Source organism: Adelges cooleyi, unplaced genomic scaffold (genome assembly GCF_023614345.1).
Source record: "Adelges cooleyi isolate 19-005CV unplaced genomic scaffold, UGA_ACOO_1.1 ACOO_flye_CR_arks_rails_tigmint_CR_PRNA_247, whole genome shotgun sequence".
NCBI lineage: Eukaryota > Metazoa > Arthropoda > Insecta > Hemiptera > Adelgidae > Adelges > Adelges cooleyi.
The window spans coordinates 14,435,177-14,507,265 of record NW_026095912.1 but is presented as its reverse complement, the minus strand read 5'-3'; the positions used below and the strand labels follow the sequence as shown (position 1 = coordinate 14,507,265).

The following is a 72,089-nucleotide window of genomic DNA, read 5'->3' as shown; positions in this document are numbered from 1 at the left end:
GTTACCGGTAAATTTTCACCTAACTCTCTTCGACTATAAGACGAAGAAAGTTGATTCTTGAGCTTATTATTAAAAAGAGCTTGTCAGGTAGATATGAAATATGAATAAAAAAAAAAATTAAAATAAATTACTTAAATTGTTTACAATTTATACAGTTGTCTATATTTTAGCTAAATTTTTCTTTAACCTAAAAGCGTGGCAAGCTACTCTAAACGTATGCATGCACTCTGTGAGATTGTTGTGTGAACCGAACTAGGTTAGGGCAAAATTAAACATTTTTTTTTTGCTGTTTAATTTTTTTTTTTTAACATTTATCATTTTGTCTGCGAATCGCGCGGTTCGTATAATAAATCATATTTCTCATCGTATTGTCTGTCTAATGAAATGACTTAATGAAATCCGCGTACGGTTATGCAATGACCCGCACGAGCGGTAAGCTACGCCTGGCAGTCTTCGGCCACCGTCATTATTATTATTATTATTAATATATTACACATATATATATATATATATATATATATACATATATTGTATACACTTATAATGTATGTATGTATATGTGGTTCAATGACAACCGGCGGCGAATGTACACGGTTGCACGCAACATCATTATAATAATATATACCTCCTATATATATATATATGTACATACGTGTATACGAATTCGGCCATTGGACTTGCAGAAGATAAAAAAATACATAATGCTACAGAAAAAAAAAATTATCCTACACAAGGTGGACATTTTATGTGGGTGAACCACTCAATATCGTATAGGGTTTAATAAGAAATTTAATTTGTATTTTTCATAACGTTTTTACGTTATACAATGTGCTATGAATTTTTCACAATTTCTTTACCCCACTCTCGACCGAGTTTGTATACACACAAACACACTCTCATCGATGAACGTTTAGTCAATTAATTGGACGGTTTTAGCCGGAAAGTGCACAAGTTTACTTGTTTACGCTATATTTAATTAATAATTTTAATTGTATAAGTGAAAAATTCTAAATACAGGGTGATCATTTAAAAAAAAAATTCTATATAAACAATAGCTTAGCTGTTATATATGGTGATGTTTTGTTTTTGTTTCTAAGAATAACCAGAAATTCGCATTCGCGTTAATGGTTTTCTCTCTTTCTTCATACATAACTGTTATACAGGGTGATCATTTAATCGTCAACCACTAAACGTCTCATTGGGTTTAATATAAATAATTCAATTTTTTATTCTCATAGTGTTTTTATATAAAAATGAAATCTCAATTTTCCACAAATTTTCCTGTAGCTATCAAATTATTTATTCTTGTATTATCTTTCGAGACTTAAACTGTAACTTTTCAAATTGGTTATATTTTTTATAAAAAAATGTTGACTCAAGCAAAAGTGGAGTGTAGCATTACTTTTATCAGCGAGCACTCTCAACCCTTTACTTCATAACTTTTAAGCTCTTATAACTTTAAAAATAGTGGTTCAAAACCAGTTATCGATCAGTTAAAATTGTTTTGTGAACTATTTTTTTAATTTAACAAGTTAGCAAAATAAATAAGATGTGTACCGTTTAAGCTTCGCAAGTTGATACTAAAAAAAACTAAGTTGAGAGGGTGGTAAAAACAAAAAAAAAATTTGTAAAAATTCAGATCACATTCTAGAAAAAGAATATGAAAAAATGTAATAAAATTTCTTATAGAACCCTATAAGATAGAGTGGCCCACGATGAATTGATCATTCTGTATATAACAATATGGTGTACATCAATTGTATACTATACATAACATGATATAACCTCCGTCGTTATTGTTAGTAAAAAAAAAACCGAAAAAATGGCCAATCATATTAATTATTATTCATTTATTTTTTTACGAATTTTTACAGCTTCGCTAAATTTTCTTTTTATGGTCACTATATTACATATTTGGTTTTCATGGTCTCACCGACCTTATATACATATATAAATATATAAAGGGGGATCGAAGGCAAACGCTGTTCTAGAGGTCACAGCCATAATAATTATTATTAGGTACTACAATTTTTTTTAAGAAATCTCGGACATGACTGGGATGTCTTAAGTAATTACTCGGTTAAGACCGCTGTCGGTTATGGCAATCAGTATAATATGTATTATGAGGATATTATGATTTGACATTTTTTCACATTAAAACGTTTCGACACGTATTACACACACACACAAGGTACCGTTTTTTATTTTATTTTTTTTCATTAAATTATCTCATCCTCTTCGGTTCGACGGAACGATAAAAATGTATTAATAATATATATAAAAAAAAACACAGTAATATTAAAATATATTCTAAACGCTTTATAATAATTTATTATCGTCGCCCGCTTGTAATGGAAAAAAAAATGGCCAAGTTTTATAAACGAAAAAAATGTGCAACACTATCATTTAAACCACTTAGTTCATCCTTGAGTAAACGAATGGAGTTGCACAAACGATACAGCTGGTTCTTTTTTTTTTTTTTAAATTGGCCGACTCGTTTTAATGTCGTTTATACGTTTATCGTATAGCCGGACAATATTGTGCTGAGTAAAGTAGTATATTATAATCTGGTTAAACAATAATGACAATTTTTTTTTATGTATGAACAAGTTTTGCTTTAAAACGGCTCTAAACGTCGAAGAATCTAAAAAGCAAACACAAGCATAAATATTTGTGTTTAAACAACAGAATATAATAATCATATTTAAAGAGAGAAACCACTTTTATTTTAAATGTATTTTATTTTACAACACAAATAAACACTATTAACTCCTGAAACGACTTAAAATTCAATAATATATTAGATTACACAATGTTAATGATAGCAGTTACTCTAAATCGTGGAACAATGTTGTTATTTTCAATACTTTACATTATTTCGGTATACATATTTTTTTTTAAAGAGATTTGTTTTATATGGTTTCAATTGCAACAAAATAATAAGTAAAAAAAAACGTTAACATATTTTTAAGTAGACAAATAAATATGTATTATTTCAACGAAAATATATTAATTAAATATACATTTCTATATCTTGCTATTTAAATAGGTTAAAATAAAAATGTATTGTTGTAATCTAAATAGAAATGAAATAGTTTCTGTTATGTCAAATTTGTCTTTATTTTGCTAGTATTTAGAATGTATTTGATAATAACGTTCAGGTTTGATCAGAATAACAAAAAATGTAATCACTCAGCCACTTTTTGGGCGAAAAACACTTGACCGTTGGCCATCAATCTGTTGGGTTTGAATCGATGAGATTAGGCTAGGTTAGGTTAGAGGAGGTTTAGAGAATCAAGTGTATCCATCTACCCACTAGCAGAGATCCGGGGGGGGGGTAAGTTAGGTTAGGTTAGGTTTCACTAAAAACCCTAAAACTCAAAATGAACGCTTTCCAAAACACTTGCATTTATTTTTTAATGAGAGTATTGTTGAAATAAAAAATAAATGTAGCTCTAATTTTGGGTTTTAAGGGTTTTAAAATCCCAAGCCCCCCTCTCGCCCAGGTCTCCGCCAATGCATTTATCACCCTACCCAAGTCCAAATGGGTTAGATAGGTTAGGTTAGGTTATTTGCCGTGAGTATATTCTGCCAAGAGGTTAGGTGTTTCAATAGCCCAGGGAACGTTTAGGGTTTTTGCTTTTGGTTGTTAACGATTTCACACCAGTGTTCGATACCAAAAAAAAAAAAAAAAAAAACAAAAAACACCGGTTTCGTTTTACACCGACCGAGCATGATATTATACTGGTGTGTTATTGTGTTAAAACTGTCGGACACTAACGCCGGCGGTGACGGTATGGTGTTATAATAATATGTGTTTTAATATATTACTGTGCATGTGTGTGTTTGTGTAAGATGACCTCGCGGCCAACATGCTTATTTCCAACGGAGACGGCCGCTGTTTATTACTACACTATTTTTCCAAAATACATAATATCAAGACGCATTGCCGTGCGCGCGCCTTTCGCCTAGCAACGTTACCGTAAACACCGAATTAACAGACCTTAACAGACACAATCCAATAACTATTGCTACTTACCGGAGTACACGTCTTGCACGTTAATTGGGTTCATAGTCTTCACACCTTTCGACCATCCGCTGCGACAGGAAGGTTGGGAAATTTAAGTCAAACACGATTAATGTTTGTTTAAAAACGTGTAAAAACAATAGGCGTACAAAAGAAATCAATAATAAAAATTAAAACAAAAAACCAGCACCTACAGTGGGGCTACATTAATTTGAAAGTTATAAAATCGCTTTTTTTGTAAAAGCTTCAATGCATATATGTAGATATAATATATATGAATATACATATAATATATGTATACATCCCAAGTGATTTTTTTTAACGCCCTACACTGGTTTACTGTTAAAATAATTACAATTTTGTAGTGTTTCTTTTTGAAAACATTTTTATTTATGTTATATTCAAATTTGTACCTTGTTTATTATTTGCTGAACCTAATCAACTTTTGAAACTTAAATGGTAACATATATTATATATTTAATTGAATTTGTAAATTAAGAATAATTTACTGAAAAAAAATTGACTGGAACCAGTTTTGAATAATCATTTCAATCAAGTCGTTTAGGTTTAAAACGGTAGGTGGAGTGCGGTTGAGATAAAAATATCTGTACTCTCCACCCTTCCTTCTGTCCTAAATTTAAATAACTCGAATATATTAAAAACTATTTTCTCAAAACTGGTTATCGACCAGTCAAAATGTTCAGAAAATCATTTTTAATTTAAAAAGTTAATTAAATATATACTTTACCGTTCGTTTCAAAAGTTGATAAAGCTCTAGAAAATACTAAAAATGATACAATTTGTATTATTGTCTAATACTGTAATATAGCATAAACAAAAATGTTTTCAAAAAAAAAAACCAAGAAATTGTAATTATTTTAAGAGTAAACTAGTGTAGGGCGTTAAAAGAATCAACCGGTATATACATTGTGATCAATCTGACGCTCATTTTCATCAGTATTTACATGGATCACCCTGTAGTTAGAAAAACTCAAGACATAAGTTAGAAAAAACTTAGCACCGTATGGTTGTATAAATTAAATAAATAATTATTTTAAAACCTTTAACCTGGTTCATGAGTTAGATAGTAGTGATGATCACAAACAAATTGTGAACTAAACACAACATTAGAGCATGCGGTCACTTATTGTTTTGATTTCTTACTTGTATCATATTACACTCATTTTGTAATAAGAATACTTCAACAATTTTTTTTCCATACTAGTAGGTGCGTGTTTTAATATATTTTTCAATATGTTGAAAACTGTTCATCTCTTATACGTAAAACAAGTATGGACCTGTTTTTTTTTCAAATGGGAACATATTATGTTTTTACTTCTATAAATATGTAGACAGCATTTTTTTTTTTAAACGTTAGCGTTTGAATTTTTTATTTCATCAATCTGTGCATTCGTTATGACTTTGTAAATATTTAAATTGTATTTGTTTGGGTATTACAACAGTAACACAGCGATTTACCATTAAATAATAATATTGACCATCGTCGATATCACTGACACCGTTACTGTGATTGAATAGGAAGACAAAAACCGCTTGTCTAACATTATCTCAAAACATTTATATATATATATATGAATCCTAAAATTGAGCCTAAAAAATAATGAAAACCAAAAAACTTAATACTTATGTGCCATAGTCATTCTAAAAATAAAAACTATTTGTTGTTGTTGTACCATAAGAACTATAAGAACTTAATTACAAATACTTTATGAAATGGAGTAATACTTGTAAAAGAATGGACAACTTTACTAAAGAAATTCAAAATTGGCTTTCTAAAATGTTTATTACTTTTACTGATTTTTTTACAACCATTACACCATTAATTAAAGCATCTGTAATTGTAATGTACACTTTTTTCATTTATATTTACATTAATACATACATGTATCTATAATTAATTGTATCTAAATTGAGTAGATCTAGGAATATAGTTTTACCTCTAGGATAAGGGTTTTTGCAAAATTTTATATTTCAAAGTCCCTAGTTAGAAGATAGAAGATAAATGTTTACTTTAGTTAAAACAACAGACAGTAGCAGCTAAATTTGACATTTTACATTGACGCCTGTTATGTTTATCACCCTGAAAGTCGTCGAGTAATTATAATAAAAATGTATTTTTATCAATTGACCTGGTGTGGCAACGGCGTTGGTCGTGCAATTAAATTACCGGCCATTGCCATTAGCGAACGTCTGGCTGTCGTTAGAACAACAGTGTTAAAACGTCAAATTGTAGCGGTTTTTCTTCATTTTTAATATTAATTTGCAAAATATTCAATCGATTTTCCAGGAAGAGCACGTGATCAAACCCAGGTCGTTGGACGTAGCGACCAGATTGTTGGGCAGCAGCAGCGGCACCGTCGTGGGTTCGTCTTCGGGCAGTTCGGTGAGTTTTCAATACCATTTCGCTAGCTTAAGTATGGTTTTTTTTTGTATTTGTAAAAACGAGCGATTTCGAAAATTCCAGTCGGACGGCAGCAGCAGCAACGTGGAAGAAGTGCCTCCAAAAGATCAGAGCAGCTCATCGGGCGGCGGCGGCGGTGGTTCGGGTTCGGGTTCCATATTGAATCTGATAGCGCCTTTGATCGGCAGCAGTAGTGGAGTGAGTAGTTAAAAAGAAAATCGATTTAAACTATAGTTAGAATCAAAAATAAAAAACTAGTTCTAGTTCTAAGTTTTAATAATTTTTTAAAACTAGTTCTGTTATCTGTTATCTGTTATCTCTTATCACTCGCATCTTATCTCTTATAATGGCGACATGGAATTTCTTGTATCCCAGCCCAATAACATAATATGTATGTTAATATAAGTTATAATACCTATTCCGAAAAACAAATCAGTAAGGTTCATAGACATGGAGTAAAAATATACAGAACTATAACATCATATAATTTACCTGAGCGACAGCGTGACTACTTTGAATAAAAATCAATATTACTTTTGTAAGTTTCTTAACACTACACAGTATAATCCTTATCAATTATTCAAGCGGATTAATAGATACATTCAAATATTAAAAATTAATATATATTTATTGACGAGTCCTGTGCACTAAACTCAATATTATATGGAACGCGTGTCGCCTGTAGTCGGCTGCCATTTTGTGAATAGTTATTGTTTTTTCCATGATATTTATTGGTTTTTCTATAATTTCTCAAATTTATGACAGAGTTACCATCATGTTGACCCTCGATTTAAGATAATGTTACAGTATTTACTTAAAACCGTGACCCAACCTAACTTTCCAAAGATTTATTAAATATATGACGGTGTTATCATCACCTAACATTTTAATGTGTATCATGGAAAAGTAACGTAGCAATTTTACTTTCCATGAAATTGATACATAAAATGGCTGCTTCCTGGGTATTCCATAATACATTGAGAGTCAAGTGGTCCTATGTCTTGTATCACATATTTGCAATAGTGAAACAAACTTGAATTAAATTCTTAATTTAAAAAACGGTAATTATATTTATAATATACTTTGCCATTTGAATTTTAAAAATTGACAGAGCTTAAGAAAAAAAAAATAAAGAGGATAAAAATGTTTAATATTGTCTAATAATTATTGTAAAATAACATCAAAATAAAAAAACTACAAAATCCCATTTTTTTAAAAGAGAAAATAGGTGTATGGCACCGCTTATCTTTATGTTTTAAAAGCAATTTTGTTATGTATGAATTTTGTGGTATGTACGCAAGCGTTGCATTAATACCGTTAACATTATGCAACGGCACAAAGATGAGAATATAATAATAATAACTCATCGGCCAAAACATCCATCAACTAAACTGTGGCAAATATTAATAATAGTAATTATATACACCTTTGAACGGGCGACTGGTGCCAAGTAAATCGATAATCGATTCGGACGGTGCGACGGTGGCCTCATACATAATACACACCGGCATGGTCATCGTTGTCGTCATTAAAGTTTTTTACATATTTTATTTCCAAACGATCAAGGATCATGATGGATATTAATCGGTTGTTGATTATTAATGGGCCGAAAGACGAAGCGTCACATGAATGACCAATACCATAGATAATAAGAGCCCTTCTCTCTCTCAGAACTGTTTCAATTCCAAACAATTACAGAATTTAATAATAGAGACTCGGATAGGATGCTTTCTTTCTGGTAAGGTTCCAATAGCTTTTTGTTTATGTACTGTTAGGTAGGTTGGGTCGTTTGGTCCAGCGAGTAGTGACATAGCTGTTTGATTTTGCGTTTCTAGTAATTCAGGTTAGGCTAGGGAGTTAGAGTAAGTCTTAGATCTTTTGAATAATGTCAGTTACTACCTTATGTTTGGAACAAATATACTTTGACCAAAAAAAGATTTATTATTTAATGACGAAAAAAATAATGGTGATTTCATAATAATTTATCGATTGGACTTGCTTCGAAGATAGAAGTTCAAAAAAAAAAAATTGGTTAAATATCATAAATAACAATTAAACACCAGAATGGTACAACTATATATAAAAAAACTATGACTTCAAATTATTTTGGTTTTTACTTAAAAGTTCTTACTGAAGTCTTGTTTACTTTTAATCTTCTACCGTGATTTTTTTGGTTAAGTTATAGTAGCCTGGCTTTTTAAGTTGAATAATAAATTAATTTTTTAAAAAAGAAAACGGCCGTTTTAAATTTACTCAGTCCATCTAGTTTTTATGACATAATCAATGTCTTACTTAATGTGCTTACTATACTTGATGATGCAAAGGTTTTCTCTTTCACTACATCAGTAATAGATTTTGAAGCCCTTCAATCAGCCTTAACTGTATTTTTGGACCTTGTCAAGCTGTGGGTCTGTAGTCAATGTTGAGGACAAGTATAAAGTGTCCTTTTTCAGATCTCGTGTACTATTTGATTACACTTATTATCTTAATGGCTCACTTTTAAGCCGAATTTTTCGAGATCAACCATTTAAGACTCCTATATACTCATCTGTCTACAGAACTCTTATCGAATATGATACTATAGTAGGCCTTACACTTTCTTGGGATTTTAAGTCGACATACTGGTAACTTTAATTGACCTTTATGCTTAGTGACTCTTTATTCTGCTCGCTCAAGTGAGTGTGATTCTGGATTACGGTTTGATAGTGTGGAATCCCATTTGATAGGTTGAGGTCAAATTAGTTGAGCCAGTTCAGGAACAGTTCAGGAGTTTTTCACTAAAATTACTACAATTGGGTAAGATTGATGCACCTCGGATTTCGAGCTTACTTGGCTCATACTAGCCCCAAATGTCGTACCAGATCCTCTGAGACATTCAATGTGTATAACAACTTCGCGTTTAAATTTCTTGAAATTGATGGTTCTTTGGTAGGGTGTATGCGATGTTGGAACAATGTCAATGCTGATGTTTGACCTTAAATTCTTTATTCATGTAATTTGATCACTGCCCCGCGCTTTCCGTATTTCTGATGTGATTATAAAACAGTTTTGTGTTATGAAATTTTATACTTTATAATTAAATAATTGATTTCCAGAGTGTCAGCGCAAGTTTATCCGGTGGAGACAGCGGATCGAGTTCGGCTGATGGTGGTGGTTCGGGCGACGGCAGTGGTGGAAGCAACTCGGGTAGCATACTTGGACTTCTCGGACCACTTTTGGGCAGCAGCAGCGGCGGTGGGGTAATGATCAGCTTAAGGGATTAAATAAAATATATATATATATCATTACTTTTTTTCACAAACACTTACAGGGAAACGGAGGAGACAGCGGGGATAGTTCCGGAGGTGGTGGCGGAGGATCGAATTTGTTGAGTCTGCTATCCGGTTTGTTGGGCAGCAGCAGCGGTGGAGGCGGTGGCGGCGGCGGCGGTGGAGATGGAAGTTCAGACGATTCGGTATCGTATTTTCGTTCGGATATTATATAATTATCGTTGCCTGTAAAAGCCACGAATTAAGCCACAACTGAATAGCCGACGGCTATTATGATAAAACGGCTCTTGTACTCAGGAATGTACGAAAGGCACCTAGCGCCATCTATCATACTAGGAGCGATTCACTCTAGTATAGTAATGGACACCTTATCATAGGCCGTTGGCACTATCCAGTCATCTTAATTCGTGGTAAAAGCTAATGCTTATGTCTCCTTGTAGTCGTCCGGCGGAAGTAACTCGGGAAGTATTTTGGGACTGATCGGACCACTGATCGGCAGCAGCAGCGGTGTGAGTATGATAAATGTTAAACTAGCGTCAGTTGTTAAGTATTCATGTGTAGTGCTTAGTAGTAATAGTAGTAGTAGTATTAGACGACAATATTTAGCGAGCTCAGCTATACTTTGTTGACGGTTGTTCTTACATAAGCGTAGAGTAGACTTTGTCACCGGCCAAAGCGGTTCGACGTCGACTTTTGTTGCCAAGTATAATATTATACTTTGTGTACTTGACTGACGTGTCTTATACACGTTCACCAATCGAGTACGTACGTATATAGAAACGAAATCACCGCACGGAATGGTAGAAAGATGCGACAATTGGAGATTCATAAATTGTTATGTCTACCCAAAGGACGAACGGAGCAAAGCGAACTCGTTGGTCGAGGACAAAGCAACGAAAGAGGGCGTGGCTATCAAGAAAAGAAGAAGCAACCATGACTTGCACAGCAATATGATACAACGCAGCTGGTACATGGAAAATCGACAGAAACGCAAGCGAGCCGAAGACGAGAAAATCAAAGATGGCGACGAACGTAGTGATGGTCCCGGGGGTCTTCAGGGTCTATACTGGAAATGGCGGGTCCGTTATTGGGTTCGTTGAGTGGCGGTAACGTAGGGGGTACTGGGCTGGATTCGGGATCGATACTGGAACTCGCAGGACCCGTGATCGGATCTTTGAGTGGTGGTGGCGGTGGAGAGGGTAGCGGCGATGGAGGGTTGGGTCTGGACTCGGGATCGATACTGGAACTCGCAGGACCCGTGATCGGATCTTTGAGTGGTGGTGGCGGTGGAGAGGGTAGTGGCGATGGAGGATCGGGTCTGGACTCGGGATCTATTCTGGAACTCGCGGGACCTCTGGTGGGATCTTTGAGTGGCGGGCAGGAAGGCGGTGGTGGTTCGGATTCGGGATCCATATTGAATTTAGCAGCTCCCTTACTGGGCCAGTCGAGTGCCGGTGGTAACGGTAGTAATACCGGCGGGGGTGGATCCGACTCTGGCGCGGTTTTGAAATTGGCCGTCCCATTACTAGGCTCTTCGAGCAACTCGGCCGGTGGAGGTGGATCAGGAGGTGGGGGTTCCGATTTGGGAACGGTGCTTAACTTGGTAGCTCCTCTGCTCGGCTCGTCCAGCCGAGGCGGTGGTGCAGCCGCGATGGGGAATGCTGCAGGATCCGGGGGCTCCGATTCAGGGTCGATACTTAACCTAGTAGCGCCTCTGTTGGCAAACCTGGCCGCGCCGCTATCGAGTTCGTCGTCAGGTATGGCACCAATGGTAAGCGGTACGACTAGTAATTGTGTTGTAAAAATGTTGTCCGAAACTACTACTACAAATATTGACGTGCAGTTACACAGGGTGTATCAAAAAGAATGATGGGGTTTCAAACGGCTGTATGTTGTGAAGTATTGGACCTACAGCGTAAATCAACTACGATTATGAAAAATCTGGTGTCAGTGGCGGTCATTCGAAACTTGACAACTCCCTCTTTCATTCGAGTCCTACCAGAGCGCTGTAGGTCGAATACTTCACAACCTACAGTCGTTTGAAACCCCACCATTGTTTTTGATACACCCTGTAGTGTAAATTCTTTAAAATAAGACGTTGAAAAGCTAAGCCTTTGTTGTAACCTATCCTTCTTCTTCGTCTCATCTCCGTATTCAAATGCTTCTATTGTGATCTCTCATTTTTGCCGAATTTTGTTCAAACTTATTGTCTTATTTCTTATGTAACGCCACACGCGGCCATCTCAAAGCTCTTAGGCCGCTTAACAAAATACTGTTTGACTCGAGTCGCGTGAAATTCCAGAGCGGCGGTAACGGTGGCGACGGCGGAGACTCCAGTGCGGGTGGCGGTTCCGATCTGGCCGGACTTTTGGGCTCCAGCAGTGGCGGTGCCAGTGGCGGTGGAGCAGGAGCAGGAGCCGGAGCTACAGTCGGAGCTACTGGCGAGACGACCGGTACCGCCGGGGCGGTAAGGAGAAGGCAGGCCTACAGACCGGTCACGTACGACGCTCTGTTGCGACAAAACCGCAAAGGAGGCGTGTTCCGGTGGTTCTAATCGCCACAGCCGCACGCGCCAGTATATAGCTAATGCACAATAGTCATATTATCAATCATCCGACCACAAGTACACCAAAACTAGATTATCGTCACTTTCAAAAACACCATACAGTAAAATTACTTAAGTCATCACAGTTTCAGTCATCACACCACGTGCACCGGTTAGTATTGAATGCGAGTGAAGAAAAACTCTGGCTAAGTTGGACAACTGCCAGTTAAAAATGATTTTTTTTTCCGATAACATAAACATAACTAGTTCATTAAGAGCCCCTAACTGTTCAACTTGACGACGAGGTAATTTTCAAAGTCCACTCCAAAAAGTTAGTTCTTATTACAAACAAACTGGTAACAAAAAAAAAATCACAGTATTCTCACAGATAAGATAAAAACCATACGGTACACATTTACTGATAACTGAAACCCTACTGAACTCAGCGTGGCCACATTATAGAAATTAAATTATTTTACAAAACATTTTACTATAATATGTTATCAAATAATTTTCATAACACATCTATGATAACAATAGAGACGACAAATGATAATACATTAAGTGATGCTCAATCCTGAAACGATAATTTTTCATAAATTATTTTCTTTCTACCAGTGGTTACTCTGAGTTGAAGAGGGTGTTGGTTTGGTTTTATCTAATCTATGGTAATATGTTCGAATTAACTTTTGACTGTTACCTTATAGTTTAAGTAAATTTCGTTCAAATAACTTTTAACCTAGTTGCATTTTTTTATAAATCTAATTCAAGTGGACGCCACAAATTTAAGCTGTTCACAAGACAACGAATATTTAGTTATATCTATAAAATATCACACATTTTACTAGTATAGTTAATTATTTTGTCTGTAGGTTAGTCGAATGCGTGTAGCACAGAATAGATATTGTATTATTGTAAGCCCGGTTTAACCGAGCGGTGTTAGTAGTCTTAGTACGCCGGTAGAGTATTAGCTAGGCAACCGAATGCACACACTAGTGACAGCATAGCCGTAGTGTTGGTTGTCTGTTTGACCGCCTGTTGAATTAGATGCAAGTATTTTTTCAATAGAGTAGTAGTGTGCACTTTAGAAACGCAGCACACAACAACCTGTTTAAAATGTTCAAGTTTATGAGAATTATTTTCAATTTGTTGATTTTTTTAGATGTTCGGTTTTAATTCTAAAATGATGGCCGTTAGAAACCTCGTGGACGCGGCTAAACAAGCTTTTAAAGCGCTACTTTTGGTTAGTAAGATTTGACTACCCTTCAAAAAAAAAAAGGATAACGTTGAGAAATTAGATTTATTTTTTTGATGAAATTTGGAGTTCATAACTTAACAGACCATATTGATTATTATTACCTATTATTATAATTTAATGATTAAAGATTGCCAAAAATTATTAGATTTTTAATTTTTTAAACATACTTGTGTTATCACTAAATTGAATTTAACAATCGAAACAAAATTTTTCAATTAAATCAGATTTAGACTATTAAACGATTACTTTCTAAAACAGACTGTTTCGAAAACCATTTTTTCAGCCGTTTGTTTTTATTGTAGGTTAGTTTAATGATTTCTGATGAGTGTATGTTGTCCTGTTATTTACTTTTCGTTAAATTGTTGTGAAAAAACCAAAAAAATATGTGACAAATTTTATTTTGTAATAATTTTTATAGACATACAATTTAAAATTGGTCTATTTTAAAAATACTCTTGCCAAACAACAGTTTTTTGTTTAATCATTTTATTTGAAATTGACAATTTATTAATAATGTCCAACGGTTTACATCAATTATTTTTTTATTTATTAAAATTCAAAAGTAATTTTTTAAAACTGGGCATCGACCAGTCTAAATTGTAATCGAATTATTCTTAATTTCAAAAGTTAAGGAAATCTAAAAGTATATTTTGAGATATCGAGTGTCTTATGTTAAAATGGACAATAAGAGGCTGGGACAACTTCCCCCTTCACCCACCAAAATTGTTTCAATTTGCACTACCGGGCTTTATTTTTGGAAAAAAATACAGAAAACAATAACAGTGATGGCGGGTAACCGAAACCTAACCTAACCGAATAAATGATAAGACAATACTGATAAGAGAAACAGCTGATAAGAGATAAGCGATATTAGCGCAGATTAGACAAGACCGCATGGTTTACTCCGTTATTGTGTGATAACTTAAACCCTCCTCGAATCAGTGTGACCGCATTATAGAATTGAAATTATTGTACTGAACATTCGTTTCACTATAGGTAATATGTTATCAAATGATTTGTATAGTATATCTGTGACAACAATGAATAGATGCATAGTTCTGAAACAAAAATTGTTACTCTGAAGGTTTTGGTCTGTTTACATTTATAGCAATTATATTGCTTTAATGGTAAATTTCTTCGTGGGGTTGTTCGAAACGTGTTTTGGATAGGTTTTTATTTTTGTTTGTATGTGACTGCTTTCAGATGAAAGTCGAAATGGTCCGTTCCTTGTTGAGGTCGACGATGACCGGATATACAACAAATGGCGACCACTAATCGACCACACTACTTGTGATACAGACCCAAAAAATTAAACACCATCGTGCAAAAAAAAAAAACAATCGTTTCTCTTCTTCGGTCACGTGTAACAAACTCAGACTCATCTTCATCATAATCATCATCATCGTCTCTGCCGTCATCGATAACGTTTATTTGTAGACAATTACTATACAATTTATGCCATAATAACAAATAAAATAATTATTATATCATTACTTTAATAGAATTACATTATGCAGTATTTTTTTTTTGTATAATGTATGTATTAATTCATATATTTTTTTTCTTGTAAATATTATTACAGTAATTTTTATAGTGCTTATAGCCAATATACATTATATACATATTATATAATTTCTACAATTATTGTTATTACTACCTAATATTTTGGAAAGCATTTTTTTTTTTTTTTGAGATAAATAATAAAATATATAGTATTAAATAGAGTTGTGTACATAGTTCGGGGGTGAATATTATTATACATTCGAGTAACTCAAAAGGTAATATATGTTTTTTTTGTTATTTTAATTTATCTAAATTGAATATTATTTGCATGTATACAAGTCGAATAGAATATTATTTTAAGAAATTTCGAATTTGTAAGAGTAATTCTAGTTTTTAGTAAATAAAATAAGTGTTAGAAGAAATGTTTTTTTAATTTTTTTATTGTATTAATATTTTGAATTAGTAGACAATATTTAGGACGTGTGTTTTCGTTTTTCAAAATGCTAATGTATTTTTAATAAGGTTTATTTTTAAAACAAATCTATATTTATTGATTAACAAAATCATAAACCCTTTCCTCTTAGCGGGGGTAGACAATTTTTCTTAATAACTCTTTTTAGGTGAAGTTTCAGGGTTGAAAATCTGATAATAAGACCAAAGGTAGATCTATAATTGAGCTAAAACATACAACAGTTTTTTCAAAAATCTTTGTTTTAGGAAAACCCGAAATAAAGTGAAAAATTACACTTTGACCGTGTTCAATTTGTATCCAAACATTTTTTTTTTACATAAATATGTCTTACCTTTAAGAGCCATTTGACCAAAATTTGAGAGATAAGACGTTAGAGTTAAGAGATAAGAGATAAGAAATATGAGATAACAGATTAGCGCAAGTATATATATATATATATATATATATATATATATAAATTAGATTGGTTAAGTGTACATTCTTATCACTAGTTAGCAATCTAGTTTATTATATATGTACACATATCTGCGCATATGAAAGATTAGAGATACGAGATAACAGATAAGATATCAAAGATTAGATACTAGAGGCACAGATATATATAAAAAACTAGATGACTAACTAGCGTTGAGAATTGAAGCCGACGGTCCGCCATTCTGGGGGGATTTATGTGTGTAATCAATGCATATTATATATTTCTGTATATATTCACCATTATGTTCTAAAGGCAACGCCTTGTCGAATTAGCCATGTGTGTCTGTCTTATATAAGGGACACATCATTGGCTATTTGAGTTAAGGATTTCTAACGCAGTAGTTTCCCTCTTGCTTGCTGCATCGCAGTTGATGAGTCTGTATAATATATTATTATATCAATATTATATATATATATATATGAGATTGTTAAAAACATAATATATTATTCTCACATGATAAGGTTCTAATTCCCACCAAGATGGCGGAAAGTGGCTGCTTCTAACTTCTCTATTGGTGGCATGTACAGTTAGCAATTTAGTTTATTATATATATATATATATATCTGTGACTAGAGGTAAGGGATTATAGATACGAGGTTTTTGTGATAAGAGAATAGATACCTAGAAGGAGGTGGGGTTGAATGGAAGGTAGGAGTAAGCCAAAGGGAAAACTTGCAGTACAGTGTAGGGAACATCTTCCGTCCCCTAGCCACCCCTTACCCCTTCTCTCCCTCCCGGCACGCTTGTTAAGTAAAAGTTAAGTTTTTTAAATTTAATAAATAAGTTAAAAGTTGTCGTTTTACACGAACGTGTCTCATTTTCCGCTTACAGTGCACCTAACCGACAACGATAACTCATAAATATAAATATTACCGGTGTTTTTTTTATTTTTGTTTCTTATGTAAAAACCCTACGATTAAACCGTAAGCCGTACCCAATGGTATCCAATAAAAATTGTTAATAACGTCGATTTTCCTCGGTCGTCCCATACCAGTTTAGTAGGTATTATTATTATTATTATCATTATTAGACATTATATAGGTACTCATTTGCCGGGTTAAACTTTCACATCATCTTCCGCAATGCATCATCCACGCAGGCTCGCGTTCTCCTCTGTGTGTGTGTGTGTAATAACCGATTGTCGATGATTGTTATTTTTCAGGTTTTTTTTTAAAACACATTTCCGGTTAATATATTTCCGTCCAGCCGAAATCTTTTAACGATAACGTTAATGCTGTTTTACGGTGTCGAGAGTCCTTAACGCTATGGCCACGGTCAGGTTGTTTGAATATTCTAGCTGTCTTCTCTGCTGAAATTATAAACAATATTATTATAATACAGTAATCATTGTAATAATATTGCAACTCGCTTTCAATCGGAATTATGTAGATTTTAGTATAATAATTATATATATTTTTTTACATAATCATACGGTAATGGTAATAATTTTTATTATGATGTGTACACACTATTCGGTAATAATTTTATGTTTTTTTTTATCGCCACATTTCAATGGAAAATTAACGTATAATATTATAATAGTTTATAGTTTTTTGAAACAATTCTGGAAAAACAATGCACGTCATTGTGTAATGTATTTCGCATTAAGTATAGTATTATATATCCGTTTTGACTGAAATTACCCTGACAACGCCAATTATTATTATTATTATTATTATATTATTACTATTGTCTATTATCGTTTACACAATACAAGTTATAGGTACAAATTGTTCAATCTATCTAATCACTTATCTCAAACCTCGTATTTATAATCCCTTACCTCTAGTATCTAATCTCTTATCTGTTATTTCTTATCTCTTATCACTTACCACTTAACTCTAATCTTGGGTTTGTCTTAATAAAACAAAAATTCTAATACGGATTTTTTACCAAATTGTTTATGTTGTAGCTCTATTCCAGATCTACCTTTGGTCTAGTTTTTAGATCTCGAACCGTAAAACTTCACCTAAAAAAAAGGAAAAAAAAAAAATGTCCACTCCTTCTGGGCGGAATGGGCTTATTGTCTTTATTTTAGTATATCAACAACTTTTGGTGTTTTACTCCATTGTGAAGGGGGTAGGGGTGAAGTTGCTGTAGATATATATTTGTTTTAGATTTCAGATTTTCAAAAAAAGTTTCCATTTTACCATCAGCCTGATTTTCTTGTCTTTGGTACTAATACCATGTCTGAAGTAAATTTAACGTTTTTCTACTCCCAAAGAAAACTGTTAAGATATCTATTTTTGGCTTTTGCCCCCAAAAAAAAATTACTCAAAAAATGTGCTAAATTATATACGTTGAATTATAAGTTATTATAAAAAATAATATTTAAAAAAAAACAACAAATTACAGTTATTTCAATGTTATAAATAATTGTTTTAAAACATTTACATGTTGTTGTAAATGTGAATTAATTTTTGTCTTTAACTAACCAAAACGAACCTAAAGTTGTGAGTTTCTGAGTTTACCTTTAAGTTTCCTAGAATATTTCTTTTTAATTTTTACTTATCGGCTAACCTTCGGTAAACGATTCACTGTGAGTGTAAATTATGAAGAAATAGATTGTTGCGGTTGACCTTTTTTTTTTATTGTGAATTTAGAAAGACATAAAAAAAACACACACACTTGGTTGTAAAAACCAATACAGCTTACAGCAATACCAATTCAGCTCATCGTCGAAACTTAACTAAAATCATGTCAAGAGCACAACAGCGACTACTTATGTACATATGTGTTGATAATAACACTCTGTTGATTGCACCCCCAATAAACGAGTTGCCTACTTCAAGTGAAGTGTCACTTTGGTGTAAAACCATTAATGCAGTCCATTGAGAATACATTAAAATTAATAAAGTGTTTTTTTTTATTTTATAAAACATGGTCATGTCCTGAAACGGTATTAGCAAATACCTTTGTAATTGAGCATGCAAATAATTGATTTACTTGTGGACGTATTATGTTTTGGCCTGGGTTGGGTTAGGACTAATTTTCTTGTACTTCAAGTTGTTACAAGATGACCTTCCAATTGAAAAACAATAGAAAATTAAAATCAGCCGTGTCGAGGATGCGAAACAATAATATTATTAAAAACGTTGCATTTCAACTCAATTCTAGGCATTAAAATTATTTATTCTTCATTCTGCATTTAGCCGTTTAATGTCTTTTTATTTGTGCCAAATAATTACCATAATGATAATTTCTTTAAATTGCCAAACAAGTTATTTCAACTGTGGGAATACTCTCAAATAGAGTATTTCCTGTTTAAACAACAATAATGCATATTACATAAAGCATGACCTAAATTGAATAATTGAAAAATATAATCTCCATAATATAACAATCGAAATACGACAAAATTATTTTTATGTAACTTATAAAAGTATACGCATAATTTTTTTATTAAATTATTTCCATCGCAGTTTAAACACATAAAGTTTGAAACACAATATTACTTAACAACATGCGATGTGAGCCAACAAGAATTTTAGTATGTCAACAGACATGGGCGTTTTTTAATTTCTATAACAATTAATGAGTAATAAATGTAAAAAAAAAATGTACAAATAAATAATTAGGGCCTGCTTAACTTTTATTTTAAAAATATAACAAAATATTATGTTTAGTTAAAACCATTTACTAAAAATAAAAAATATAAAAAAACGCACTTGATATCAAGTCAAAGGATATAAAATAAAAAAGACAAATTTCTTCTTCACTTAAAAAGTGATTTACAATGTTTAATTTTGAGAAAAATTAAAAAAAACACACCCTTACCTAACCACCCTTACCTTTCTCGAATTAGAAATGGAGGGAGTGACTTTTTTTGAAAACTTTTTACCCAAATCAGATACTTTTCAGGTGTGATATCCTGTACTAGTTGGATAAATTTGTTTATCGTGAATTTATTTTTTATTATAGTGACCTTGGTTCTTGTACAAGCTTGGTGTTTGTTAAATTAAACAGGTCAGTCCATTTAAATAACTTACACAGAGAAGCCAAATTGAGATGACCTCTTCTATCATTCAAATGCGATAATATTGCTCGGTAGCTGTAGAATGACAAGGACTATATCAATATAAAATTTAAGACAATTTTTTAATTATACCTTTTAAAGACAGCATTCGTTGAAATAATCCAAATCATTTTGTAACGTCATGTAATTGGAAATTGAAATAATTCGGCATCGTCGGTTACAGATAAAATACCAAAGTGTTTGACTACCAATTGAATTGAATTTAATAAATCATGAAAAATAGTGTCGAGGAACGATAATATTAATCATCGCCTTGATAGAAACCTCCTGAAAGAAAACTGATAGGATTAGAGCAAAAAAAAAATTGTTTTACTTTTACAATAAGTAATAAACATCAGATGATCGTTAAACACAAATGTTGTTTAGCTCAAGTATTCATAACAATTGATCTGATGTGATCAACACCGTCTTGAATATGATTTTTAAAATTTTTTTTTTTTTGCTTAACAGTATCAGCTACGTTGGCGGATAGTTTAGGGAAGCGGTCGCGTCGAGAATGCGTTGTCTGCCAATTAAGTCACAGTGGCCTTTGTGAAATTAAAAAAAAAAACTCACTTTAATTGATATATCTTTAATTATTGCTCGCACCGTGTAAGGAAGACCGTCGTCTAAGGAGACTTAAACGACATTGCGCAAGAGGTGATATTTGGATAAAACAAAATGTGCCATCAGACAACGTGTAATTCGCCTCTATTAATAGTAAACGTCAAGCGCATCATGACTGGTTACTATTATTACTATTATGCAGCTGATTATCATACAGCGCAAAAGCAAATTTGTTCTCCAACCAAAACGACTTACGGGTACAGCAGCTAAAGACCATTGTGTGTGCCGCCATTAAGCCAAACGAACAAATTGTCCGCGATATAGCCGTCGGCTGTCATGGCGGCTGGTCGACCGGAGACTTGAACGACAGTCGCTAAAGAGTCACAAAAAAAGTCAAGGATCGCGGTGTTTTTTTTTTTATTTTTATGCATAAATATTTTCATTTCGTTTACCTTAAAAATAATTTATGACTCGATAACTTAACTTTTTTTTGTATTCTGTTGTTTTTACAACCGTATCGTGAACGTCGGCGTCGGCGCGTTTGTAGTTTTTTGTGGAAATTAAACGCCGCACGCTTAAGAAATCTTGGCTATTATTCGCAAGAAATGTGAAACCGTTGCGTCGGCCGGTAATAATAGTAATAATAATAATTTGTCTAATAAGGCACCTATTAGACAGTGTGTGTGTGTGCGTGTGTGCGCCGGCAATCTTTGCAATTCTCTAAGCCATTGGCTTCTTAATGGCGTTCAACCGTCGTCGTCGTTGAGTAAGCACAAAGTCCTAAAAATAAGTGTCCTTTAACGCCATTTGGGTGTATGCAACAACTCATATGACGTTAAAATACAATATAACAGTATGTTTATTTGTCGACATGTCGAAATATTATAAGCCGAACGCGCACAGATAAATGCGCTGTCACGTTTAATCATATGTCTTTCGTCCGACGAAAACGTCGGGTCTCTTCGCAAATCAATCTGGTCGCCGGCCAACTGCTTTGCGGTAAACAACAATATTAATAATTGTAATTTGATTCCCAGAAGTAGATAGACATATTGTTTGACCGCACAATTATTACATTAAGTATGACCTCGGTAATATTGTAATACACAAAAGAGAGTAAACAAAGTCAAAAAAAAATTGTCCAGCAAGCTCAACAAAAGGTACAAATATACATATATATATATATATGACTAATATTAATGTATCAAATATGTACAAATGTCTAATTGAAATTCAGTTGTTTGTTTTGTGGTTCTATAGTTATATATTTTTCATACGAATTGTTATTACACATGGTGGTTAAAATGTAATTTTTATATTAGTCAGCTATGAGAAGTCCGAGGTTGCCTAATTTTCAGCAAAAAAAAACTGTTCTTTCACTCGAGAAGTAAAATAACCAGGTTTCCACGTAGTATAAATTAAAAAATTTTAATTTGCGCCAAAAGTTTGAGTTATATAAAAGGAAAAAAACAATTTTCTCTAATCCTATAAGTTTTCTTTTTTAGGACTTTCCCAAAACTATTATTCAATTGTTCACAAGACTATTTTTATTATTTATTAATGGCACGTTCAGTTGGTAATCAAACATTTAGGTATTTTTATTTTTTGTAGTTATTACCAAGAATGATTTGGATAATTTTTGACGAACGGTGTTTTTTAAACGGTTTAGCTCTATATTTGGCTTCAAGTTTAATATTGAACATCCTCTTCATCAAAAAAAAAAACAACAATGTTTAACAAGACGATCCTTGATTTTTTGTGACTCTTTAGCGACTGTCGTTCAAGTCTCCGGTCGACCAGCCGCCATGACAGCCGACGGCTATAACGCGGACAATTTGTTCATTTGGTTTAATGGCGGCACACACAATGGTCTTTAGCTGCTGTACCCGTAAATCGTTTTGGTCGGAGAACAAATTTGCTTTTGCGCTGTATGATAATCAGCTGCATAATAGTAATAATAGTAACCAGTCATGATGCGCTTGACGTTTACTATTAATAGAGGCGAATTACACGTTGTCTGATGGCACATTTTGTTTTATCCAAATATCACCTCTTGCGCAATGTCGTTTAAGTCTCCTTAGACGACGGTCTTCCTTACACGGTGCGAGCAATAATTAAAGATATATATATTAAAGTGAGTTTTTTTTTTTAATTTCACAAAGGCCATTGTGACTAAATTGGCAGACAACGCATTCTCGACGCGACCACTTGTCTAAACTATCCGCCAACGTAGCTGATACTGTTTAGCAAAAAAAAAAAAAATTTTAAAAATCATATTCAAGACGGTGTTGATCACATCATAGCAATTGTTATGAATACTTGAGCTAAACAAAATTTGTGTTTAACGATCCTCTGTTGTTTATTATTTAAAACATTAGTATTGTAATAGTTACACAATTTTTTTTTTGCTCTAATCCTATCAGTTTTCTTTCAGGAGGTTTCTATCAAGGCGATCATTAATACTATCGTTCCTCGACACTATTTTTCATGATTTATTGAAATTCAATTCAATTGGTAGTCAAACACTTTGGTATTTTATCTGTAACCGACGATGCCGAATTATTTCAATTTCCAATTACATGACGTTACAAAATGATTGGGATTATTTCAACGAATGCTGTCTTTAAAAGGTCTAATTAAAAAATTGTCTTAGAAATTTTATATTGGTAGTCCTTGTCATTCTACAGTTACCGAGCAATACTATCGCATTTTAACGATAGATGAGGTCACCTCAATTTGGCTTTTCTGTACAAGTTATCGAAACGGGCTGACCTATTTCAAGCTCACTAGTAATCAAAAATACATTCATCATGACAAAAAAACGTACCCAACAAATATATTTTATCAACGTCACATTAGTCAGCTCATTAACGTCTGTATTGGTAAAAACTTGGTATTGGATGTGAGGAAATTGTTTGTATACAAATAATATTAAGTTTGTTTTATATTATAATATATAGCTGAAGTGTTTGTTACTTTTTATTCACAGTGTTTGTACTAACTTGAGAACTAATTAGAATTTTACTTCTTAATAATTATAGTCTTGTTACCTTCTTACCTTGTCTTGTTAAATTGCCTTTAAACTAAATTATGTATTTAAACGATTAATATTGTTTGGAAGTTACATCATTATTTTAAATTTCATTTTAATTAACTACTTACTACGGTTAGCTAAGTTACATTAAAAATTAATAACACTTCTAAAATCGTTTTCGCTTTGACTAAATAATTAAGTATATTTTAACAATGCCCAAAGTGTAGTTGTTGTAAAACAATAGTATTCATTCAATTTCATATTGTACTCTCAAAAACAAATAAGAAAGTTTTTGGACGACAGTATAATTACTGGTATGTATTTAATAAAATTAATCTCAAATTAAAAAGTAAGTAGCAAATATTATAAATACATAATTTGTAATACACGTTAAGCTGTATACTGGATTTTTGAGCTGAACTAGTTAGGTACTTGAAAGTCTACTTAAACATGTACTCTTTGCATCTGAATCAATCGCATAATATCCCGGTTAACTTGACGAAGTGCATATCCGTTCGCTCAGCCTTGAACATATTATTTTCTAAGCGGGCATTGCACCGAGTAAAAGTTATAACTGCACAATTACTTACCTGTTTGTTATTTACACAGTGCACATAATGCGGCATAGTGCATACTAATAAAAAAAAAATAGCCTTCAAAAAAATACAACACAATACAGTTGAGTCGTATGTATTTAATTTATTTTTTAAATAAAGAATAATTTACTGACCGGTCCACTACTAGGTTTGGATGATTTTACTTTTAAAGTTATTCTTCATTGTCGACCCATTTACATTGATTAACCGTTTCCATTTCAGCTACAAAAGTCGATAGAGTTTTGGAAAACGTTTCAAACGGGTAAACATTTAGTGACTTTATAATATTTTGATACATCATAAATAAAAGAGTTAAAGAAAATTACAATTATTTCCCAGGAAAATTAGCGTCTTACGTTTTACAGTTGGTCGCCCTGTACAATATATTATGTAAAACTAAGGTTAATATGTGCCTTAATTAATTAAAAATATCAACTATAATGTAATAGTATTTTATTATGCATATTATATTATACAGGGTGATCCGTCTGAGAAAATTAATGTCTTACATGACAATATGAATACATTGAAATTCATTTTTTTCCCTTGTAGGTAAAAATATTTTGCCAATATTTATCATTATTTTAAACATATGTATTTAATTCCATAAATACGTAGACAAGATATTTAACAAAATACAAATTTTAGCGTTTGCACTTTTAATATATTATGTTCATCAATCTGATCGTTGTCATTTACAACAGTAGCACAGCAATTTACCGTTAAATGATAATATTGACCCCTCTCGGCGAGAACCGCTTGTCTGTGTCATTATTATCTGAAAACATTTCATTGTCGCTGCTTACAGGTGTGACAACAAGTGAACGTTTATTGTACATTTGATGGGCTACTGGATTTTGGAAAGCCGAAGACACATTATTATTACTATGACTACTGTGATGTCTTTGCGCAAACGACTTGGGATTAGTGTCGGATGACGACCACGGTGATCACTCTGTATTCAATATAGTTGTTATAATATACCTAGCTAGTTGTTTTATGTAATCCACGCATTGAATTTCGTAACGTCATGGCGTCGTTAAAATTGCAATACTTTTATGCGTTTGGACGGTTTTCGAATGAGTATGAAATTTTTAGGCGATTCAGATAAACTGAAAAAATTAAAAAAAAAAAAAAAAATTGTGTTTTCTTTTGTGCTCGTGACCACTCTCTCTAAGGATGGCCGTTTATAAGTCCTTATCTGCACCTGTTAACCGGTCTGTTAATATTAACCTTGTAAATATTGCTATGTATAATTATAATACTATGGCCAAGCTCATCACATTTTCAGTATACTACTGTTAGTACAGATGCAGCTTAGGTCTTGGGTGTAAATCACACCTCAAACAGTTTTGAAATATTATACTATTTATTGTTGTCTTCGTTCAAATTGGCTAGATTGTTAACACCTGAACAGTAACAATGACCTGGCTGTTATTTTTGAAGACAGCTAAGTGGTAATTATTTTTGAAAACGAATACCAAACAATTTGTTTCCAATCAGGCCAACGCTTTTGTGGGTAAACTTGGCATGTTCGGTACTGTGCACCTCAATGGTAAAATTATTGGAATTCTACATAAACAATAACCGAGTTATAGATGGCGATATTTTTGTTTGATTCTAAGAACAACCAGAAATTCATAATTGTGTTAATGGTTTTCTCTTTATTCATACATAACCGTTATACAGGGTGATTTTGTTGTTATCGTGGGTCACTCAATATCCCTCGCTGGGTTTAATATTAAGAATTGAATTTTTGTGTTCAATAACAAGCCCAACCTGGCTGCTGGTTTCGAGAATTTGCGACGATTACCACCTTTACTGTTGTATTATTTTACTAGACGACGAGCCAAAATTTCACTTGCAATTCCAATTACAGGTTTCCTATATAGATATTGCAGCCAACGTAATACTGGTGTATTGTTCAACACGGTCGATGCTGTGTGAGTGTGTTATTCGCCGTGTTATGTCATGATGTATTAATAATATAACCGTTTAAAGTATACATTCAAGGACACACGTCCAAGTATTTAAAAAAAAAAATACCATTATATTTACTTTGGCTTGGACGACAACGAATTTAACAATTTTACCCAAATTGAATTTTGGAATTTGTACTGAAAACATATTAGCTGGTGTTGGCTGTTCAAACTCAAACTAATATGGTATTTTGTTCCAGTCGCTCCCACAAATAGGGATACATTTTTATTTCTTCTAAATTTTTAAACAAAAAATCTAATGAATATGAATGATAGAACGTAGGTCTCGCGTCGTTTATTAAAAAAATTAGAAGTTAACATTTTGAATTTTGGCAGCCGGTTAATTTCAAAACTGCCAACAAATACTAGAAATACAAAACTAAATTTTAAACATCGCCGGGTTTGATGAAACAGCAAAGAACTAAAAACCCACAAAATTTCAAATTCCGTTCAATCGCCATACACAGTTTATGTACATTTAAGTGATTTTTAAAGACAAGTGATAAGTGGTAATTATTTTTGAAAAAAAATTAATACCAAAAAATTTGTTTCTAATCAGGCCAACGCTTTTGTGGGTTAAGTTGGCATACCTGGTACTGTGCACCTCAATGATAAAACTATTGGAATTCTATACAAACAATAGCCAAGTTGTAGATATTTTTGTTTGATTCTAAGAACAACCAGAAATTCATATTTGTGTTAATGGTTTTCATACACAACTTTTATACAGGGTGATTTTTTTTTGTATCGTTGGTCACTCAATATCTCACTGGGTTTGATTAAGAATTTAATTGATTTTTTTTTTCATAGTTTTTTCTTGTATAATGTGATCTCAATAATCCCAGAAAATCGTATCTGGTCTTTTTACACTTTTTTTTTTAAGAATAAACAAAACTATTAAAATGTATTTCTCGTGACCCATTTGGGTACAAGAAATTATAATTTATAATTTTTGGTAATAATTATTACCGAAGTGATTTATAAATATGTAATAATTTTTTATGTTTGTTAAACTATTGCAGCATTGGAGTTGATAGATAAAATGTGTAATCGAGTGACTATTTCTTTTTCCAGTGAAATCGCCTAATAAAACACTTTGGAGTGAATGACACTGTTAAATAGGTATGATAATACATATAATATGTTTAACGTGCAAGTCAATTAAAAGTAGAACGTTAACATAGCTGTTGCATTAAGCCACAATATATATATATATTATAGTTATTTGTTTTGTAACAGACAGGACGATTCCTTTTTCTTTCATGTATAAATAAATTATATATTTGGTTTAGGGATTTTTTTTTTTTGTCTTTCCTGCGACCAATTTTGCGCACTTAGACTACTTGAATTTAATTCACAATTCTAAACTAAACTGGTATCAGAATAGTTATATAATTTACCGTTGAGTTGACAGTATAATGTGAGTTTAACGAGTTCAAATCATGTTTTGGCGTTCCTGTATGCGTACAGGTAATGGACGAGATCAACTGTTACGTTTTATATCTTCCTTGTGTCGAATGAGCAATAGAATATTATGTTTTCGACCACACCGGTTAACGGAACGACCGACGAAGGCAATAAACTAGGTGGAAATAATTTTTATTTATTTTTTCATAATTAACCTATTAAAAAATGTGATTTATTCGTGTTGGTTCGGATTTGTAGTTTTCCAACATTATTACCTAATTGGCCGAATCACGTTGGGTTTACTTTCGGGTGGTTCGCTAGGTAAAGTGTACATCTAAAATAAGTCCTCACTAAAAAAAAAAAGTTGTCCGGCCCAAACGATTGCCACGTTAGAGATAACAAAATAATCTGTAATTTATTATAATTGAAACCGTCTATTTACCTTTGAATCGATGCTAATTCTTATACTAATTCTAATTGTTATATTGGTGCTTTTCGTTTTTGTTCTATTTGCAATATCAATGCGGTTTTTCCAATTAGAAATACCTTCGATTATCTACAAATATGACAGAAATGTAATCAAGGCATCGAAGTTAAAAATAGTGTTTGCGTTTGTAACGAATTTATTGATAAGAAGTTAATAAAACAGTTAATATTTTTATAATATTTTTAGTAATTGTATTCAGTTATATGAATGATATAAAACAAAAATCAACTACACCAATAAAAATATTAGTATGCCATTATAATGGATATGGAAAATATGTTTAAAAATAATGGAATATTTTACATAATTTCAAAAATACAATTTAAACCATATGATAAATGTTATATTTGTCAGAAAAAATATTGGCGTATGGTAAGAAGAACATTTAAGAATCATCAATAAGCAAGAAGTTTTCAAGGTTAAATATGGTAAAGAAACCTTATTGAAAAACAGAAATATTATATTAAGAGTTTTCAAGATAATTAATGAAGTTACTAAAGTAACCGATAATTCAAGACTTGTAATTGGGGAGAAAAGTAAGTTCTTGTATTAGGGTTTCAAATCCTCGATTATACCTCAGCTATAATATTATGGTTTTACTAAAATTCATAAACGGTATGGGTCCTATGTTATCCAAAATTCTTGCCCCAACTTCTTCATCTAAACATTTAGTTGACATTTTTACAAGTCGACTAATAATGAGTCCAATTATTATGCAATAGATATATCACTAACAGTTCAAACTGATATGTTTTTCAATTTCAGAACAGGTTTAAAATGAAGTTATAGTGATGTGGTAAGTGTTTTTCTTTTTTATGACGGAAGTTTTCAAGAGTAGGTTTGAAATAAATATTCAAAATAGTTGAAATAATAATTTGGGTTGTGTACGCAGACCATATTTTAATTCTAGTGGGTGCAATTTTAATATTGATGTCTCTTTTTGAATAGTTAAATTCACTTATGACAAGTATCGGTGGAGATACTAACTAGGCGAGAGAGTGAGATTAAACTCTTCAGACAGTTTATAGAAATGACTGCCTATTGGCTTGCATACAAGTGTGTAGTCAGGTTTTGGGAAGCTCGCTGGGCATTTGTCTTTGTCTAGCACCGCAAAACCTTCTCTCTCGACTAGTTCTATAGTCTGTATAATATCAAGTTCTGTTTCGATCCATCATTTTAACATGGATATGTTATTGGGCTGGATACAAGAAGTTTCATGTCGCCGTTTTTGCGTTATACATTCACTTTCAAGTGATAAGAGATAAGAGATTAGAGATAAGTGATATATATAACGACAAGCGATGAGAGCGTAGTGATAAGAGATAACACAGAAGTGATAAGAGATATAACGGTTTAGTGTTTTTCCTTGGAGCTGAGAAAATAAATAGATTCTTTTTATGATATTTACTGTCATAAACCTTAGCGTTTGCAATGATTGCGCGTTTCTAGTGCCAAACTCGGGGTTCGCGTTAGTCGCTATTCTGCAACACCTATAATGCCGTTCATTTCGATCCATTCGGTTACATTGAAATTATGACGTGTGGCGTTGGGTATTGAAACGTCTGAAATATTATGTTCACGCTGCTGTTGACCCGTCGTGGAAGAACTAAATGCGGCTAATGCCATGGCACCGCTCTCACTTTATTTAGGTAACCGCGATTCGACATAATATTCTAAGTGTGCCAACAGCTGTAATAATTAAAGCGTGTACCCACATGTATAGGTTGGCGTACACCAGAACCAAGATGCAACGTCATGTGCAATCAAACGAGCCGCCTAAGACCAGACCAGACCAGAGATCCAATAATCCCCATTAATAATAATAAATCGCCGGTACAGTTGACTAATAACACTGGGCATACGTAGGTATTGTGATGATCGATACATGTTATGTTTTCCCGGTGACTAGGTTAAAAAGTGAAAAAAAAAATTATGTGTTTACCGTTGCGACACACTGGCCGGTGTCCGCCGTTAGTCATTATTTAAGAGATAGGGTCGACCACAAAGAGCGACACGATTTAAGAGTAATATAATATTGTATTTGTTTCCAATTCGTTCATCTTATTTGAAAAGTCACGTTTGGTTAGATTTCGACAGACGGTTCAGTTCAGACAGAACAGTTCGAGAGACATTTTAAGTGCCCGATAAAAAAAAACGCTTTCTGACCCAAACAATATTGTTATGTTAAAGGTACCTAAAAAAAAATACTCATCTTTGAACTTATTAAGACTTAAGTGTTAAACGAAACAGTTGGCACTACCCGATAAGTAATATTTAAGAATTCGAATTGATATAATATGTTGGTGCTTTTCGTTTACAATAATAATGGGTTTTTTTTCCAATAAGAAACTATTTTGGTTATCTATAGATTTGAAATACGGTACAGCTGCAATCAAGGCATCGAAACTAAAAATAGTGTTTGCATTTATAACAAATAGATTGGTTAGAATTTTGTTTACAACTACTAAAATAATTATTAATATTTTTAGTTTTATAACTAGTTTTAGTGTTATTTTTATATTATATTATTATTATTATTGTTTATATTATAATTGAAACCATTTATTTATCTTTGAAGTCAAGATCTATAAGTATACAGTGAAACGGTAGGCATTAATGAGTAGTGTGTTTGAAACTCTAATTACTATGTTGGTGCTTTTCGTTTTTTTTTTTTTCAATACTATTGGGTTTTTCCAATAAGAACTAAGGTTATCTACAGATTTTAACCGTGGTAGATTTGTGTTCAAGGCACCGAAGCTAAAAATAACTTTTGTAACGAATTTATTGATAAGAAGTATTTTACAATTACAAAAATAATTACTAATATTTTTATTTTTATAATATTTCTAGCTGCTTTTCACAGATTCGGCTGACATACAACGAACATCATATACTAAGCAAAATGTAATAGAAAGATACCTATTACTGTATGACATGGTGTATTTTCCAGACTATTTATGGTTAAACAAATATGGCTAAAAACAATTGGGGGACACTTTAGCCGTTGCTCTAGTCGCAGCTAAAAGAGAAATATAATGGTAGAGGAAGAGGAAAAAAATATGCAATGTGCAAAAATAACGACTTGGCGGTTGTCGGACAAAACGTGAAATAATCGGGGTAAGGTCAGCTTGAAAAAAAAATTACTGCGGGTTTACCGTTTTTTCGACACACTAACCATAGGCATAGGTTACTCATTACTGCGCCAATGGGGTCGACTTAGGTCTAAGATAGTGTTATTTGTATCATTGTATTTGCGCGTGTGTCTTGAGCCGACAAAAGGGTAGGGGTGTCGGTGCTCTCGCACGTGTGCGCTCTGGACGGCTACCTCGTAGTACACACACAACATGATATAAGATGTAAAAAATATTACTATTATTGTATAGGTATATATATATATACCTACCTCCTTACCTGTAATACATTCTCCGCATCCGAATAGTCACACTGGTCGTCGTCGTCGTCGTCCGCCTCTCCAAACACACACATTCATATACTTTTACTTTCATTTATCTCTTTCACTCTGCACACACACACACACAAACCGTGGAATAACGCTGAAGACCGGACAACACCACACACACTACATCTGCTGATACGACGCCGGCGTCATCGTGTGGGCCAGCAAAGTGTGTTTTTTTTTTTTTTTTAATATACCTAATTAAAAAAAACAAAAAAAATTCCAATACAGTCAGCGTGGTGATTTTTTTGCAAATCGATTTTCTTGGAGTACTTTTTTTTTGTCTTTTTCTTCGGCCAGTGTAGTCAGTGCGAAACATCCGCGTGGGACACTTTGAATAGCCGTGCGGAGAAGTCTATTTCGACAATTCAAAATTGGTAAGAATGATGATAGGTTGTACATTTGGGATTTGGGTTAGAGTTTATTTTTGTGGGCAAAACGCGTACAGGTCGCTCGAAGCATTAATAATTGTCAATCAATTTGTTTTCCCACGAAAAAACTTTACTGTTAATATCGTCTCGTCGCCATTGCTGGATTTCTAGCTGGGAAAACCCGAGCTGACTATTATTAGATTTGTCTATTATTAGCCGTCAATCCGTCCGTTTCGGTGGGATTTCCCAAAGCGTTCCACTCGTTATTGCCTATTCGTTTTTAAAACAACCGCCGAGAACCGTCATGTCGGTTAGGCGGTGGTGATTACTGGTTACTGGTTACTGGTTACTGGTTACTGGTTTAAATAGGTATTATCGATATTGTATTTTCGAAATAAGCAATTACAGTAGTGTGTCCGTTTGGGTTTTTTTTTTTTGCGTTCACCGTTGAATTTTTATTATATTATTATTATTATTTTGCCGTTTATATAACGGCGATAATCGCAACGTAAACGCGGTCGTCCGGTTTGGCCGCCGCACTCTTATGCGCATTGTGTAACACCTTGTGTATATTATAAGATACACACTTGCTCGTTGGTGAAGTATAAGAAGTGTAGTCATACCTAGTAGTATTATAGTATTATATGCAACTTTCACCTTCCACCGCGGTCGCAACCGTCATCCTCTCGTTGTAACAACCGTAATGTCTGTACGGCTGCTGCCCAATTAATTATTACATTTTTATTATTATTATTATTATATTTAAAAATAATTTTTAAAAAAAAACTGCAGAATCCTCCTGACGCTAGAACGCTTCAGAAGAAACATTTTCGGTAAACAAATTAGGTAACGTAACGTGTCCAACAGAACCTGTACCTACCTTGCTCATAAAACGTGTTAAGCAAATACATCATTAAATTATTTAAGTCGACCATAAAAACACCAGCTGTAAAAACATTATGCAAAAATCATTAGCCGCATAGTGTTGTATGTACAGGGTGATTCCCGAAGGCGATACTGTTAGTTTTAAAATTTAAAAGTTAGGAAATGGAGTTTAAAAATCTGATAGAGCTCTGGAAAACGCTAAACAAGTTGGGTATTTAGTAATTTTATAATACACAAACGTTTACAACGAGAAAAACTACAAAATTGCAATAATTATTTCAAGAAAAAAAAAATCACTTTCCTCTAAATAATGAAACACCCTGTATATCAAATTGGTTTTTTTTTTTTTTTAATTTTTCCTGCCACTCAACTTAAACGGTAGCCCATTCGAAAAATAACTCCTTTACATTTTAGATGACTAGCTCACTTCTGAGTAATTTTAATTTATCATTAAACACATGCCAACTTGAAAACTGACCAAAATTATATAACACTTGAAAAATCCTTTTTTTGATACGATTTTATTTTTTATTTTTAACAAGTTATCAGTCTTGTCAATTTCAATGGGTTTAACTCAAGAAATTTCAACGAAGCTATTTTAAATCAGTCATAACATTTTCGACTTAACAATTTAATATTTTCAGTTAGTTTTCAAGTTGGAAGTACTTGACTGGGTTAAGATGGTGAAGCAAAACTGTAGGAATTTCTTATTTCAATAGGCTATTATGGACAGGGGTGGTAGGTACCTAAGTAAAGACAACAATGTTTTTTCTTTTCAGACACAGTCATAGATTTAATCTGAACACAGGCGAGTATATTATGTAAAATTTGTGTGTGTATAAAATTTCTATTAAAATGTAACTTTGTGAAATCGTTTAATTTTAATTTGTTCCATTTATTTTAACGCCTGCGTGTGGATGTGTATGTGAATATAATATGTATGGCACGATGCACACTCTATACACACACCGGTGGTTCATATTAGCAATTGTGATGTAACCAAAGAAATGGTCTAAAAATTTAACAGCCATTCCGAAACTATGTTTTACAACTACTTTTCTCACTAACTGCAAGAAGAGTGTGATTTAAATGCTAATGAAAAAAGGGACTTTTTCGTTAATTTATCGTTCAAACATTTGCAATGGACACATTTGTTGTAACAAACGAGTTAATATTAAAAAAAAAAAAAACAATTAAAATGTGCAGTTCTATTTTAGTTTGTGGTGTTATCTTATGATTTAGTCATTTCACTCCGTTCAACCGCATGTTGCTCAGACCGTGAACATCCTTGTCCTCGTGTAACCAACGACAGAATATTCATTAGCTAGAGTGTAGTGTTTTTTTAAAATTAATCAAATATTATAATCATGTCAACCGAAACGGCACCAGACAATACAGCCTATAGTATGTCCTATGCAAAACTATGAAATGAAAATATCTAATACTTGGCACACACAAACTGATCTTACCCCAGAGGAAAAAAAATAATTCATAGTTAACATACTGAAGGGGAACGGAAAGAGCCAACTTTGTAATTGAAGCCTTTCTTAATAACGCCAAGTCATTTTCCAAGGTGTCTACCGAAAAGCTTTCGAATTTATTTTATTTTGTTATCAAGTTAAACATATCCTTTTCTATGGGGGGAAGGGGGTGGCTAAATGAAAGGTGGCTAGATGCGCTAAAAAATTGACTTCTACAAGTAATTTTTGTACCAAACACAACAGAAAAATAACTTGAAAAGTGTTGTGACAAGAAGTACTTAATATTGATTTGCCTTAAAATTAGTCAGCTTATTTAAAATGGCTTTTAGATAAATGTTTGTCAAAAATCGCCATCTCTTGATGACTATATCTTGGGTGAGGTTGTGTTAGACTAGATTAAGTTAGATCAGATCAGATTATGTTAGGTTATGAAAAGGGTAAATACAACTCTTTGGGTCTCAAGAGGACGTCTCATCGATGATTTTTCAATGGTAAAAACATGTTAACGCGCAAAACGGACAAAAGTACATTTCAAAGTGATTTTAGAGATTAAAACAGAACCTGATCATGCGTTCTTCAAAGTATATCAATCAGAAAAAAGTTGCAAAGATTTGAAAAAGTTTTTAAAAAAAATCTACAGGAAATCTTGTCCTCTATCTTTTCTAAGATTTGTGTTATATCTCTGAAATCACTTTGAGGAGTACTTTTTTCTGTTTTGAGTGTTTGGTTGTGATTTCTTTTTGAATCGCCGCTAACAAATGCTGTGAAAAATAAATGAACTACCAAAACAGAGTACTAGTCAGAGTTTAACATTAAGATTTTAGCATAAAACCGCCTATACCCAAATCTAAAACTTGTTTATGCAAAACAATATAATAATTAACGTGCCAATAACGACGGCGGCGTTGAGTAATATTTCCCGCGCGAGAAGGCGCCGTTATATTTATTATGTTAATACTGTTTTTTTTATTTTTACATAACCGGTTTTTTTACATTCTAAGTAAATATAAAAAAAAAAATGGTCTTTCGGTCAAAGACTCGATCGCCGTTTATAGATACACTTTCGCGTGTGCTTCCACCTACATAAACATGTAAGTGGTTTCTTTACAACCGCCCTCGCTGCGGGCAATGTCTTATGATATTATCATCAAGTACACTCATTCTCGCGTGAGCGTACATACATTATGTGTACTTAAGTTATTGGGTTACTAGACCGCGGTCTGGAGATCGTGTCTGAGCATTATGAACAAACAAACAGACAAGAAACACTGAAAAAAAAAAATTTGCTCATAAATAAATAATCGAACCAGACATGTCAGAACGTATCCCCTACTCTTGATGTGCCATCTTGGGGGCTTTCGGTCACTTCCATTCGAACCCTCAGTCCCCTAGTAACATGTAGAACCCGGCACTTCTTCAACTTAGGTAGTCCACCGAAATTCGAGACACCCAACACTAACGTCCCAGACCTCGAAAATCCCAGTATCATCTAAGCCGAGCTATCTACCCAATGCATCCAACTTGGACCATATCATGCTTTAATCGTTCTCCCGATAACGGTTAGGTCGATTTGACTTAGCTGACCTCAGCTCGATAAACTTAAGTTTCCATTACACATTCTCTTTTATTGCTTTCGTTGGCTTTCAAATTTATTCTCCCGTCCTCGGTCGGCCATAAATGTTTATGATGAATAAAGTGCAACAATAAACTATAACGGTAGATTTATATCGATGATGAATGTTGACTATAAAATAATCTTCTTCTTCGCCTTACAAATGACGTCGGCCAGTCAAATCCTCTCTCTTGATTCCTTTGTCAGCCAATCGACTTACCTCAAAAATCTCAAATGCTCTCTCTTAAACTCCATTACTCATTCACATTTCTGTCACTGCTCATTTCCAATTTCAATATCGTTTCAGCCAGCACCATTGTCCTTCCGCCTTTTTCATCTAGTGTCCATCACTCAATTCCCCGACAATCTATCACAAACGGCAGCTTTCTATCGGTCAACGTTCCTCTGTATTTCTCAGTCTTCAACCTAACCCAATCCTTCTGAATAATTGTTTTACACAACTGCTTCACTCTGTTTAGCAGCCGCCCTCAAAAGCACAATTGAGCTCTCTAAATGGCCAAAACCAAAATCTAAGCATTCGGTTTTTGACTTGGACCATAGGGGTTGGGGAAGACAGGGGATGGTATGGACGTGGGGATGCAAGGGCACGTTTGAACAGTGGTGCCAACATACGAATCGACGCTAGCAGATCTAGCGGTTAGCATCGCTGCGATGTCTAACTGCCAACTGTGCCTCTGAACTCGCGTTACCCGTTAGCTTTTCTAAAATCTTAATGCTTTTGTTTGTTTACAGGACTATCGGTGGCGGCGGCGTCACGAGTTTTTGAATAAACGCATGTAGAAAAAGCGTTGTTCAGGTCGGTGAAATCGCCAAATCCGCCAAAGGTATTTCGTTGGAATCCGAACGCCGTCGACGATGAGGCCTCTCCGGAAGGCCGTGCTGGTCACGGTTGCCACCGTAGTCGTAGCCGTGTTACTGGAGACTTGCATTTGTTCGGCAGCAGTGGCTGTGGATCACAGACATTCGGCAAAGACCAGAGCCATATCCGAAGACGCTGGCGACCGCAGTTTGGATTCGACGGTGCACAGCGAACCCGGCGCTCACCGGAGGACCAAGAGAACGCTTTTGAAACTGAAACCAATTGTCAAGGCAATGCTGTTGCCGGCCAAGCTGGTGTTGGGACCCGTCAAAAAGCTGGTCGGTGCAAAAGCGCTGAAAGCCAAAGTCGTCGGTGCCGGAGTAGGACTGAAAGTGGCCAAGGTCGCGGTGAAAGCCGCCACCAGCTTGGGCATCAAGGCGCTCCTGTTGAACTTCTTGTTCCAGGTGAGATCCGACGATAACCTAATGTAACGCAAAAAGGGAGAGGGGAAAGTGTGGGGAAAAGAGGATGAGATAGTGATAAGTGTGCACGAGGTGGTGACGGGATGTTGTCAGGGATAAATCACAGATGTACTTGTGTATATATTGACTTAGATAGCCGTCCAATTTTTGCATTGAAGTCTGACGGTCACATGCAGTTGGGTTACAATGTTTACATTGTGTTATCGATATTTCATTGTGATGTGATAACAGGAATACGCCTTATACCTCTACCACGATTGATAACATATTGTAAACATGTTGATGCAACCGCATATGGCCGCCAGTCTTAACTTAAAACATACATTGAATAAAGTTTAAAAATCCGTTTAAAATTGAAATGCATAGTGTATATATAATATAGCAATGTATATTTATACCTATATAAACCTTTGGGAAAATCGAAAATGTTTGATAAGAGATTAGTGTTAACGGAATCAGCTGATAAGAGATACATGATAAGAAAATCGCCGGCTAAGGAATGTTTAACAGATAATCAGCTGATCATAAGACGTGTAGGATTTTTCAATATACTATAATATGTGCGTCTAAATTTTTTTTTCCTCTAACAGAAAATCAATCAGATAATTGATTTCAAAACAAGACTACTCAGTAATCTAGACCAGAAGAACAGGCAACAGAACGCGCAGTTCTTGTTGCGAAGCCAAGGCGACGGAGGTGCTACGAATGTGTCTCAGGTATACACTTATGTGATATAATAATAATAATAATTTACTAATTTAATGATTTTTATTAAAAAAAATCGACTTAACTACCGAAATCAAACGAAAGCAGTTTAGCGTTATTGTGCTAATAGTTAAGCGTTATGTCATTATTGACATTAAAAAGGAAAACAAAATTAAACTAAAAATGCTTTATTGTATAACGCGTGGTAATATATTAATATTATTATACAACTAACGATAAGAGCTGTTGAATGATTTAAGAAGGTAATAAAACAATTATGTAAGCCGACCGGATTTATTAAGGTCGACTAATTAAATGAAATAATTTATTAGTTATTCAAAAACAATTGGAGCGTCGTCTCCGATGTGCTTAGATAATGATATTAACGCGCTTAATAATTATTACTTAATGACTTCTGAAAACAACTAAGCAACTTGCAGTCTTTTTTTAGACTTGTTAAATTAGAACTGTGGGCTTACCAAACTTCACTAAACCTTTAATGAACTAACTACTAGAAAATGCGATTTTTTTTAAAAATTAAATTAAATTCACCTCACTCGTTTTCGAATGGTCAAACATTACACAAATTTCCAATCGTGTCATTAGCTCTTTCTTCAAACCGGTTACTGAAAATAGTTGTTAAAATTTGTTCAATTAAAATAAGTTTAAATTTGTTAAGCGGACACGTGCGACATTTTTATAATAATATTTATTTATTGGAATACCAAATGATAACGTGTAGGAAGCTGTTATTTTGATAAGAGAGAGTTCTGTTTAAATGAATATAATTCGCAGAAGTAATTGACAAAACATTAAGTAACACAAATTTATTTTTAATTCAAGTAATGGTAAGTTATGAGCAAGATATCCCTATTTGGATTGAATGTCGTTCTGTGTTACTTCTCTTGCACACTGCGCTTTTTCTTGTTTTTTCCTGACTAATAGCTATTTTTGTTTTTCATTTATTTATCATTAGTGTTTTGGGTGTTTTTATATTGGCACCCAATGAAAACGTTTCCTTATCAGCATAGAATTGTATGTATCGTTTCTTTACAAAACAATTTCAGTAAAAAACATACTATGAATATTAATAAAACAAAAACTAATTTTTATCTTATCAGCCTTTTCAGTAATTTCTCCTTATCAACCGCCAGCGTTATCACTATCATAACCCTTATCAGGCCCCGAACACTTTTGTGATATCACGGAATCAACCGCCATGTTTTTGGAGGAATTTTACTATCATTATCTTTTTATATATATATATATATATATATATATAAAAATACACTGATTTTTCCTCCAATACGATGGCGGACTGATTTAGACGGCTGCCCGTGTAATTTGTTATCAGTGTCCATTCTGATCACCTATTCCGTGCTCTTATCACTTGCTCTTATCAATAAACCATAGATATGTTATCAGCTGACTTTATAGAAGTACTTAAACGGTTTGGTCGAGCAAATTTTGAGTTTGCAGTATAATTTAGTTGTTTTTTATGCCTCTGTTACCAACAAAATAATATGACTAAACGAAATTAATCGCTAACAACGATAACCTACTTGATAAATTTTACTTATCGCCACTTTGGGAAGTGACCGGTGTCTCCCGACGGCCATTGCAACTGTTCACAGAGAGAGAGACATAAGTAAATGCGGCCGACTACTTAACTAGCGCCACGCGCGGAAGACAAGACCAAGAAAACCACCGACGGTATATGTTACAGCGTATGTACTTGCATTTTGGTCGTTACCAGAAAAACAAAAAAAAAAACACCATACTTACCACCAGAGAAACTGGAGACGAGAAACAGTAATTATTGCTTGACCGTCACAAAAAAAACACACTCACACACAACTCGGACAACCGTAACAGACCTAGACCTCGGGACCAACGACGCGCCATTGACAATTAAGACACTGATAATTTTGTAAAATTTATTTCCAATATATAATCGACCGTGGTTATTGTTTTGTGGATTTCAGTTGGAAGACGACCAAACAGTGTACTGAAGAAGGGAGGGACACGTCGAGTAACTCTGGTGGTAACTAGATTAAGCATAACAGCAGATGGTAACCGTCCGATCCACGCCAGAAAAATGTCTCAGATCATGTGGCATCACCTTGTAGTGAAATATACCCATACACTTATGTTATACCGACTTGTCGAATCAACTTACCAAGAAACTCAGTAGGCTCTAAATGCGGTCACTGTCCACTTTGAACATTGACTAATCATAAATAATTACTCTAGATCTTAGTATATAATTTTATTTTGTATCGTGCGCGCGTGTCTTGCCAACGGATAATCAAAAAATGTAAATCAAAAAAACCATTAAAATATTAACCGTTTTCTTATATTATAATAATGTGTCTTATGTCACGGGGGTTTTCTCTAGCTACTTTTTAATCATTATTATTATTGTGTACTTATTTTTTTTTTATATTGTATTGTTTATAAAATATATATAGTGCGAATTTTCATTATGGAAATATTTTGTTGTTTTTTTTTTGGGGGGGGGGTTTATTTTTATTGCACTTACATTCAGTTCAAACGGATTGAGTTTTTGATTTTTTTTTCCGACACAGGCGCCATCTGTCAACGGCGACTTGCAAGTGCAAGCACAAGGCGACAACGGCGAAGACGAAGACGACGAACCGGTTTCTTTCAATCCCAACAAGGTGAGCTTGCAGGTGCCCGACCGGTTGTTCGGTCCGAGTTTCACAGCCGTCAACGGTATATCACAGACCATAGGCACCGTCATCCAGGTACGTAGTGTGTCTGTTGGCATAATTGAGTATCAAATATTAAAATCAACTGCGACGAAACCGAAGAGTTTACAGTGACAGTATGAATGTCATCTTAAAAGGCCCATACTAGTTTTGCTTTGCAACAGGTGAACATTTCAACGTTGAAGAGATATTCAGGGCGTTAGTGTCGTTTCAACACTAATCAACCAGAAGGAATATAAGGTTGGAGCGATGGAGGAAGGTGTTGTAGTAAAATAGAACTACGGGCTAAAATTGAATAGTTAGGAGGAGGCTTTAGAAACAAGTAGAGCGTCACAGTTTCGAAAGAATACCCCGATCGATATGATCTCAGGAAAATTACATAAAGATGTAAGGTAAGGAAAGTCGTAAGAAACTTATGATGGACTTTCAGGCCATGTAGAGATGGCGATTCGAGGAAGAGATACGACCAAGAAATCCAGAGTTCTTTCAACGCCCTAATATATTATAGTAAAACAAATTGTAATGAGATGACTGAAATTAGCAGGACATGAATGGCGAAAACGAAGGTCTATAACAGTCTATAATATTCACTAAGGATAACGCAATAGGAACCTCCTCCCCCCCCCCCAAAAAAAATAGAAAAATAGATGTGTTTGAGATCAGTTTTGCAGGAGAAAGGTACAATTGAAGAATATGTGGTCAGTAGAGTAGATCTCTTATCAGCTGATCGTCTTATCAGTAATCCGCACGATCTACACGGAAGATCAAATAGTTTTTTTTTCAATATGGCGGCCACGAGCACGCATATCACGCCTGTAGCTGCTATATTGCTAATTAAATGGCTACGCTTTTTCGTGTAGAGAGTTACCTGGCTCGCTAGGATCCCGGTAACCCAGGAATCCAGGATTTCCTCTTATCACAGTCCCATCCCCTTCCTCTACCGTCCACTTTCCCTACTGTTATCGCACTTCTCCTTTTCCCTGCCAATCTTTTCATCGAGGAATATGATTTTGCGATGATCAATTAGATACTAGGGCTTACTTTACGTACAACCAAAGGACAGAGTTTTTTTTCTAAATTTCTCAAGTTCCTGAGTCTTCTGACAGGTTCATGCGGGAACTTTATTGATATTACTGTTTCCACAGAACACCGCGAGCAGACTGGCGAGGTTCATCGAAGCGCTTAAGCCATTGCTGTGGAAGACTTCCAGACTGACTTCTAGCTCGTCTGGGGCCAAGTCGGGTGACTCCGACTCTGCAGCATCTTCGGACGCGGTGGTCGCCGATTCGTCGGACTTGGACTTTGTGGAGATGGACGCGCTGCCGGTATCCAAAGCATCATCTAAAGTGGTCACCGCCAAAGCTTCGTCTGCCACATCGTCGTAGCCGCACAAAAACCGTAACGAGAGAAGACCAAAACAACCAAAATGAGAGACTTCACACAGAGAGAGAGGCGGAAAATCACAAAAATAGTTTTGCACTGATTGTAATTTGATAAAGTCAAAAAAAAAAATGTTAAAGCCCGTCGCTCGTGTATAATAATTAAATATATATATGTTAAGATATATTATGATACCTACTAAAAAAAAAAAACACCTGTAATATTATTTTTCGATAGCTTAATTATGTACCTGTTATATATATATATATTGTATATTTTTCGCAGTGGTACCAACTGTTTATGTTATAGCGTTTAAGTTTTAGACATAATGTTTATTTTTTATTTTATTACGTTTTATAATGTATTGAATAAACGCGCCTTCCGACACATCTTCTTCAGAGTTGTAAACAGCTAAAAAAACTAGAATTATTTCAAATTATAATGTCCGTACAATGAACACGCTGAACAATTTCAGTATTAATTCGGAGACCAGCTGTTGTGTACCAAAGACAACAGAATTACAAACATTATACACGACTTCTGACTTATCATACAAACTCACAAATAAAAAAACAGTGTCTACTCATGTCTACATGAATAATTAAAAACCAGTACAAACCAAACCAAGTACAGTGTAAACCAGCACTGCAAAAAAGTATATAACAGAAAGTAGTAGTAGTAAATTTTGTATTGGGTATTGTATTGTAGTCCCATACCAGAACGACTTTCTGTCTAATTTTCAAATCTAAACCTCTAAAACTTTGTTTGAAAATGTGAAATAAAGAAAAAAACGTCTTTTCCGTTTAGAAGGGAAACGGTTTATGATATTTTTTTTTTGGTTTGTCAATGTTTATCGATAACACTACGTTTAAAGAATATTCCGTGCAAATTTGGAACTTATTCGGCTAGTTTTGAAAAAAGAATTAGAGTATTGCAATTATTTCAAGTTGAAAAATATGTCCATTTTCAAACGTACAAAAACTCAACACGATAATTTCTTATTAAACACAATTAGATCACTCTAAATAGGTGTCCATAAAAAAATAAGGATGATGTTCAACTTATGTTTACACACCATCTTTATGAAAGCGTTAAAACCAAAACATAAAATGTATATTTGTGATTTCATTTTCACAATACATGAAGTACATAAACTTTCTGTTCTTGACTTCGATAACGAGTCCGACTAAATTTCACTTAACTATCGTCTCTTCAACATAAAAAAATTACATAAATTTAAAGAAAAAAAAATCGTTTGAGAGCTAAACTGCACTTGTTGTCAACGTTCACTTTTGTTTTATGTGGTCAGTCGGTATTGATCTTAGTGAAACGCTTAGTTTTTGAAAAAAAAAACAACTAGTGAGAGCATATTATACAAATTTAGCCAAATTTTTAATTTTCATAATAAAATGTTGTTTTCATAGAAAATGGTCTCCAGTTAAATCTGTCGAATCTGTTAGGGATTTGTATTATTAGATCAATTTAGCTCTCTATCCGAATTATAAACCCTTTATTAAAATTAGGTGTTACAATCTAAAAAAAAGAAAGCTTTTTTAATTTTTTAATTTTGTTTTATATTTTGTACACACATTTAACACACGCTTGCTATCTCACACAAATACACACACACACACAAATAAAATATGTACTCATAATAACATAATTAATAATAATAATAATAGATAATGCTAATTACAATAATTAAAAAAAAAAAACCTACTAAAGAATACAACTTATGTTTGATTATATGATTTCTGCGGAGCGGTACACACTTAAATATATATATATATATATATATATTCATTTAAAATACTTAAAACGAAAATAATAATAATAATAATAAAATAATTTAACACGCTCGGGTCGGCGTAAATAAGTAGCGGGGAAGACGGATTTTTTTTTTTTTACTATTATTATTACTATTTTTTACCTACTAATAATAATAATACTAATATAAATTTTTTATGTACAAACACAATTACAATATAATAATAAAAAGTAATAACGAATAATTAAAAAATATATATAAATATATATATATATATATTAAACGATAATGAGCAAAACGTAATATACAAAATAAAATAATTATATTGCTGTATTAATTGTTTTTTTTTTTTAGTCGCCTAGTGTGGGAAAGGGGGGTAGCCTGTTATACCTGCACCAAAACGTATATTGTTTTACAACGAGTGTTTAATAATAATAATAATACTAATAATACATACAACGCAACAATTATTATAAGGGGGAAAAAAATGATTATCGTCAAAGTAAAGTGTACATAAAAACAAAAAAAAAATTATATAATATGAGCTTATTGTTCTTGTTCTCGTGTGAATATTATGTGTCAATAATATTGTATTATTCATAGTCACCAGGTTGTAGAGTTAAAACTATAATAATAATAATATCGCGTACACGATAATATATCGGTACAAGGGAGAGATGTGTCAGCATAATATTTAATTACGATATAATATATATTATGATCAGGTTTGTTTTCATTTTTCAAGGGGGAGGTGTTGTTCTACTACGAATCGCCACCGACAAAGGCGGGGTTCTGCTTGCCGCCGTTGGCCGAAGATCCGTTTGCGGCCGAGATGGACTTCTTCTTGGCCGCAGCCTTTTCGCCCACGGCGTAATGGGCGGTGCCTTCCAGGGACATCTTCTCCTGTCTGCTGGAATTCCTTACCAGACAAATGCTGGCCAACACCAGAAGTATGGCACCGGCGGAGAAGAGGGCGTACTGCAGGGCGGCTTTGGCGACCGGCGGCGTTTGTGTGGCCAGCCGGAGCAGGTCGGTCACTTCGGTGGGCAGACCGTCGATACCCTGCGAGAAAAGAAAACGAAGAAAAATGTCAACAGGTTTGATTTAACAGACGAGCAACACCCGTATGACCAATTGAACGGGACCGAAAACGGAAGGACAGAGTGGTCGAGGACTTGAGAGAACGTGGAATAGAGAACGGGCAAGAACTCTAGCTGGGGACAAACAACGTGGGAGGCAAGTGGTTGTTGCGGAAAAGGGCTTGAATGGCCTGTAAAACGCATCGAAGAAGAAGAATCATTACCTATTAGTCCTACACACGGACGGGATAACTAAGACAGTCATTTTCACAGCTTTGTGAAAAAAACATTGAGCCGTGGATATCGTTTATCTCTTATCACTTATCTCTTAACATTATCACTTATACCTCATATTTTGTCTCTTATTCCTTATCACTTATCTATTTATCCGATATCCCTTATCACGTATCTCTTGTCTCTTATCTCTAACTGAAAGAATCAGCCGATAAGAGATGACTGACAAGAGACGGAAAATCAGCCGTTCATAAGACAATGACGTGCCGTCGAATAAAGTCAATCAATTTAGCGTCGTTACGGATCTGTCTTATGGTCGAGGAGAGAAGGGAATTGAATAGTGATAAAAATAAATGAGATGGTGATAAGGAAAATTCAGTAATTCCTGGATTACTGACAGGAGCATTAGCTGATAAGAAATGTTTAAAAATAGACAGAAAAGTTATTCTGTAGTTCATTCTTCGAGGGAAACTCACCTCTTCGAACCACATGATTGGGAACACGATGTCGGGGAACGTGGCCACTTGTTTGATGTCCAACACTTGACTGACGGCCAAGTTGATCTGCACCCTAGCCTTGGCTCTCAACGCCACTCCCATTTCCTGTGTAAAAGAAAAACAGACATTCAATTAAACAATCCAAAAGCATTTCAACGTAGGTAATTCCCTAGCTTTAACAAGAAGAATTAAGAGACTTGTATTGGAACTTTTAAATAGTTTAGTTCTTTGTTCATTTACACAAAATATAAGATTAGGTTATTTAGGTTATTTTAGATACCGGAGAGGAAGCAAAACCGATAGCATTTGCCTTCCCGTATGAGGCGATAAAACAAAAAAGCTACTTGAACTTTATTTAGGTCAAGTTAGACTCTAACTGTTAGAGCATCAAGTAAATTTTATCTCAATATAATTTAATGCGTTTTTTATTTATTATTAATATTTTGATTCCTGAAATAATTGAATTACAGCTACCCGAATAACATTTCTATTAAAAAAGTTTACAACAAGATAAATTTGAGCAAAATTATTGTTTTTATAAATAAAATAATTGTATTTAATTTAATTTTAAGCTAACTGGAAAAAAATATAGTTTATCGTTTATTTATGTATTCTAAGTATGAGTTCAGACTATGTTCAAATATTTTAGGCAAGTGGAAAATTATTATTGTCTAAAACTATGTTATTTTTTGTTAGAGAAGGAAAAATCTTTTAAATAAAATACTTTTAACTACGAACAAGTTTGGTCAGTGAATTAAAATTTTAATCATAATCTAACGATTTAAGTTCAATACTATAATTACCGAAAATGACAAGTCAGATTTTAACCTTAAACTGTTAGTATTTTACTCATCTTGTAAGCGCGTTAATGTGCAGCCTTGGACAACACATATATATTTTATTATATACTATGATTAAGTTGTTTTGACGTACCGGTTGGATGTCAATCCAGAATTGATGGAGATCCGGGTCCGGAGGGCTGAGACCTTCGACGGCCGTTCTCAGACGATCTTCGCCCATGTAGAAATGCGGGAACGACAACAAAACTGGCGAGTCTACAAATAAAGTAAAAACAAATATTATTGAATTTTTTCTCCCTGTTAGCTGTGCTTCCAAACACAGCTAACAAATTCAACGTTATAGTTGGTTTTGGAGGGAATATAGAAAGGTTCCCAACAGCCTGTCAAACTAGTCCTACCCTGGCAGTAAATTCAAAACAGAGGAGCGAGGTTGCAATGTTGGGACAAGTCTAGAATGTGATCCCTATAGCTAACTGATTAAATAAAGTGCTTCTCCAAAAATCATTGGTTTGCAGACAATGCGACCATACTATTCCAATATTGCTGTTTGAGTGACAAGCCAAGGGTGTGAGGAAATGGCTATTAATTGATTATTTTATATGATGGACAACTCTTAAGACGTGCCAAAATTGTGATAATGAGTCGTGATTTGTCATAGACACAAATTAATCACTTTCGGTGAAATTAACCAACTGTTTTTTCAGTCTGTCTCGACCCTTTGTTACCTACTACTCGCCCAAACTTTCTCGGCCCATTCTATCTATCTTTAATTTATCTAGCTGACTCTGTTACCTATCCTCGTATACTCAGCCTGGATATCGAGGTCGCTTACCGTATTGGCAAAGACTGACGTTGAACGTGCCGTGAGGCGCACACTGTCCGGCTATAGATTTCGGGGTGGACGAAGGTGTGGTGGAGCTGTTGCCGGATGAAGTACTCGCTGAGGGACAGTAGCACTCGTTTTCGGGGTTCTTGTCCGGATCGGCGAAAGCCTGTTCACTGGGACCGAATCGGTAGCCCATCACTTGTCCATTGGTTTCCACTTGTTTCTTAAAACTGCAAAACGGTTGGAATTTATTTGAGTATTCAATATAAACCGGCAGTGAGGGCATGTTGGGCAGTAGATAAGATGGATGAGTGGAGCGAAAGATAGAATAAGAAATGAATACATGAGGGGGAGTTGCATCAATTGTTGGGGAAATGCGAGAGAATAGGCTGAGACGGTTCGGTCATGTTATGAGAAGAGACGAGGCAGGAGCAGTGAGAGGTGTTATGAAGATGGACGTAGCGGGTAAAAGAGGAAGACCAAAGAGAAAATGGATGGACGGAATAGAGAGATAGCTGTGGGGATAGTTGGGGTGCTTGAACGAGATGCAGAAGACCGAGCTCTGTGGAGGTGTATGACTAGAGTGGCCGACCCCATGTAGTTGGGAGTGTAAAGATAAAGAAGAAGATTCAATATGAACGATACAAGACAATCATGTCATCGGCACTCACACCAACGGAAGTTTGCGGCACATGTCCTTGTCGAAAACGTGCAGGGTGGTGTTCATTGTGATGTGCGGCGGAAACAGAGACCCATCGCTGCCTCCGGACATGCGGTTGCACGCGTCGGTCGTCCAGTGCTGCAGGTGAGTGCGCCCGTTGAATTTGTCCAGAGACGCGAAAAGACTGATGTCCGTGGCTCCGGTAAACACGGTCACGTTGTCCTTGGACGTGCCGTTTTTCTGTGAAACACACAACGCGGGTTTAGAACACATTAGCACTTGATCGCCTTAAGTGGCAAAACAACATTGGTACAACAATCGAGTGCAAACAAAATAAAACAAAACTCGCGGTGTAGTGACTAGAAAACAAACAAACGCAGGTGCATGGGTGACAGCATTGACAAGGCCGACACACAAAACCGTGTGACTGTGACTCGTCGACGAAAATATCCTTCGTCACCGTCTCGATTCGGGCTTCACACATTCGGAAAACGTGGTGGTCGAGTGAGCAAAAAAAAAAAAAACAACAACAAACTCTCGATCTAAGTTTTTCTAACCGGCCTGCCCATGATCGACATGATGCTGGTGTTTTTTGTCCGCTCAAAGAATTCTTCGGTCGGTGGCGCACGCAAATCTTGCTGCGACGCTTGGGCGCCTCTTTTCGGGATTTTTTGCACGTGAATCGATCCGGAATGCGATTTGCCGGCGTTTTTCTTTAATGCAATCGCGTCTTTCGACCAAGTCGATACCAAATGGTAACCCGCGTCCAGAATACCGTCGATGAAACCGTTGTTCGGGTTCTCCAACAATCGGTCCAAGTCCAAGTGTTCCAATAGACCGGCTATCGTGTGCACGCGGTACGTGTCCACGATCCACTGGAGCTAATTAACAACAAACAGGGCAGCGACCGAGCTAATTAAACCAAATCTGGCCCATGACTAGATCCATATTACAGTAATATATTCACACAGTTCTGCACCGACCGTATAATAACGTCATAATATATGGACAACAACAACCATATTGAGTTTGAAAATATCGCACGGATATCCTAAACGGGCAAACAGGATCAATTAAAATAGCCTTACCCCGTAGAGCAGACCGAACTCTTCGTACGGCAGCTTTTGTTCCTTGGGCACGACGTCTTTGGCGAGCTTCAACAGCGGATCCTCGTATCCCCACAGCAGCTGTCCGACAGAGACTTCGACGAAAGGTTTCACTTTCAATATGTCCATGATGCTGGCCATGGCTAACCTCAAAAACCTGGCCGCGTGTTTACTCTGCGACGTGGCGCTCTGTGGAAACATAAGGCGATTAGCAGTGCAACAGTAATTACCAACTACAACAGCAGCCCTAATACTCCGTTCATTTCGCATTCCTTAAATATATTTGGACTAATGACTCCAAAATCAACTTGCTTAATACTCTAAACGTCCAAACGTTATGGTACAACTATATGAATCGGTCTATCAACGTTTTCTTGCAACGATAATGCCCTATATCTCAAGAAGTTTTATGGGATCCCTACCGAATCAACTAGGATTCTCGTTTAGGTGCTTGAATGTAGGAGTCTTCGCGTTATTTCTAGAAACAGCACAAAAAGTTGTTGTGCCTACGATATAAATTGAATTGAATTGGTTTCACAAAAATGGCCGAATTCAAATTGAGAAATCTCTCTAAGAGAGTCACGTTCATTGGTCCTTTCTGCAAGGAATCGTTGGGAACTTTTTTTAGGATTCCAGAATTTAGAACCAGAATTTCAGTCCCCCGTAGTTCAAAGTTACAACAGCAAAGTTTCTACGTTTCTAGAGCAACTATGATAGACCAATTAATCTGCATAGATGATTTCTCTCCGAGCTCATTCTCTCTCGTTTTACTGACAATTCAATTTTTCTTGGCAACCTTCTCAACCTCCTTTTAGATCTCCTCAAGTCAGACGACCTTTGCTCAGATTTTGGCTGAACATTTTAAGCGCATACTTACCAACATGGGGATGTTGGGTACGACGACCATATCGTCTTCGGAACCGGCGCTCTGATCGGGGTCGAACACATACGTCTTGCGTTGGTTGTACGTCAACGTGCCGTTGGGGTGAAACGTCAAGTTGACCTTTTCCCACGTCTCTCTGTATATACAACCGGGTAACCGGGCACATTAGTAATAGAACCACAAGTAAGTAGAGGAGGACAATTGTTCGGGCAATGTATGTACTTACACGTAGACGAACGGGCCGAGTTCGTCGAGCACTGGCTTTTCCCGTTTACCGTCTGGACCGACGTTTAAGAATTCGTCGGCGTTTGTGACGTTGTATATGTACACTTTGATCACAGGGTGTACGGGCGGTTTCCGCCACATTTCAAACGTCTGTCCGCCGGGCCTCAGTGTGATTTGCTACAAAGAAAATTTCAAGAAAAAAAAAAAATTTAAATCCAAACGGCTCGACGAGTTAGCGGTGATAACAACAGCGGCTACTATGTATAAGGAACATCCTTGGCCGTGATTGATGGCTAATTAGTAAAAATATTTGTCGCGGTTTATCGGGCAAGAAGGTAAACCGGCTGTTTTGTAACAGGTTTGTTTTTACCGGTAATTGAATTAACGGCCAAGTTAAAATCCAGATGTGCTCATCCGTATTACGGCCAGAGGATATAATATATGATATTATATTGTTATTATTTATTTAATTTTGTACATATGCCATCCTATTACAATGCGAAACAACGAGCATAATAGATTTAGTGTTTTTACAAAGGTCAGATTGAGTGAAGAGGCCTGCCAGAGGAGTAACTTGGACAGAGTTAATTAATGATATTATTAAAATTTTTTTTTTTTTGAGAAGTTGCCAGGAATAGCTATTGATGGTAGTTTAGAGGCGAGAGGTTTGGAAATTTCAGTCACAGTAGACATGTTTGGGTGTATGTGAATGGAGGATTGGAAAGCTAATATAGGGTTTTACAAATGGTGCCTAGGACTTTGGACTGGAATCGCTGGATACAGAAATTTGTAGGGTAACAGGTCCGATAAAACGAACATTGTGTGATTGTACTTACGTCGTCGATGACCAGGTTGACTAGCGAAGTGAAACATCCCAGCACTAAGAATCCGGCGATGAGCAGGCCCAAGGCGACCACGATGACCACCCCTAGAAAACAAAAAGACACTGATGAGCTCTTGCGGTCCAGGTTCTTGGAAAGGGTGTCCAAAGATACACGTATGTTTTGATCGGGTAACATTATTTTGGACTTTTAATAATTGGAAAATAAGGTTGAACGGTAAGTATAGGTAAATGAGGACGATGTGTGTGTGTGTGGCCGGCCGGCCAGCGTACAGGTAGAATGCAATTTTTTTACAGTGCCGTCCGTGTAATAATGATGTTGCTGTTATTATTATTATTGTCGTCGGTATCCGAATGTAAAAAAATACTATCGAGATAACCTTCTGCGATCGAATTCTATGTGTATTGTAATATTTATTATTAATAATCGCTGTGGAACGGCCGCCACCGGAAACAAACGCAGGATATAATATTGTATAGGATTTTTCGAGAATTTCTTTTTTTCAGCTACCGCGTGCTGTGTATTAAATATGAAAAAAAATATTTTGAATTTATAAAAACGTCGGAATACATCAGCAGTCGTTCATACACACCACACACCGTAATAATATAATATTGTCAACAAAATAATATCATATTGACGGACAGCGCAGCAGCTGTTTTATAGCGGCTGCAATTCAGCCGAATAATGATCATTATTCGTTGTGATCATTGTTCGTTTATCGTTTGTAATAATAATAATTATCGTTTACGATTCGACGGTTGTTGTTATTATTATGTACATATAATAAAAATAAATTAAATAAATTAGCCAAGACGGAATTCGTTGGCCTATGACGTCACCGAGGTCCGATTGCAATTTTAATTTTTGTTCGTTTATGTACAATTATTATTATTTTTTAGTGTCCAGTATGAAGTCGCACCAAACAGTGGAGTTGTATATTATATATATGTACTTTAGTTTTATATTTTGTATCTTCTTTACAAATCTTTCTAACTAAGCTTAGAATCAACTTTCTATCTATTATGTTTTTAAGAGAAAATGAAAATCAAGCGTTTAGACATTTTTCAAATTCAAATCATATTATACCGCATGGGTGTGAAATCCATTCGATCTGTACATTAAACTATCTATCTGTATGATATATTATCTTGTAAACTAAGACAGATATCTATCTTCTCACTATTAGTGTGTGGTCTTCATTTTGTTTTTTTTTTTACTATTCAAAAAGTTATCAACATTCAAACTCTTTTTCATTTCAATTACCGTACTATTTGATTTATTTAAAAATCAAAAAGAGAAAACATGCTGACTATGGTTAAAAGTGTTATATTTAAAGCTATTTCTGAACGTTCGGCTTAAGTCATACACAGAAGATTGATAGAAAGCTACAAATTTGTACTCTTTATTATAATTATTAAGGACATAGGATAATACTAATATGAAAAAATAAATAATTATTTATAGAAAAGGAGAATGAGACTATCTGAATTGGACTATATCAAAGAAGAAATAATTGAGAGAACAGCTAAATAATTATAAATTAATTTAAAATCAAAATCAAATGCTTTAAATGTCGTATCAATTAAATTAAAACCAATGAAACTAAAATCACAACCAAACCACTTGGGTCGACTTGGAAAAAAGCGTATATTATATAATACAACTTTTTTATTTCAAACCAACAACAATAATTGTTTTTTTACATGTCTAAAATAATTTACAACGCAGTTTAAAATTAATACATTTTTTTCCTCGAATAAATTAATTTTATTTCATTGTTTAATTAATTATTGGTGTTCATTTAAAATCGTCAAGAAATTAAAATTGTAAATGACTTGGAAAACAATACATTTCTTAATTAATTGATGTGGAAAAAAAACCTAAGACAGTTAATTCAAACCACCGTGGTTAAGACCTTATAGTAAACAGTTTAAATATCTTTATTCACCAGTAACTTGAGTATAATGATCATAAATAAGGAATATAAAGATTTAGCAGCAGTTTGTATTAAATCTCGTTCACAATAGATTGAAATCCAATTTATAGTTTTTTACACTAACTAAACATAACTAAACGTTTTATCGGTTTTTATTCGAAAAAATATATTTTTAGTTTTTCTAAAATCAAAAACAAATTTTGAGCGTTAAAAATGGGATTATTTTTTTCCCCAAATAGTATTGAATTAGTTTTTTTAAGACTTTATTGGCATATAACTTTACTAATTTATCTTCATAAATAGATCCATAACTTATTTCTTAACTAATCAACGTGTGAACGTCAGCAAATGGGTTTTTTTCTTTTAAAAATCAAGAACCCGGTCAACTAGATGATTTAAAATAAGATTTTTGACTTTTAAGTCGATACAAATGATAATAATTATCGTCGACCGTCGCCGAATATATTAGGTATGATAATATATGTCAAAATTACTGTTATTCGGAATAGCCTCTAGTAACGTGTTTTAGTTTATAGGTCACTATTTAAAACCGTTGATTTCCTAACGTTATCTCCTGAATTGAAACGCAAAGTTCTTCTTTGAAAAAACGGATTCTTCCCAACACATTCCCAACATTGTAATTTAAATAGTAATTTTGATACGCTTATTAAGTTAAATATATCATATACTTAATTCATAATATTGTATCTATATATTATAACACTGTATTTATACCCCTATGAGGTGTCACTTGTAAATAAAAAAATAAAAAAAATACTAGCCTTAATATATAGACAGAGTTGTGCAAATTCTTATTCCAATATTTTTTTTTAGAATTCAAAACTTTATTGGAATAATTTGTTTTAACAATTTATAAAACATATCATTTATATTGTATTTATTTCAATTAATGTTTCACAAAATGCTTACTTAAGAAAAAAACACTTAAAAACTATTTAAATATGTGTTAACATTTTTTTAAAAAAAATGAACTTGAAATTATTCGAATAACTTTTATTCAAATGGCGCACAGATTAAATAAAATCAGGTAGTAAATACAGAAGTTAACTTTATAGTATTACAACAGATTTTCAAATAACGGGTTTCGATTGGCTTAAACTCAATGCAGTAGGGCCAACTATAGCGCCGAAAATATTGTACACATAATTTACAATAATAACGTTAATTGATAAGAAATACTGATAATAAGTAATTGAATATCGACGGTTGGTGCGGTGATGTGATCAAATATTTCATTGACCACACTGCAAAACGAAAGACAAACATTTTTTCATTTATCGGTCACACTGATCTGAGATTATTAAAGTTTGTTTACATTTTTTTTTTGCTATTTTTAGAGTGCACTATATGATTTTTTTTTCAGGAATCTATGGTAATATTTTTAATAATTTCCAACGCGCAACCGAGGTGTGATAAAAGGAAACAGCCCGCCTTCACGGGTCGTCTGAACAAATCGTCTATCCGATACGGTTAACAGACAATTAGAAGAAAAAAAAAAACAACAATTATAACGAACATTGTCGTGAATCCGGTCAGGAAATTGATTTTTTTTTTTTAGACCCTCGAAAGACAATCTAGGAAGGAGAAGGCGAGAGGTAAACGATTTTTTCCCCCTCGATCGATGGCCGGGAAACATCCTTGCCACGGCCGTGATACGTGACGGCCAAGCAGCACTTGTTCGCTTCCGATTTTCGAAGACGGCAAAGAGAGAAAAATAAAAAATAACACTACTAGGTACTACCGCCATATCAAAGGACAACACAGTATAATAGTGTTTTACAGCAGCTGTTACAATTAGTACAATCATTTAGACAGTCACGATTGGCAATCCGGAAACGGTTCGGGTACGACAACAATGCAGCCAACATGCGGAAAAAGGCCAACACGCGCGCGTTCAGTCGTCGTTTCCTGCACACGCACAATCGTCTCAATCGATTATCATCAGAAATAATAATAATAGGCGAGAATTTGTTTTCAATATTATACTAAAGACCAAAATACGATTGTCAATGAGATGCGAGTTGGAGTTAATTAAACGGCGGAAAAAAATAGCCACAGTGTGACCACTCTGAATAAAAATAAATACTTTGTTTGGAAACACTGCACCGTACAATTCTTACGTACAGATCAATAGGTAAATTCGAATTACCTATTGCAACATGACAATGTGATAATATTATAACCGCATTGTTGCGGTAGTGAAACAAATAAAAAAAAATATGCACTAGACAAATGTAATTTTGCCATTTTGGTCACACTGCAAATTATCACTTATTGCAAATTGCAAAGAAATAATATTGTAAGAGTTCCACAAGCCAATATAATCCACCACTCCAGATTAAATTTATTCACAATAAGTGTTTTCTTATCAATTCATGTTAACATATTTTATGAACCGTTACTTGACATCGAAACGGCCAATTCAATCACTAGACTATAAACTAGATTCATAATACTGCGATTAACATTTAATTACCGTATACATAACTTATTAGTTTCCGAATAAACCGTATGAAAAAATTGGGGTCAATATTGTTTTATTACTAATTAACAGGAAATAATAAAAAACAAATAAAAATTTTACATCCATTAACTACACGTTTTGTTGGTAGTTATATTTATTAGTGTTTCATTTCAATTGACTATGATAAAATAATAAATTCAGTTGATAAAGCATTCGGTGAAAGGAGGAAGAGTGTTAAAGCGAAGAATATATACGGATTAGGATTGAAATTCGACGTTAATGTATATTTTGTGCATATATTTTATTGTAATACCTATCTAAGATGTCCCTTACCAAGGCAACTATAAGGAGCTGACGAATTAGTAGAGTTTATTTCTACATTTAAAAAAACCAAAGTAATAACTCGATTATTTTTTTAATTGTAATTTTTTAGCCTAAATTATTTTTTAATAGTCCGGATTTAATGCTCAGAATATATACACAGTTGAAAATAAGTTTTCCCATAAATGCATTAATTTTCATTAATTCTATTGTTTTAGTAATCTAATGTATTCATATAAAACTGGGTAAACTATTGAAAATGTAAATAACTGGAAAACAATACCCAAGGAAGTAAAGTTATTATTAAAAAGAAAATAATAAATTCAAAAAGTCTTAATATTAAACCGTTTAAACTTTAAATATTTATTCATAAGTAACTTAATTATGTATAAATTAATGATTGGGTGTAATTAATTTATACTTACATTAATTAATTATTATTCGAGTCTATTTGTAAAGTTGATTAACTAGTTGAAATATTTCAGTTAAAATTTAAAAGGAAATTTCAAATTGGCTATTTTTTGTTTCCTATCTTAAAAATTTAATAGGTGATTAAATAAATTATTCATTATTTAATGTTTTAATTTATGTTTAATGTTTTAACTAATAAAAACTAATATATTATAATTATTTTAAAATTGAATCATTGAATTTAAAAAAATGCTTTTTATCTTTAAAATTACTTTGAGTAAATTGTTTAAGTAAGTTTACATTACACATTGACTTTCAAATCAACTTGAAAACTAATCATATTGGTTAATTTGATATTTTAATTTGTCTTAAGTCAATGTAAGATCATTAACTCGACCAACCTTGATCTTTGAGTTGAAGATTAAGTAAACTAAACGACTGATTTAATTTTGAAATGAAAAATAAAACAATTAACGTAAGTTAATTTAAAAAAAATACATTTATAGTTATATCTTCTCCTAAAAATTAGCTTGGTGGTAAATAATTGTATGTATAATTTTCATGCACTGTCGCGTTTGTTTAAAGAACCATTAAAAAACAATTTCCAAATTTTCATTGGTCCGTCGAACGTTAAACGTTCATTAAAATTTAACTAATCGTTAAATTTACCATTTATTTCTCGCTTGTGCAACAGCCCAATAAAAGAGATACAAAGTCCTAAAAGACATTATGAGTAGTCTTTTTTTTTTAAACATCATCCGTGATCGGTCTATTCGGTTTTAACGAACCGTTAAATTTATATAATTTAATTTTTTTTCGCGTAATCCGGTGTAAAAAATATAAGTTTGCAATTACTGGTTTTCAAAGTTACCCAATCGTCGTTGGGCCAACATAATAAACGGTGTAACTCGAATGGTCCATGAAAATAAATAATTAAATTATTCAAAATTATCTTAATCCAACCAAATCTAATATCGCATATTTAAAAAATAAAAACGTACACAACTTAAGGCGTTCCTTTGTGAGACTTTCAGCTGGAAAAACGCACATGTCGTGTAAACACATCTTGTGTGACAATAATTTTAATATTTTGTATTTTTTTTATCTATTCCAAAATAAACGCCGAAAACCATGTCCAGAGTTTTATATTAAGATGTTGCACAAGCATATTATTATTCATACAAAAATACACGAGCCGTGCAAAAATATTATAATATTTAAATGTCACCATTTATTGTTATTGCCTACTGTTTTGCGCCATAAATTCAAACGGTTCGAGTTATAGTATTGAAATTGAAGCAAAAAAAAAACAATATTAATAAAAAAGAAAAAAAAATGGGTAGAACGAGATTGACCAACGTCAGAATGCTGCAAGGCTGGACACTACCACGTCAATAATGATACTTCTAATTTTAAATTCTACTACTAGTTTTTATTTTGCAATAATCAACATAATTATTTTAAACTGGAAATTATAGATTTAATCACCACTTAAACGATTAATTAATATTTTCTATTAGAAAAATAAAATACAATTATCCTAAATGACAAACTCTAATTTGGATACAATATTTGGGGCGTCGAAGGTCTAATTTGATTGAATTAATATCAATTTGCAATTTTAAATTAATGGAATTGAATTGAATAAATAAACATACTTTTAAGTAAGTTTTTAAAATGGTATTTTATTTAATTCAACGAGAACAATAAAACCTGCCCAGCCTTGCCAATTGTATCAATGACAAACATATATTTTAATCGACTAGAGTTAGCTGATTAATTCAGGGTAAACTTGTGATTTTAATGTGTTAAATATGATATTCTTTTTTTAACGTTAAACTTTAAATTAGTAAAAAAATAAAAAATGGTTGATATTAATAAAACTTACAAAAACACAAATATAAAAACAAATCATACCAAGTAACAAAATTTTTTAGGTATCTCCCCACTTGACTTTATTGATAAATTATGATTTATATTAACTTTGAAAGAAAACAAAAAAATATCTTCATTTAAGTTACAAGTAAAAGTTTTTCTGTATATGTATAATCAGTTCCGTAGATTGTTTATTAAAAGTTAAATTAAGACAAAATGGAAGAAAATTTGAAGAAGATAATATTATTTGAAAAAGAAAAGTGGAAACTTTAGGATATTGAATTTTTTTATTAGCCTTTATTATAAATATTACAGCTCAACGGTTACACAGATATTTAATTTTCATTTGTTATTTGATTTTTGTACAATAAAACAAATTATTACACCTTTAAAGTTAGCAGTTAAAACAATTGGGAAACTAAAAAAGCTGTGTTTGCGGTTAAGTTAATCCCACTTAAAGGTTTAGAATCAATTAGATTGTATTTTTTTGCAATTTCAAGTGAAATCATTGACGTGTTAATCGTCCGGTCTAGGTATGATTATGTATACTTCAAACATATATTGCAATTAGCACATTGCAAAAAAAAACAACAACACTGTGTATTAGATTTAGCGTCGTCGAGTGCGAAATGAAAGTGGAAAACTATAAATTTTCGTTGTGCTAACACAACTTTTATGACGTTATACAACCGCGTTAACTGGTTACAATAAATGCTTAACCATTATGTATTATGTGCGGTCGTTTAATTACAAAAACCGCGTTGCGCCAATACATATGTACCTATATATTGTGTAAAAGAAACTTCACCGGTGTGTGCGTTCCATTTTGCCAAAAAACCCCACTCCAATCAGAGCTGTGCATCGTTCGTAGAAAACGTTATCTAAACAACCATCTTGATAACACACTATTCGAGTAAAAGTTATTCGAATAATTCAAAAATGAATTATTCGAATGTTTTTAAATTCAATTATTCGCGTAATTTTTAAAAATATTCGAATAAAACGTTATCTTAAATATAATCATATAGATAATACACTATTCGAGTAAAAGTTATTCGAATAATTGAATTTGAAAATTATTCGAATAATTTCAAATTCAATTAGTCGAATAAAACGTTATTTAAATGACCATCTACATAATACATTATGCGAGTAAAAGTTATTCGAATAGTTTCAAAAATAGTTATTTGAAAAAAATATTATACGAACATTTTTAGAATTAGTTATTCGAATAGTTTTAAACTTAACTGTTCAAATTTTTTTAAAAATATTCTAACAAAACGTTATCTTAATAACACATGGTTCGAGTAAAAGGTATTCGATAATTTTTAGAAATAATTATTCAAATAATTTCTTTTATCTAATAAAAAATAATTCTAATCATTTTTAAAAATATTATTCGAATAGTTTGCAAGTGCTTTTTTTCAAGTACAATATTTGAAAATATTACTTCATATAAATATATTATAATATTCTATAATTAGAAATAAAATAAAACCAGAAAGTATAGAAAGACAATGATTTATTTCAATAACTTTTTATTCGAATTATTTCAAATTCAACTAGTCGAATAAAACAATATTTAAATAACCATCTAGATAATACATTATTCGAGTAAAAGTTATTCGAATAATTAAAAAAAAAACTATTCGAATAGTTTTAAGTTCAATTAGTCAAAAATTTTAAAAAATATTCGATTACAACGTTATCTGAATAACACATAATTCAAGTAAAAGGTATTCGAATATTTTAGAAATAATTTTTCGAATAATTTAAAAAAAAAATTATTTAAATAGTTTGCAAGTGCTTTTTTCAAGTACAATAATTGAAAATATTACCTCGTATTTATCTATAAATATTATCTCGTATTATCTAATATAATATTCTAAATTTAGAAAATAAGTAAAACCAGAAAATATAGAAAGACAATGTTTTATTGCAATAACTTTTCATTCGAATAATTTGAAATAAATTAATATTCGAATAAGATTTGGCACAACTCTGTCTCTCTAACGCAATCGTATCGAACAAGATTTTATAATTTTTTTTTCTTCAGACTAACCACTCAAGGACGGTGGAGAAATTACATTATTTTATTGTGGGGGGGGGGTCTAGGGTCAACAGGGGGGGGATGTCGAACTCAGGTTAAACCGCGTTCGTTTAATATTAAAAATATTATCAAATATGTTTTCTTTCTCAATGGTAGATCAATGTCGTAGATGACATGACCTACACAACGGTATTGTGTGCATAAAATACATATATTTTTACGCAATACTGTTTTTTTTTTTTTTGTTGTTGTCAATTTTTTTCAACAGGTTATAAATATTAGTGTCGTGTGTTGTGTGTCGGATGACGATCGCTGCATACTATTATTATTGCTATATCATAACAATATCAAACGTACGCGATGTGAAAATAATTACTGAAATAATTATTATTATTATTTGTCCGTCGTCCTAGGTTGAGCTTTGGCAATGACAGTCTGACGGCCGTCGACTGTATACGTATGTGTATTTATCATTGCATTATGATATATGTGATTTTTTTTTACTATATATGGCCGATGGTTTTTTTTTTACCAGGAACATTGTTTTTTCCCGTGTAAAAAAAAAAAACAACAAAAACTGCAACTCTACAGTAAGGTAATAAATTTCAAGTGTGCGAATAACTATTATAAATTATAATAATAATAATAATAATAATAATATTATCCAAGTCGTATAATAAAGGGCGATTAAGGTGATGGCCGTAATTAAAATCATAATATATTTAAACCGTCCGTACCTTGTGATTATTTTTCAACTATCATTTTATAGTTTATTATTACAATATACTTAAAAAATAACAACAAAATTCACCATCATCATTGTCGTCGTAGGCAATGTGCCAAGACCAGCGAAAAGGCGAGCTGCAGTGTTACCAGAGTGGCAAAACTACATTTTCTAGTGCCTACATATTTGGCTAGTCACTTGTCTGATTTATCTCTGTTATCGTTTTAAATTTAAATATTTATCTATATCCACCTACAGGATGATCAATCTAACTTGAAACTTAAATCGTAGCTTATATATTTAATTACATTCTTAAGTCGAGAATAATTTGCTGAACATTTTTGACCGGCCGATAACCAGTTTTGTGTAATTATTTTTGGTATTTTATAATTTAAAAATTAACTATCCAAAAATTGATTATCGGCCAGTCGAAATGTTCAGCAAATTATTATTTCTAATTTAAAAAAAAATAATAATTCGAGTAGTGTAAAATAACATAAACTACATTGTCTCAAAAAAACTACAAAATTGCAATTATTTTAAGAGAAAGCAAGTGCCTTGCGTTAAATTGATATGGATTATGATGTGTAGTGTTTGCCATCTAATAAAAAGTAGTGTTCACACTGTCTTTTGTTTTCTTTTGATTCCTTGACTTCTGAGTACAGGCAATTTTGAATGATATTACAGCTCTTTAATTTTTTTACTCGGGTAAAGGACGCGCTATTTATATAAGTATATAAGTATTAGCTGTCCACGTGCGGTAAATTCCATAAAACGGTATAATATAATAATTATGACATAGAATTCTGTTGACAATTTCGCAACTTTTATCCCAACCGAAAAACAACCTTAATAGAGGTAAAAAAAAAATCTTGTTTTTTCTATTGGATACCAATTTATTGTCTCGCCTAAAGGCATGCGAGACGACGGACATTATAGTATATTTATAATACTAATTTATTCTAAGCTAGGTCGTTTAGTATTAATTTTAATTTCCATTTGCTCGTGGCCGACCTTGGATGATTTTTACAAGAGGATTTTACATATACATATGTTATTATTCAGCCAAATAAAGATGTAATTTTTTTACCATTCGATTTAAATGGAGAAAATTATTCGAAGGATTAAAAAACAACATATTTTTGTTGTTGTTGTTTTTTTTTTTCGCTAAAAACCTTCGTCGGATTATGAACAAAATATGTAATAAGGCGAGATGGATTTAACCCGATAAGAAGGTAGGTACGCGTTTAGTCATACTCTACATACCGCATTATTTATATTATACTTTATTTTTTATCTCGATGCGCCTAACACTATAACCTACCTGCCCATTGTAGATATTTAATTACAGTCAGCCGTCCAAAACGGTTAAAAGTAAAATAATGTATTACATTAGAAAGAAAAAAGTAAAAAGTAAAAAGATTAATAACACAGCCGTCGTTGCGCGACCGAATGAATATTGTATTATTACTATTTTTTTTTTTACATTTGTCGGTTACCGGCGTTTGTTTGTTGTTCGACTGCGGTTTTCTAGTTTATGTTTCTCTGGTTGTTGTATACAAACATCTGTGGTGTTATTATTGTTTTTTAGTACATTATATACAAAATATTATAAATCCATTGCGGTAGGTACCTACGGCGAGGCGTTCGTGGAAAGTATTTCTGGGCACACACAGCGTGGCTATAATAAACAATTATTATTATTCGGTGTTAATACAACCGTTGGGTATGTACTCGGCGGTTAGTGTGTATTCTACACCTGGTTATTGTTGTTAATTATTATGTAACGCGTCCATCGACTATACCGCGGTTACCGTTATTATAATATATATTTTTATCATAATATATGTTAACTATTTTCTCAATAGCCGGGGCCATTGTAAGACATGAGACGCGCAGAGAGATAGAGAGAGCTCCGAGACGGTCCAGCACGTTAGAAATCAAAAATCCGCCTTGGTCTCCGCGTGCCGGCACGCTTTACACGGCCGTTTGAAAAACGACAAACCACATAATATTGTGTACTTAGGCGCATTATTTACAGTATAATATGATTATGTGCAGGTAGGTAGGTACACGTTCTCGGTTACAAGTACATGCAGCAGTCACTTACTTTGCAGTCCACCACAGGTGCAGGTATAGTTAATCACAAGGCATGCGTGTGTGTGTGTTTAAATTGTCCACAATATTATTGTTCGGACGGGGAACCGACAACAATAGAAAGGGGGAGGGGAGAAGGTAATTAATACGTTGTTAGATAATGATAATAATATTATTATTATCATTACAGTCGGATCTGATTGTATTGCACCGTAGACGATTAGGCAATTGCGCGCGTCCAAAGGCAGTCGACGGTGTGACACAACCGGCAACAAATACAATAATCGTCGCGTATACAGGGTGACCATTTTGCACGTACAGTGCGTGCAACTTGACGCGCCGTCGAATCCGGTTAAATATACCAGCCGGTGTCTTGCGGTCGTCGGGCGTTAAGAGAACAAAAAAAAAAAAAAAACTCGAACTAATGAAGACAAACGTCTTGAATAGTAATATTGTAGGACCTCATACCGTATAGTTTATAAGAGGTACAAATGGGTGATAATATTGTATTAAATTGATCACGTCGACCTTAGCGAAACTTCAATGTTAACTTGCCGACTGCGGTTGGAATAATAAAAAAAACAAGTTATTTCATAATATTACTTGTCTCGTTTTACTGTAAAGGGCGAAAAAAAAACTTTAATAATTAATTTGTAGCAATTAAAATCGACTTAAGAACACGTTCTATTAGTTTTTTCTTTTTTGTTGTTTGGAGATAACTAAAAACGATTGTCTATCGTTTGATTCGGTGCTTTGCTACAACACACACACACACTTCGTACAACTAACTAAAATTGTTTGATTAACGCGAACGGCCGTTTTGGATTAATTTGATTTACATTTTTTTCCATCGACCACTAGATCCGTTACTTGAGATTAAGAAGCAACGCTTGCCGGGTGTGAATCCCGGTTTTGGAACGGCCCAAAGGCAAATTTCCTAAAACATTATAGTGTCTCTCCGGAGACTGGTCTTGTTGTATGCGGGCCGACGGTCACTATACGTGACCAGCTGTACCTTGTATTATAATTATTATTATTATTATTATTAATGTATATTATACTGGCGGCAGCAGCAGCAGCAAACACTGTGCTGTCTTGTATAAACACAGCGCGGTGATCGACCTCTGTGACTGCCACGTCGGGTCGGCCCAAAAAAAAAAAAAAACCCACTAAAAAGCCATCAAAATTGAAAAAAAAAAATTTTAATAAAAAAACAACAACAATAACGAGTAGATTACAACCGAGCCGAAGACAAACTGTCGTTGTATTATAATATTATATTAGGATTGTGCGTGTGTGTGTGTGTTGCGCCACTCATTTTATAATGCCTACTATGACTACATAAGAGACGGTAATGAACATTGCGTGTACCCGGCTTCTTTTGTATATTTTTAATGTCGTTATAATATTATGAACAGATCCCGGTTAAGTAAAATTACTTGTTATGTCAGTTCTCTCTAGTTAACTGGCTCGACGTTCGTGTAAGTTTAATCTAGATTATGTTATGCTATACTTGATTTTTTTGAAGCTAAACCGATAGACGGACGACGACCAAGTTTAGGGTTTACTGTTAAAAAAAAACAACCGACTAAAATATATTACTTGGATGTACGAACGAGGTCCGTTCGAAGCACAACTTTCCCAATGCGGATTTTTTTATATATTGCCTATATATGTATTTTTTTTTTTTGAAATATTTTCCAATATAATACGGTTGCATTCCGTACGGTATAGTCCCTTCGAGAAGCAAAAAACAGGTTTCTACCGTTTGCACCGATCCGACCCCGAAAACAGGTAACTAAGGCCTAAGCAATCGTCCTGTACATTCATTGCACACACCACATTGCATTAGTACAATATATTATCGTTATTATATTGTATAGAGTGCAGACCAGGTAAGCCTCTAACATCGGTGACGAATAAGAATAATAATTATTATACTTTCTTGACGGCGGCCCGAGGCGACCTTACACGTGTTGTGACTGTACTTTCTCTTTTTTTCCTTAACACACACACACACACCGGCTACCGCTATTTGCAGTTGTCCACCGTTAAATGCAAACCCATTTAACCAATACAATTCATACATACATATATATATATGTATAATATACATTATTATAATACCGTGTGCGATCGACTGAATCTAAGCATTATGAAAAAGAAAAAAACCACGGATAAAAAATCCATAGAAACGTACTACTGTTGTAAATATTATGCTTGTAAAAGGTAACGGACTTGCCAGTATAACACCAACAAAAGTATGAATTGATGATATTTCCAAGTAAAAAAAAAAAAAAAAAAATGGATATAAATTCGAATCATCTCGAAAGTCGTTGCATAACAAGTCGTTGCATGTTTAACTTACTTGCGTTTTAGAAAAAAAAAAAACAGGTTTATATTAGCTTGGACGCGTAGCTGAAAATGGTGTTGTTTTTTTTCAAATGGTGTGTAATTATTTTTATGCCTGAACCTACTTGGTCATTAAAGGTACTCTATTGGGCTAAAAATGTTTAAAAAAAATACCTTTAAAATCGAGAAAAACACCCAAAATATGTACATATTTATCCAAAAACCAATTCCCATAGCTAAAGAATCGCAATTATTTTTTTTAACTTTAAGTTTTGTAATCTAGACTGAAGGCAGATCTAAAAACGTGTTAATAACTTATATATATATATAGTTATCTAAAAAACGGTTAAAACAGCAACACATCAAAAGGGATAATGTCATCAATCTCACTACACCCTCCCATCACTGTGCTGGATTTAGTTTCTTTGGTACTACTTAAATAATTGAGCCACTTTGGCTTCATTACAGATTATATAAAACCAAATGGTGCACTTTTGCACATTTGCTGATAACTGAAACCCTTCTCGAATCATTGTGACCACCTTCTAGATATTAAATTATCGTAAGTACAGAACACTTTACTATAGTATGTTATCAAACAATTTGTACAACCTATCGGTGATAGCAATCATACAAATTCAGTGATGTTCTCTAATTTTTCGTGGAGAATTTTTTTTTTTCTACCGGTGGCCACTCTGAGTTGAGGTGGGTTCCGGTTTGTTTACATTTTCAGCAGTTACATTCCTCTAATAGAGCACAATCTGCGATATTATTATTTTTTTATATATTGTGACATACATGATATTATTATGTACTTGACCAATCGACTAGGCCGTTCCACCCTTATTGCTGTTGCTAGCTTGTTTTCCACAGAATTGCGACAAGTCAGGAAACAAATTAGCATTTCGCAAAACAGTCGTCCGGATCAGATACCGACAGAACAATTGACGTTGGTAAAAATAGTGTACATACTTGCTATTATTATTTTGTTGTTATTACTATACTGTATTCCCACGGTACATTTATACTACAGCTATGAGGTTGTACGGTGATTTGTACATAATACATATGCATATTATCGTACACACTGGTAAGGAGATAGACAGAGAGACTATAGGAGAGACTATGCAGTTTTGGGCATGTATATATTATATAAAAAAAAAATATATATATATATATGTATATAATTAAACTCTATTCGTGGTCGGATAGCCGTGGTAATTGCACAAACCGCCGACATATATAATATACAGCACAGTATGTACACACACACACACAGACAACGATAACTAGGTGAAGATCGTCAGTATTTTTTTTTTATTATTATTATTCCTCTCTCGCCTCGAGTAAAACGTTTCGACTGTGCTTTACCGTTGGCCATATTATTATAGAGACCGGCCGTGTACCTAAGTATGATAATAATAATAATAATAATAATAATGGTAATATTATTGCACACAGCACGAACGACCGTGTAAGACACATGGGATGTAAGTACCGTTATTGGTTCGATATTCCAATACGCACAAACACAGACTTACAAACACACTATTGGCTCGGTTGTGTGTAAAAAATTACCAAGCAGTTGCCAAGAGTCAATGTCAAAAAAATATATATATATATATATATATATATATTAATACAAAAATAATCCATGTATAGGTATAAGGCAAAATGATTTAACAGATTAAAAAAAAAGTATGAATGAAACGTGTTACACTTTGTATATGATATTTTTATATAAGTGTAAAAATTATTTTAAAAAATGGCAGATATTTATCAATAAACATAGTGTGATATTGATATTATTTATCGCACTTTTAACGTTAGACACAACAATCAATGATTTATGTCTCGTCGAGTATATAATATAGTATTTTTTAAAGAAACCTTCCACTTTATTGTTATTGAGTTCAATCCACCCGGTATAATGTAATCTTATTATTGTGCAAATGCAAGTGTATAAGTAAGCCTATGACAGCACCAACAACTCACAAATGCTAGCCTATTCGGGTAAACGTTTTATAGTTAACATATTATTAAATTCGTCTAGTTTAATAAAAAATGATTTCGATCTAGTAAAAATTAAATTTCAGTTGACTATGTTAAGTTTTCGCCAATTAATTATAATGTATACAAAATTAGTTATCTCGTTTAATAATATTAATCGAATTAATAGAAATTAAAAAAAATTGATTTTAATATTAACCATAACTTAACACCATCTTACTATAATTTTAACTTTAAAGAGAAGACAATTATTAAATTTATGTTTACACATTGTTATTTAACTTTACACTTGATTTAAATTGTATTTTTTTTTTTTGTGTACTACTCACAAAATATGTAATAAGAAACAGTTTTTTCCCTTGGTCGCATTTTTCTCAAAAAGGCAAAAGTCCAAACGACTTTGAGACTAAAAAAGTAGCATAATATACTTAAAGCATAGTTGTAAACATTTTTTTAAAGTTTTAGTTAGGTAGTTGAATTGTCTTCAAGTCTAATCTTAACTAACACACTGTATCTTTTATGTCGTAGGTAAATCGTTCAATTTAAATGCCTAAAAACTTGGCAATTTTATATTGCTATTAAATACAAATATACGAAATAAGTTGAATATGCTAATGCTGATACGATTCGATTGTTGACATTTTCCCTGTCCTATTAAAATACAAAAAAGGTCTACATAAAATACCTAAGTATAGGAAAACAGTAATATGATTCCTAACATAACCCAAAGTAATAAGATTATCAGAAAGCGTGTAAAATTTAATGATGTTTTCGATCCGCTGTAAATAGTTTAGAAAACGCTACTTGATTCCCCGTTTTAATCTCCTCGCCGGCATAATATTATTGTTGTTTACACAAAAGCGAGCCAAGTAAGTATATTATTTTTTTTTTTGAGAAAATTCATTATCCTCGACAAGACCAAGACGATGGGAGGATTTTATATTACATCACGAGAGGCTTTCCAATGTACTACCCGTTTTGTTTTGTTACATTGTACATTGTCCTCGAACCGAATAAGACACACACAGCCAAAAATGTTGGATTATTGTTATTTAATGTCTTTGATCTTATTTTTTCCCAGCTGAATCCAAAGGGCTTGTCCGTCGCTGTATCATCTCTGGCCTATCATTATCACCGAGCAGAATACAATGATATTCAAGTCTAATGAGTCATTTCAGTGTTTTGTTAGGTTTTTTTTATTGTTATTTGATTTTAATTTTTGCGATGAGTCACTGATGAAATACCGTCAAACGACCACCCCCTCCCCGATATATTGTCTCCTAAGTATAAATCATACTATATTATTACAATGGTTTGAGCTGACAATATTACATATTTTGTATTCTTACAATGTCAAAATGTTGACACCTTCCCGATAAGTATAGCTTGTTAGGGAGGGGGGGGGTAGATTAAAACAAAATAATAATACAAAAATATGTACAAACAAATAAATTATGTTAATATCTGATTTACTAAAATTACTAAAATTAATAAAATTAGAAAAAAAATAAAAATAAAACATCAAACATGCTAAACGGTAATGGTAATGTATGTGTGCAATTAATTGTTTTTTACTTGATTTTTTAAGATGTCTTAAATAGATATTAAATTTTCGATATTAATTGGTAGAAATGTAAGTATCTGATTAATTGTTTTTTACTTGATATTTTTAAGTAGATACTAAATTTTCCGCACTATTCGGTTTCGATAAAAATGTTCCCTTTTTCTGACCAAAGACACAGTTTTAAACTTAATTGCATTTAAATTGGATAATAATTGTTTAGATAATATTTGGACAGTAGGGAAACATCCGTCTTTACTAAGTATAGCTATATTCTCTACTGTTAAAGTGTTCAACAGCACTTTATGCAAAACAAGATTTATTATAATATAATATGATAATATACCTGTGATATCTAGAAAAAACTTAACCACTTATGGTTATATGTAATAAAATAATAATAAAAACCCTTAACCATAACAATTATATACTCTCCGCGATTAATGCGATAATTTATCACAAGTCGACGGCTTTACTATTATTAATATTATTATTTATTATAAATAGGTACACAAAGGTGGTGGTGTATATTTTTACAGCGAGAGGTGAGTAATAATATTATTATATGTATAAAAATATTATTATGCGGAGCAATAGCTTGTCGCCACAGAGGAATGCGACTATACACACACACACACACACACACACACACAACCATCGTTGAGCGGGTTACCAAAAACGATAGGGGAAAAAAAATCAAAACCTTTTAGTATATATATATATATATATACCTTATAACATGATAATTACAACTTGTCATAAGACACCTGTCGGAAGATAGTATAATAATAATAATAATAATAGTTATAAGTTATAACGACCCGGTGGTAAATAGGCTTAGGCGAATAAAAGTATATTTTTTAGTATTTAGTATTGTGTTTAAAGTTCACACGTACCCGCGGCTTGTTTACAGTGTTTTTAGTCCATCATCGGGTCAGTGTATTATTTTTGTATTTTTTTTTTTTTTTTAACAAGCTTAAAAAACGTGCATTGTTTTGGAAACACAACGATCGCCATGCGTTTGTCATCTGGACGACATATTTTTATCAAAATATTTTTATTTGCGAAAACGACAATAACCGCGGCGAGGTTGAGCCGATGAAGAAAAATGAGATTTTTATTTTTTTGTCTTATGCGTGTATGTAAACTGTACACAGGAAATGCATACCGAATCCGTAGCCCTTATATATGTATATACATATATACACCGCAACACACATGTACAGCATTGCGGTTTGTTTAATAAAAAAAAAAAACACACGGCGACCTACAGTGGATGGTAGGTACTACACCGAGTTGAGTAGAAATTGTGTTTCTTTAAGGAGAAGAAGAAGAAGAAGGAAAAAATACCAAAAACCGGTTGTAAAATAACCGAGTATGGACTTTGGAGAGAAATCGCACCGACACGAGCAAAACCGTTATACTATTCGGTCGCGGTCAAAGTATAATAATAATGATAATAATCATTTTTTTTTTTTTTTAATATCTTATTTTCTACTAAATAAAAACAAATGAAACACTTACACCACTTCCTCAGGAAGCTGCTGGTCAGTTTGGTGCACAGCTTGCCCTTTTTGTTGTGCATCTTTCAACGGGGGGTTGTTCTTGCTTTCCGCTCTCCGGGGGGTTGCGTTAGTGATGTCCGAAAAGAGGGGTTGTGCGGCACTTGCCGGCCGCAATTTTTTTGTGGTTTTTTTTTTTTTGTTGAAAAAAAGTTACAAATCAAAAAAAACGATACTCAAAAAGGTAGTGTAGACGCGGTTTTTTTTTTTTTTTTATAAGTAGCGGTGCGCCGCGTTGTAGATTAAGAGAGAGAGAGAGAGAGAGAGAGATGGCCGTCGAACGAATACTGTACGGTATTAAAAAAACAATAACAATAATAAAAAATATATATATTAATAATAATATAAAAAAATTTGTTTTAAAAAAGGTTATATAAAAATATATATTTATATATATATATTAATTAGGTGTATTATCTAAAACATATATGACTTAGACGACTGACGCGCGGCACACACGAGACGTATGCACGATGACCGCGATGCACTGACTTGTTTGCCCCGGCGCGGTGTGCCGTTGCCGTTGCCGTTGCCGCCGCCGCCGCCGCTGGAAAGAACGACTCCATGGCGCGGGGCGACCGTGGTAGTGGTAACGGGCCGGGGGAGCGGTAGGTGGGAAAGGCGCGCTGGCCGGTCATCACGGTTAACAGCATTAGCGCGGCGGTTACCAGCAGCAGCGGCGGCGGCGGCGGCGGCGGCAACAGCACCGGTAGTATAATATTATAGTATAATATAGTGTATAGTAATACAGCCGCATTATGTATAATAGTGTATAATAGTAATAGTAACATAGTAGGAGTTATAGGTACGTGGCCGTGGCCGAGGTGGTGGTGGTGGTGGTGGTGGTGGAGGAGGACTTGCGACGACCGATAGGACGTGTACCAAGATTAAGAAACGGCCCGGCCGGTCGGTCGAGAAAAACGTGCTCCTGTCGCCGACGGGTTATGACGCAGGAAAAGATAATGTTATTATTATTATAGTATAGAATGTATAATATTAAATTATTATACAGCTATATGCCTAACACAACGCTATCGTTATAGGTATGCGGGTGCGCACGCATAATAATGTATTATTTTTTTAGAGGTCCTCGACGACATCAAAGATGACGCCTAGAAAGGAAAAGCGAAAAACACCGTACAACATCTTAAGAAACTAATTTCCTATCCTAAACAATAATGATGTTGGTCCGGTGCAGTAGTGATGCGCTACTGGAAATATTCCTTAAAAAAAAAAAAAAAGAGTTTATTTATACACACAGGGTGTTCGAAAACGGGCATTTTTTAGAGCCGTTATTGATTTTTTGACTTTGGATGTTGGTAGGTTTTGTTTTATACACATTTAATTGCTTAAATCCAAAATTATACCTTTAGTACTTTGCGCATACTTATAAAATTTAAATGGGAACCATCATATTTTTTGGGATATTCTGTTTCAAACACTCTTTGGTACCATACTGTTCAAAAGTTATTGCTATTTAAAATTTGCGTTAGTGCTCTGTTTAGAAGTATATAATATTGTAGGTATATTCAAATCAGATAATTTGGTGTGGTTTTTATAAATAATATGTTATTTAATATCTGAGCTAAGATTTAAAAAAAAAGTCACAATTAAATTGAATTAATAGCTTTAATTGTCGTTTGAATTGTTATCTAACTGAATATCTAAAAAAATATGGGGGTTTCTATTTAAGTTTTAAAAGTGAATAAAATACTATAATACTGTTGTTTGTTTTATTTTGGTTTTAGTTAATTTTATTATTATACTCACAAAGGTATTCATTATTGTTATTATTATTTT

General features: G+C 33.5%; 2 protein-coding genes, 1 long non-coding RNA gene and 1 pseudogene across 3 annotated transcripts; 3 read left to right on the top strand and 1 right to left on the bottom strand.

The window, feature by feature from the left end:
* LOC126837215 (loricrin-like) overlaps window positions 1–14,861 on the top strand; it is an 18,500-nt pseudogene extending 3,639 nt beyond the window's left edge.
* Window positions 14,862–31,482: 16,621 nt separating this feature from the next.
* On the top strand, window positions 31,483–42,304 carry LOC126836608 (uncharacterized). The gene is made up of 5 exons (XM_050570166.1): window positions 31,483–31,890; window positions 36,616–37,146; window positions 37,755–37,880; window positions 40,458–40,637; window positions 41,747–42,304. The coding sequence occupies exons 2-5, from the start codon at window positions 36,739–36,741 to the stop codon at window positions 41,984–41,986; spliced, it is 954 nt and encodes a 317-aa protein (XP_050426123.1). The 5' UTR covers window positions 31,483–31,890; window positions 36,616–36,738; the 3' UTR covers window positions 41,987–42,304.
* A 756-nt stretch (window positions 42,305–43,060) lies between these two features.
* LOC126836362 (scavenger receptor class B member 1) lies at window positions 43,061–70,783 on the bottom strand. The gene is made up of 10 exons (XM_050569639.1): window positions 70,252–70,783; window positions 50,897–50,988; window positions 50,062–50,237; window positions 49,830–49,971; window positions 48,935–49,141; window positions 47,857–48,086; window positions 47,192–47,415; window positions 46,493–46,614; window positions 45,539–45,664; window positions 43,061–44,811 (listed from the first exon to the last, which is right to left on the bottom strand). Exons 1-10 carry the CDS (start codon window positions 70,310–70,312, stop codon window positions 44,512–44,514), a joined length of 1,680 nt encoding a protein of 559 aa, XP_050425596.1. The 5' UTR covers window positions 70,313–70,783; the 3' UTR covers window positions 43,061–44,511.
* LOC126836363 (uncharacterized) lies at window positions 67,068–71,849 on the top strand. Its single transcript, XR_007685316.1, has 3 exons — window positions 67,068–67,169; window positions 69,235–69,272; window positions 71,374–71,849. It is a non-coding gene; the product is annotated as an uncharacterized LOC126836363 (long non-coding RNA).
* The last annotated feature ends 240 nt before the right edge of the window (window positions 71,850–72,089 follow it).

What these genes read in the sequence shown, in the direction of transcription:
- LOC126836608 (XM_050570166.1), top strand. Translation starts at nt 36,739, where the DNA reads ATGAGGCCTCTCCGGAAGGCCGTGCTGGTCACGGTTGCCACCGTAGTC. An exon ending in TGTTGAACTTCTTGTTCCAG is followed by an intron (nt 37,147 to 37,754) that starts GTGAGATCCGAC and finishes TTCCTCTAACAG; the next exon opens with AAAATCAATCAGATAATTGA. An exon ending in CCATAGGCACCGTCATCCAG is followed by an intron (nt 40,638 to 41,746) that starts GTACGTAGTGTG and finishes CTGTTTCCACAG; the next exon opens with AACACCGCGAGCAGACTGGC.
- LOC126836362 (XM_050569639.1), bottom strand. Translation starts at nt 70,312, where the DNA reads ATGCACAACAAAAAGGGCAAGCTGTGCACCAAACTGACCAGCAGCTTC. An exon ending in TCAACCTGGTCATCGACGAC is followed by an intron (nt 50,238 to 50,896) that starts GTAAGTACAATC and finishes TTTTCTTTGTAG; the next exon opens with CAAATCACACTGAGGCCCGG. An exon ending in AGTTCGGTCTGCTCTACGGG is followed by an intron (nt 48,087 to 48,934) that starts GTAAGGCTATTT and finishes TGTGTTTCACAG; the next exon opens with AAAAACGGCACGTCCAAGGA.